We start from the raw sequence: 72,089 nt of genomic DNA, 5'->3' as shown, positions 1-72,089 counted from the left end.
TAGCAATTTAACTTTAATTGCCTACATAAATTCTACATTTTTCCTACTCCCTGCCTGATTTTCTGTTACCAGTGTCACAATTTACATCATCTTTTTTGGTGTATCCATTAACTATTACAGTAACTATACCTATCTTTAATATTTGTCTTTTAACTTTTATACCTGAGTTAAAAGTAATTTCTGTACCACCACTGTAGCATTCAGTTCAGTTTAGTCACTCAGTCGTGTCCGACTCTTTGCGACCCCATGAATTGCAGCACGCCCGGCCTCCCTGTCCATCACCAATTCCTGGAGTTCACACAGTCTCACGTCCATCGAGTCAGCAATACCATCCAGCCATCTCATCCTCTGTTGTTCTCTTCTCCTCCTGCCCCCAATCCCTCCCAGCATCAGAGTCTTTTCCAATGAGTCAACTCTTCACATGAGGTGGCCAAAGTATCAGAGTTTCAGCTTTAGCATCATTCCTTCCAAAGAACGTCCAGGACTGATCTCCTTTAGAATGGACCGGTTGGATGTCCTTGCAGTCCAAGGGACTCTCAAGAGTCTTCTCCAACACCACAGTTCAAAAGCATCAATTCTTTAGTGCTCAGCTTTCTTCACAGTCCAACTCTTAATAGATTTTCCTGAATTTGACCATATACTTATTTTTATCAGAGTTTTATACTTTCATATGTTTTCATGTTACTAATTAGTGTCCTTTTATTTCAACTTGAAAAATTCCCTTTAGCATTTCTTATAAGGCAGGTCTAGTGGTGATAAACACCTTCAACTTCTAGAAAGTCTACCTCTCCTTCATTTATGGACAGCTACTATGGTCTCCAGTGGCCCGCTCTCTAGAAGACTGCCACTTTTGCTCTGCAGAAAACTCCAGAAGCCTTCACCACCTCATCAGCTCTAGTGTTGCCATGGATCCCCTGCAGCTCTCACCATGCAGGACCCCAGTGTTTGCCATTGCAATCACTAGCAGCCTGCTCTGTAAAAGACCCCTGTAGCTCATTGCAGCCACTGATGACCCCCACAGCTTTCACCACTGAGGGTGCCACAGTCTTCTCCTTTGTGAACTAAGGCTGCCTGAACCACTCTCACCCCACCCACTGAAAGCCACCTCAGCCAGCGCCATTGCAGTGCCCCAGACCTGAGATCCAGCAGCTGTTTTTCAGGTGTCCACAACCAGCCCTGACCCCTGCTGCCACACAAATGCTCACTTCTAGCTTCTACAACCATGTACATGCCTGCAAAAAGCCAGACCCAGGACCCACTGCTGGCCACCACCACTGCACACACATACCCCCAACCCCAGCCCTCTGCCTCCTCCCTTGGCCATGCCTATCCAGGCACACTTGCCACTGGACACAAAAGTACTGGTAAGGACAGCCATCACAGCCACCATGAACACACCACAGCTTTTGCTACAAGAGCCACATGGGGCCTTCTTCAAATGGAACCCAAAACACAAACAGCAACATGAAAGCATGTGAAAGCATAAATCTCACCAGTAAAGGTAAATATATAGTGAAATACAGAATAATATAGTGGTGGTACACAAATTAGCCATAACCTCATTAGAAAAGTTACAAGACAAAAGTTTTAAGAATAATTATAACAAGAAAAATTTGGCAACAATCTCAACATAGAAAAAGGAAATTTTGACTTCAAGAACACAAAGTGTGAGGGGAATAAAACTGGAGAAGCTTTATATACATTTGAATTTGAGTTGTTATTAAACTAAAATAGATGTTCATAAATACAAGATGTATATGAGCTTCATGGTAACCAAAAAAAAAAAAAAAAAAACCCTAGTAGATAAACAAAATAGAAAGGAACAAAACTAAATTACTATTTAAAAAAAAATAGCAAATAAAAAAAAGAAGGAAGAAAAGAAGAAAGGAAAAACATGAACTGCAAAACTGGAAATAATTAACATAGAATAGTAAGTTCTTAACTATGAATAAGTATTATAAATATCAAGGAATTAAACTCAGTAATCAAAAATTTGGTTAAAATGACATAGAGTCATTTTACTTGAATGGATTCAATGCAAAAATAACAACAAGATCTAGTAATATGAAGTCTATAAGAGACTCAATTTAAGTATCAAGACACACATAGGCTCAAAGCAAATATGTAAAAAAAGATATTCCATGCAAGTGTAACCAAAGGAGAGCAGGGAAACCTCTACTTAAAACAAAGAAAAGTAGATTTGAAGTCAAAAACTGTCACTAGGAAAAAAAGGCATTATATAATAATTAAAAGGTCGGTTCAACAGGAAGATATAACAATCATCAATATATTTGCACCCAAGCTCTGAGCACCTAAAAATAAACACATACACATAACCTGTTAGAACTAATAAATTCAGTAACGTATTAAACATATACAAATCAATGACATCACACTAACACCCAACTGTCCAAAAGAGAAATTAAGAAAACAATATCACATTGGCAGCAAACAGAATAAAATACTTAGGAGCTAACTTAACCAAAGATGTCAAGGACTTGCACTGAAAATTATAAACACTGATGAAGGAAATTTTAAAATACACAAATAAATGGAAAGACATTCCATGTTCATGGATTAGAAGAACTAATGTTGCTTAAAGGCCCATTCGAATCAATCTCTATCAAAATTTCCCAAATATTTTACATAATTAGAAAAAAAATCCTAAAATTCATATGGAATCACAGAAGACCCCAAATTGCCAATCAATTTTGAGCAAGAAGAATAAAGTCGAAGGGATCACACTGTCTGGTTCAAACTATCTTACAAAGCTGTGGTCATCCAAACAGTATGATACTAGCATAAAAACAGACATGCCGACCAGTGAAACAGAATGGAAAACCCAAAAATAAACTCATGCATTTACCATCAACTAATCTTTGACAAACTCCAGGAGTTGGTGATGGACAGGGAGGCCTGGTGTGCTGTGATTCATGGGGTTGCAAAGAGTCGGACACGACTGAGTGCCTGAACTGAACTGAACTGAACTGAATCTTTGACAAAGGTGCCAAGACCACGTAGTTGGAAAAAGATAGTCTCTTCAACAAATGGTGATGGGAAAACTGAAAATCTACATGCAACAGAATTAAACAGGATCCGTATCTCACACCATATACAAAATTCACTCAAAATGGATTAAGGACTTAAAACTCAAAACTATGAAAATCCTAGAAGAAAACATAAGAAAAAACCTCCTTGACATTGGCCTTGGCAATAATTTTTTTGGATATGACAACACCAATAGCACAGGCAACAAAAGCAAAAATAGGAAAGTGAGACTGGATTCAACTAAAAGCTTCTGCACAGCAAAGGAAAAAGCCAACAAAATGAGAAGGCAACCTACAAAATAGGAGAAAGTATTTGCAAGTGAAATATCTAATGAAGGGTTAATCTCAAAAATACATAAGAAATCCATATAATTCAATTCCAAAAATATCAGTTCAGTTCAGTTGCTCAGTCGTGTCCGACTCTTTGCGACCCCATGAATCACAGCATGCCAGGCCTTCCTGTTTATCACCATCTCCTGGAGTTCACTCAGACTCACGTCCATCGAGTCAGTGATGCCATCCAGCCATCTCATCCTCGGTCGTCCTCTTCTCCTCCTGCCCCCAATCCCTCCCAGCATCAGAGTCTTTTCCAATGAGTCAACTCTTCACATGAGGTGGCCAAAGTACTGGAGTTTCAGCTTTAGCATCATTCCTTCCAAAGAAATCCCAGGGCTGATCTCCTTCAGAATGGACTGGTTGGATCTCCTTGCAGTCCAAGGGACTCTCAAGAGTCTTCTCCAACACCACAGTTCAAAAGCATCAATTCTTCGGTGCTCAGCCTTCTTCACAGTCCAACTCTCACATCCATACATGACCACAGGAAAAACCATAGCCTTGACTAGATGGACCTTAGTCGGCAACGTAATGTCTCTGCTTTTCAATATACTATCTAGGTTGGTCATAACTTTTCTTCCAAGGAGTAAGCGTCTTTTAATTTCATGGCTGCAATCACCATCTGCAGTGATTTTGGAGCCCCAAAAAATAAAGTCTGACACTGTTTCCACTGTTCCCCCATCTATTTCCCATGAAGTGATGGGACCACATGCCATGATCTTCGTTTTCTGAATGTTGAGCTTTAAGCCAACTTTTTTGCTCTCCTCTTTCACTTTCATCAAGAGGCTTTTTAGCTCCTCTTCACTTTCTGCCATAAGGTGTCATCTGCATATCTGAGGTGATTGATATTTCTCCCGGCAATCTTGATTCCAGCTTGTGTTTCTTCCAGTCCAGCGTTTCTCATGATGTACTCTGCATAGAAGTTAAATTAGCAGGGTGACAATATACAGCCTTGACGTATTCCTTTTCCTATTTGGAACCAGTCTGTTGTTCCATGTCCAGTTCTAACTGTTGCTTCCTGACCTGCATACATAAACAACCTAGTTTTCTCAAATGGGCAGAGGACCTTAACAGGCACTTCTCAAAAGAATAAATTCAAATGCTAACAGATGTCTGAAAAAATACTCAGCATCTCTGATCATTAGAAAAATGTTAATAAAACCACAATAAGATGTCCTCTCACACATGTTAGGATGATTATTATCAAAAGGAGAAAAGATAACAAGTGCTGATGAGAATGTTAAGAAATGAGAATCCTTGTGTGTTACCGATGTGAATGTGTATTAGCACAGCCATTATGGAAACTAGTATGGTGCTTCCTCAAAAAGTTAAAAATAGAAACTTCACATGATTCAGCAGTCCCACTTCTGGCTATATAACCAAAGGACTATCTCAAAGCAGTATCTGCATGCCTACATTCATTTCCATCATGATTCACAATAGCAAAGATATGGAAAAAATTTAAATGCCCTTCAAAATATTCTTCAACAGATGAATAAAGAAAATGTTATATATAGAGAGAGAATATTATTAAACCTTTAAAAAAGAAGGAAACTCTGTCAATCTGCAACAATATGAATGAATCTAGAGGACATTATGTTAAACAAAATAAGCCAGACCAAGAAAGCCAAATACTCCACAATCTCATTTACATGTGAACTCTAAAGTAGTCAAAGTCACTGAAGCAGAGAGTAGAAGGGTGATTGTCAGGGGCTGCGGGGAGGGAGAAATGGGTGTTGTTCAAAGGGTACAAAGTTTCAGTTACAGAAAACGAATAGGTCTAGAAGTTCAATGTACAGCATGGTGATAATAGTTAACAACACTGTATTATTTACTTGAAATTTGCTAAGACAGATCTTAAGTCTTCTCAAAGTACATATGCAAATGCACAAAAATTGTAACTATGTGAAGGTGATAGATATGTTAGTTAGCTTGACTGTGATGATCTCTTCACAATTTACACATATATCAAAACATCAGGTTGTATAGTTTAAATATATCCAGTATTTATATGTCAAAGATATCTCAGTAAAGGCATTTTGAAAAGAATTGTTACAAGTTAATAATAAAAAGACAACCCAAGTTTTTAAAGGACAAAGGATTTTAACAGACATTTCTACAAAGATATATAAATGAGCAATAAGCCCATGAAAAGATGCACAACATCATAAACCATCAGAAGATATAATTCAAAACTGCAATGAGGGGTTTCCCTGGCGGCTCAGTGGTAATGAATCCGCCTGCCAATGCAGGAGACACAGGTTCAATCCCTGGTCCAAGGAGATCCCACAGGCCACGGAGCAACCAAGCCTCAGCACCACAACAGTTGAGCCCGTGCTCTAGAGCCCGGGAGCTACCACTACCGAAGCCCATGAGCCCGTGAGCCCATGAGCCCGTGCTCTGCTACAAGAGAGGCCACTGCAGAAAGAAGCCTGTGCACCTGTGCAACCAGAGAGAGGCCCTGGCTCTCCGAAACTGGAGGAAAGCGCAGGCTCAGCAACAAAGCCCAGCACAGCCCAAAAATAAACAAAGTCAAGCTTTAGAAGAGGAACTGCAATGAGATACAACTTCACTCGAACAAGTATGGCTAAAATCAAAAACAGATAATGAAAAGTGTTCAGCAAGGATGTGGAGAAATCAGAATCCTCATACACTGTGAGTGGGAATGTAAAATGGTGCAGCCACTTTGGAAAACAGTCTGGCAATGCTTCAAAACATTACCCATAGTGTTACCATATGACCCAGCAACCCTACTCCTGCATATATACCCAAGAAAATAAAGTGTACACACAAAAATCTGCATGTGAGTCTTCGTAGCAGCATCTTTCATCACAGCCAAAAAAAAAAAAAAAAAAACCCAAACATCTATCAACCAATGAGCATATAAACAAAAAGTGGTAAATCTATACCATGAATATTACCCAGAAATAAAAAAGAATGGAGTACTATTTAATTCTGCAACATGAATGACCATTGGATGCTAAGGTAAAGAAGCCAGTCCCCAAAGACCACATGATGTATGATTCCATTTATATGAAAAAATCCAGAACAGGAAAATCTACAGAGACAGAAAAAAGATTACTGGTTGCCTAGGATTGGGGAGAGGGGTGTGGGGAAGGGAATGAGACATGATTTTTAATAGAAATGCTTCTTTTTGGCATGATGAAGATATTCTAAAATTGATTGTGAATATACTAAAAATTATTGATTAAATTAGTGACTTGTATGGTATGTGAATTATATCCTAATATATCTGTTACATTTTTTTAAAGATGAGGTTAAATGCAATGAGCTTTATCCCAAAAGAGAAACAGACCATTAGTGGAAAAACTAGTAAAATCTGGATAAACTATAGTTTCATTAATAGTAAGAATATTGGTTTCTTAGTTTTAACAAATGTATCACCATAATATAAATTGGTAACAATAGGAGAAACTGTGAAAGGGGTAGATAAGAACTCTGTACTATCTTCACGAATTTTCTATAAATCTAAAATTATTCCAAAATTTAAAATTACTTTTAAAATGGTAAGCAAAACCCATACACTGTGATAACTTCATTATAATAGCCTTCAAATAACACAAATAAACATGGGAAACTATAATATATCATTTGGGGACACAAATATGTAACAAGATATGAAAATATTCATGGGCATGATAAACAGTTCAGGATAGGGATTATCTCTGGGCTGGAAGAAAGCAGAACAGAAACTGGAAGACATCAGAATATCTTCTTTCTTAATTAAAATAATCTAAAGCAAATATGATAAAACATTAAGATAAGTTAAACTAATGATGTGGTCTGTATCTAGCATCTGTCCTATTGTTCTTTGTTTTGATACGTTTGCAATATTTTCTTGTAGATAGTATGAATGGAGCAACAGCTGAAGACACTTGATGTATTAAGTAGTAACGTTTGTAGAGTAGAAAGGTATGATGAAGGATCCTATATGATTAGTGTTTGGGTAAGTAATGAAGCACCTCACCGCTAAAAATAGCTACTTATTCACCAGCAGAGCACACAAATGTGTCCTAAAAGACTGCTTGGTTTTGTGGTTAGGATACTCATCGCCCTGAATCATATATACTATGACCTTGGGCAAGCCATCTAACATTCTCATCTCTCAGGTTTCTGCTTGGTCACATGGAAATAATAATAGTGTCCCTCACACTATGTTGGAAGGGTTAAATAACGTGATCCTGTAGGCATTCAGCAATAGCAGGAGATATTTTTGGTATTTTTGGCCTCACATTGTGATATATTTGGCCACATATTGAGGGAGGGGTTCTACTGGCATCTAATGAGCAGAGATCAGAGATGCTACTGAACATCCTAAAATGCACAGGACAGCCTCCTAGAACACAGAATTATCCTACCCCAGATGCCAATAGTGACGAGCAGAGAAACCCTAACCCTAGCTGCTTCTCGCAGCTACCGCGGGGCCTGGTGCATAGCCTCCACACTCTGCGTTACCTGGCATGTGATCACCACAATTGCTGTTGTAACGCCAGAAGAGACTTTGACACATAGGTACCTGCATGTATCTTCTTTCGCCTTTATTTCAATAGGTGTTCAGTTGGCCCAGACATGATCTGAACTGCACCTGGGAGGACAAACTTTGCTGAGCGTGCTTTAGAATATAAGAGGTGTTATCTTTTTTTCCTTTGCTAACAGCTCTGAGCTGCTCTTTCCTTCCCCTCCACTATCATTTTTTATTTCCACTTTGTAGCTGCATTAATTAACCCTGGAAAGGATTTGGGGCGCCCACTGGTAGAAAGGACGTTTGCCTTCAAAGATAAAGCTGTATCATTATCTAGCCTCCACTGCACACACAGGAACGCAGCCTTTGGAAAGAGCTGCTCTGGGCAACTAATGGCAAATTATCCATTGTTAACCTTGGGCTGCCTTTTCAAAGAAAACATCTTGAGAGGCAAGAAAAGCAGAGACAAAACAAACAGGAGTCAGATAAGCTTTGGACCCACTGCTGCTGCTGCTGCTGCTGCTAAGTCGCTTCAGCTGTGTCCAACTCTGTGCAACCCCATAGATGGCAGCCCACCAGGCTCCCCCGTCCCTGAGATTCTCAAGGCAAGAACACTGCTTTGGGTTGCCATTTCTTTCTCCAATGCATGAAAGTGAAGTCGCTCAGTCGTGTCCAACTCGTAGCAACCCCATGGACTGCAGCCTACCAGGCTCCTCAGTCCATGAGATTTTCCAGGCAAGAGTACACTAGCAGGACCCAAATTTCAGCAGCTGAGTTAGTACACAATAGGTCAATCGACAACCACACTGAACTAGGGTGGAATTGTGTGTGTGGGTCCCTAATCAATTTGCCCCATTTTTCTATAAAGAATGCCTTTCCCATAAAACAATAGCAAATGTTACAGGCAAGGTTGCCACCTTCTCAAAAAAAGAGCATTTTGGACAATAAATAAAAATGAAGATCTTTATAATCTTTAGAGAATATTTCCATCTCTCATTCTCAGCTTTCTTTGCTCACAAACCACAGCAAAGAGTAGCCTGCAAGGCTGGTACCTCTGAATTTTGATTAGATAATTTTCCACGGAGATGGAGAGAAGTAGTCACATATCCTGGGTTTTAAAAACAAGGGATCATGGGATCACCTGAGTGCCACCAACACTTTTAATTCTGTAACAAATGGCTTTTCTACAGTGAACATGCCACATCTTTCTTCCTTTTTAATTTCTAGGGCTGGATGTTAGCACAGGGTCCCTAAAGAGGCCAACTCTACTGGTAATCATTTGGAGAAAAGGATTTCCTGAAAGTATTCATATTTTTCCCCCAGAGGGCAGATCTGACAAACAGGACCCCAGAAATTCGAGTCCTGATTGGAAAATGTAAAGAGAGAGAAGGGGAAGTATTTGAAAGAAGGTGAGGTCGGTGCCAAGATGGGACATCATCTCTTCAATCTCAAGGTCTACACATGTGCTTTCCCATCAGAGCCGAAGGAACCTTGGTGACAGAGGATGGGTTTCAATCAAGACGGTAAACAGAGCTAATCAACCCATTGCTGATTCAGGAACGAGAGTAGAATAGGATTCCACACAGTACAATCCTTCGGTACCTGCAGCCCCTTTTTCCTCTGTCCCAGTCTGATTCCTCCTTCCTGGCTCACAGCAAGCCTCCTATAACAACCCTTCAGCCACGATGACTGAGCTCTGCCTCACTCTGGCTTCCAGTACATTATTCTCATTGATTATGCTAGAATTTAAAAATTATATTTGATTCAGCAGTTGCCTCTATACTAACCGGTATTGTTCTCTGATTCTTTTTCGTCAGTAAAGTTTGTCTTCCCCCATATTTCCAGGTGCAAGATTATCTCTTAACTTTTTACTTTTCATTCTTTAGAGCACACTGCAAACTAGAACACTCAATGTTTGATAAGCTGGACAGAAGTAACTCAGCCGTCACAGAGCCTAGATTTGTCCTTCATCGTTCACTTATACTTCACACATGTGTGGGCATCCACGTGCACAGACAGGCTTTGTGGGGACAGAGGAGGAGAGTTGGATGATTTTCCAACTGGTACCATAAACCCAGAAACTGTCAGATTTCTATCCCAATCAGCTCTGCCATGAAGCCCCCTCCTCTGGAAATCAGGGGATCCTATCAGAGGGAGACAAAGGACCCAGGAGAGGGGGCAAAGGAGCAGCAAGAGAGGACAAAGATTAAAGCAAGCTGCCGCCCCTTCTTCTTCTCTTTCTTGAAGGAGAGAAAAAGGAAGGAAGGAAGGGAAGGCAGGAGGAAGACAGGGAGGGATGGAGGAAAGAAAATAACAGATGTTAGCAAGGATGTAGAGAAACTGGAACCCCTGTATACGGCCGATATGCATGTAAAGCAGTGCAGCCACTTTGGAAAACAGTAAGGCTCTTCCTCAAAAAATTAACCACAGAATTACCATATGATCCAGCAATTCCACTTTCTGGGTATATTCCCAAAAAAGTTTAAAAGCAGGGGCTTGAAGAGATATTTGTCCACCCATATTCATAGCAGTATTATTCACACCAGTCAAAGGAGAAAGCAACCCAAGTGTCCATCAATAGATGAATAAAAAGGTGTGGTCTATACATACAGTGGAAAAGTGTTTGGCCTTAAAAAGGAAAGAAATTCTGACACACGCTTATGCTGAGTGAAATAAGCCAACCACAAAAAGACAAATACAATATGATTCCAGTCATATAAGGTACTCAGAATAATCGTATTCATAAAGATCAAGTAGCAGGGTGGTTGTCAGAAACGAGGGGGAGAGAATGAGGAGTTAGTGCTTAACGGGTACGGAGTTTCTGTTCTACAAGATGAAAAGAATTCTGTAGATGGATGGTGGTGATAAGAGCACAACAATGTGAATTACTTGATGCTATTGATTGCACACTTAAAACGGTTAAGATGGTAAATTCTGTGTTATACACATTTGTGTCAGTCACTCAGTCATGTCTGACTCTTTGTGACCCCACAGACTGCAGCCCACCAGGTTCCTCTGTCTGTGGAATTTTCCAGGCAAGTATGCTGGAGTAGGTTGCCATTTCCTCCTCCAGGAGGTCTTCCCAACCCAGAGATCAAACCAGTGTCTCTTGCGTCTCCTGCGTTGGCAGGCAGATTCGTTACCACTGAGCCACCTGAGAAGACCTATGCTTATTTAACCACAACCAAAAAAAAAAAGTAGACCACATGAAAGGGCTAAATAAATGTTAGTTGCCTGGAGGTGGGAGGAGGAGAAATACTAGGGGTGAGTTTTCCCTTCCCCCAGAACGATGCACGATGCGGCTGAACTTGACAGTCTTCCTTCTGTTTCCTGTCTCTCTTTTCAGTTCAATGTTTGAGTTAGCTTCATCCACAGGAAATAAATACTCCTCATGTGTGTGCTTCCCTTGTGGCTCAGCTGGTAAAGAATCCGCCTGCAGTGCAGGAGACCTGGGTTTGATCCCTGGGTTGGGAAGATCCCCTGGAGAAGTGAAAAGTTACCCACTCTGACATTCTGGCCTGGAGAATTCCATGGACTGTATAGTCCACGGGGTCACAAAGAGTCAGGCACGACTGAGTGACTTTCACTCACACACTCACGTGTGTGCACGCATGCTTGTGTGTGTGTGTGTGTGTGTATTGGGGGAGAGGAGAAAGGAGACATCGCTGACCCTCGCTAGGCCTGTGTCCTTCAAAAGCATTACACTGCATGGAGATTATACTGGATGGAACCATCCCCCGCCTTCTCAAACCCAAACACTGTCTTTATCAGGGAGCACCCAGGTGTGGCTACACATCCGCTGGTTTTTAATTAACCTCTTATCCCACCCAAGTTAAGAGGCAAATTTATTTAGACTCAAAGTAGGCAGTGATACACGCCTGTTTAATTAGACATTTTATCTGTTACCTCCATTAAGTTTATCCTCATCGGAAAGCGCTGTTAATTTCATTCTTACTTCCCCATCACAACCCAGCAAGGACCTCAATTGCTATAGACTCTTGAGCCCAGGGGAGAAGAGGAAAAATCTATAAATCCATAATGGCCAATCCTGAGTGAGGTCGATTAGCAAAGAAGGGCTAGGACTCAACTAAATTAGGCAACAGATTAATAAAGTATGAGATGGTTGAATGGCATCACCAACTCCACGGATACGAGTTTGAGCAAGCTCCAGGAGTTGCTGATGGACAGGGAACCCTGGTGGTGCTGCAGTCCATGGGGTCTCAAAGAGTCGGACACAACTGAGTGACTGAACTGCACTCATGCTAACCAGCAGCTGACAGGGAGACCTTCATGGGTTGTGTTACTGTTTGCTGGATGGTTCTCTGATTTTTCTCATCAGAAGCCCATCCTTTGCTACTTTATTTCTGCATGGTTTCTAGCACTGGAGACGATGCCCAGAGAACCTCCTTAAACATTGGTCTCCCACAGCTGAAAGGGCCCCAGGAGATGGTCTTGGAGATGTGGAAAGTCAGGCTCAGAGACAGTGAGCAACTTCCAGGAGGCCAGACACGCTCGGTGACAGGGCAGGGCCCAGGATTCCTGGCCACACCTCCTTTCCAACCGACCCACCCCTCAGCTGCATGAGCATCCAATATCACACACCCCTCAAATCAGTGTCAGGCAAATGTGTCCCACCAATCTCCACAAGGGGCTCAAGGTGGGCGCAATCATTCATCAACCATTTTCTTTTCTTTTGTGGCCACTCCGTGTGGCATGTGGGATTTTACTTCCCCCACCAGGAATCGGACCTGTGTCCTCTGCATTGGGAGAGCAACGTCTTACCCACTGGACCGTCAGGGCGGTCCTTCATCAACCATTTTCCGTGTGTGTGTTCACACCTCTCGGTCCCACTTGTATAAACGTTTCCAGGTGTTTCCAGCAGGGACACACAGGCCACCTCTGAGGAAAAGCAGATGCGTCTCTTGGGTTTCCAGAGTCACCTTGGGACCCAGACCTCACAGAGGGGAGACCCTTCTTCTAAGAACACAGAAATAAGGATTTGTTTTCCCACCTTGCCTGGGGTGGGGAAAGAAGGTTGCGTGCATATTACGCCTTGTATGGAGGTTGAATACTAACCCGGGAGGCAGGGAGCACATCCAGAACACTCGGGCCCCATCGTCAGCCCTGGAAGCTGAGGGACCCGGGCAGGGGCCAGGGCACCTCTGTGGGCCGCTGGGCAGGCACCTGAGGGAAGCTGGGGTGTCCCCACGCTCTCCACAAGCCATCACTTGGGCACCACGTGATTGCTTTCTAGGCTTCAACAGAGTCGGTTTCCTTCCATAGCGAACAGCTTGAGAAATCCAGTATCCCGGGAATAGAAAAGACAGAGAGAGAGGAAGGGAGGGAAAAAGAAATAGAGAGAGGGAATGGGCGAGGATCAAGGTGGCAGTTAAGATTCTCAAATGCACGCGCTTAGCAGGAACTCACTGGCCTGAACCCAATGCCGGTCATCAAAGGGAATGAGGGTTGCGCTAAGCTCACAGAGTTAATCAGAAATGTAGAACTTTGAGGTCTGTATAATAGCCTTCTCTGGCCACACTTTTCATGCTGCAATTCAATTACCCCTTAGGCAATTAACTGTGCAGCTTAAATGCAATGTGTGGAATTCAGGAGAGATTAAACCTAATCCAGTCTGCTAGCAAAGCTCCAGCATTCAGAAGTTTAATGAGGTGATAATGGGGAAGAAACTGCCCTAACCCTTGCCACCCCAGGCTGCACCCGAGTCCACTGTGCACTACTGCTCACAATTGCACACCTTCAAAAGCCAGCAGCATCACAGAGCATCCAGGTCCCCCGGATGCTTTTAAAAAGCCTAGGCTCTTCATCTTCTCTTACTAGAAGCATTTTGTCCAACTTGTCCTTGTCCCTTCCTCCTCTGACATCCAGGTTTCCCAGACCCTCCCCAGAAATGACAGGAAAATGTCATACTCCACACCTCTTTAATGTTTGGTTTTCTGGTTGTTTGGTTGAGCCACTTACAAGATTACTTTTTCCTCTTTCAAACTGTTCAGCTTTTTCTTACTTGTGATTCTTTTCAAAATTAACAAACATGTGTCCTTAATGAAACAATTAATATTCTGTAAAGTACACCATTTGTGAATTGTCTAAGCAAAACAGGCTCCGTGAAGCAGAATAAAGTGTTGATATCAATGATGCAGACTTGGATGATCTTGCAAAAGTCATTTAGCTGTTTGTCTTTCAACCCTGCAGTCACTCACACAACAAATACTGACTACACTCCCACCATGACAGAGAAGCCTGCACTGGGTATCAGCTGGGAGACACAGAGACACACAGAACAGGGCCCCAGTCCCCATGGAGCTCAAAGTCTTCATGTGAAACTCAGCATCTGCCAAGTGCTCAATGTCAAACACAAAGAAAATGCTGCAGGAATTCAGAAAGAAATCCCTTTGGGAGGAGGTGATCGCAAAAGACTTAGTGGGTGCAGCACGCTGGAGTTGGACTTTGAAGGTAAGTGAGATTCAACAGGCAGCAAAGGAGAAGGAAAATTATGAGCAGAACCTGAGCAGACACTTAAAAGAAATGTGTGTGTTCAGCAAGTAGGGGTCCAGGGTCCAGGTCTGCAAGCTGGCAGCAAGAGAGAATAAAACCAAAGAGCCAGGGACTTCCCTGATGGTTCAGTGGCTACAAGTCCTGCCTGCCAATAAAGGGGACAGGGGTTTGACCCCTGGTCCAGGAAGATCCCAAATGCTTCGGGGCAACTAAGCCTGTGCTCTGCCACAAGAGGAGGCACCATAATGAGAAGCTCGTGCATCAAACTGCAGAGTAGCTCTTGCTGCTGCTGCTGCTAAGTCGCTCCAGTCATGTCCGACTCTGTGCGGCCCCATAGATGGCAGCCCATCAAGCTCCGCCGTCCCTGCGATTCTCCAGGCAAGAACACTGGAGTGGGTTGCCATTTCCTTCTCCAATGCATGAAAGTGAAAAGTGAAAGTGAAGTTGCTCGGTCATGTCCGACTCTTAGCGACCTCATGGACTGCAGCCCACCAGGCTCCTCTGTCCATGGGATTTTCCAGGCAAGAGACTGGAGTGGGGTGCCATTGTCTTCTCCGAGAGTAGCCCCTGCCGGCCACAATTAGAGAAAACCCGCACGCAGCAGCAAGAACCCAGCGCAGCCAAAAAATAAGTAAAGAAATTTTAAAACAAAACAAAGAACCAGAGCCTTTTAAGACCAGGCTGAGGAGTTGAGAGCCCATCCTCCACCGAGCCTCGTATTTGGGGTAGAATAAAGCAACGGAGAGAAGCGAGGAGACCAGTTTACCAGCTGATGGAGGAGGTCATGAGCAGAGTGGAAACAGAAAAAAATAGACAAGAAATATAACAAGAAATTTCCTTCCAGTTCCAGAGTTCATCTTGGGGATAAGGATAATATAAAGCTGCCTGAGGTTTCCAGGGAGGCGTTGAGGATAATGATGGCAATAACATTAAGCGTTCCAGCTTGTAATCTGAAAAAGTGTATATATATGTACGTGTGTGTGTGTCTGTGTACATACGTATATGTATGTGTGTGTATATATATATACACATAATTGAATCACTTTGCTGTACATCTGAAAGCAACATGCATTGTGAATCAACTATACTTCAATAAAATAAAATAATATAATAAATAAATAGCTTAAGCTGGTTGGAAAGGAACATGTTTTCCATTTTAGGATGTGTGAGATTTAGGTATTGGCTCGTACAGAGTCGCACACGACTGAAGCGACTTAGCAGCAGCAGACTCCCAACGAGGGAGGCCAACAAGAATTTAAATGAAGGACTGTAGTTTGGGAGACCTGGGTCTCCAAATCCTCAAGGGTAAATCGAATTTAGACAAGATCAGTAAGTTCTCACCCCTGGCTGTGTATTAGAACCTCCTGGTGCCTTCTGAAAGCACAAATGTCCAGGCTGCACCCAAGACCAATTAAGGCAAAATTAGGGGGGGCGTGGCGTGGCGTGGCGGGGTGAGGGGGCGGGGCGGGGGGGGAGGGGGCGTGGCGGGGTGAGGGGAGAGGGCGGGGCGGGGTGACGGGAGGGGCGGGGCGGGGAGGGGGCGGGTCTTGGTGGACAGCCACCAGTAGTACTAACAGGCACACAGGGAAACTTCCGGCCTTTGGACGATTCCGCTTTTTCATCTTCTGAACAAAACTGTGGGGGAAGGAAGTACAATGACTTATTCGCATTGACAGATATATAAAAACATTTACCTTTGATCAAGAATCCGGAACACTCAATTAAATATTCCTAAGTGAAGGTTGGTTTCTATGTTCCATAGCCCTGACTGGCAACATGTTTGTCCCCCTACGAAGAGAAAGGGTCGAGGAGGGAAGAAACCTGAGAAAGTCAGAGGGTTGGGTTTGGGGCGTGGGGTAGGGGGTGCGGTGTTGGCCACAAGACTGGAATCTTGGAGTGGCTACAAGTCAGGGCAGGTTGGAATTTCTGCTGCCTGCACACATTTCTCCACCATGGCCTGACTAATGATCCCACACACATTCTTTATTCCTTGCGGCTTAGAAATCTTTTCCCATCTATTTTCTCATTTGATCCTACAGCCACCCTGTGTGCTACACAAAACTGGCATTGATGATGATCTTTTTACAGATGTGGGAGCAGAAGCCTAGCGATGGTAAGTGGCCCTTGCCCAAGTTTCCCACCCCCACCCCCAAGCAAAGCCAGGATCAGGAAGGACACAGCCCCCAGGCCAGGATTCTTCCCACCTGTCTGCTGCCTCCAGAGAGCAGGGAATCTAGGGAACTCGGTGGAGGTGTGGAGGAGGGTTCAGAGGCAAAGGGCTCTTCATGAAACATCCTCTTGGTCAATCTATAAACCTGATCCTCCACCAAGTGTAGCACTGGAACTCAAAGTACAAAACAAGACTGGCTGGTTTTTTCTTTTTTTCCCTGCATCTCTTCTGTTCCTTCTTCTATCCGGGGATCGAGGTGCCTAGGCGCAGTGAATTTGGAAGCTGCAGTCAGAGCAGGAAGACAGAAAAGCAAGCAGTATGTATTCTCCAGAGGCTGGCTGATCGTCGCTATTAATCACCATTTAGCTATGAAGAAAGGGCTGATGAAAACTTGTCTGGAGGTAGTACTGATGTGTCTAGCCCTATGATCCCCTTGGGCACCTGGCAGGTACTCAACTATTTCCCAAACAATTGGACATTCTACTCTGGGGACTTCACATTCTCTTGCCATGAAAACACAGCTTCACTTCAATGAAAAACAACAAAGCAAAAGCAAAAACAAACAAACAAAAAAAACCAACTTTTACATTCCATTTATACCAATTAGCAAGCCACATATAAACCAATGGGATTCCCTGGTGGCTCAGAAGGTAAAGAATTCTGCCTGAAATGCCGGAGACCCGGGTTCAATTCCTGGGTCAGGAAGATCCCCTGGAGAATGGAATGGCTACCCACTCCAGTGTTCTTGCCTGGAGAATTCCATGGACAGAGGAGCCTGGCAGGCTATAGTGCGTGGGGTCACAAAAAGTCAGACATGGCTGAACAACCAACACACACATATAAACCAATATAAACTTCCATACTCAGAGAGAATCACATGGTTACATCCATTCTCTGAAGAATCAATGTGTTTCAAGGAACAGAGGTCCACTCATGCAGGAAAGAGTATGTCAGAAATTGCAACTCTGGAGAGAGATCTCATTCCACTCTCGAGAACTATGCGTTCTTTCCCAGCTCTTTCTCTTTCTTGTCCACTTCTCTTTGAGGGATTCCTTGGCCTTATATCCACAAGTCTATGTCCATTAGGCCTTTCAGAACTCTTTGTGTCTCCTGTTTCAAATTCTCAAAAGAGAGACTCTGACTGGGTGCTGGTCAGGCAGTGGATTAGCTGGACCTTGGTCAGGTATCCACCTCAGGTGCAATCAGGGAAGGGGAGCTGGTGTCAACATGGCTCCCTGATTCTACCACTCCTTCAACTGAGGCTATAGGTAGGGAGGAAGCAATTTGAAAGGAGGCTACAGGTAGGACAATCATCCAAAAATATATTGGATCACTGTCCTATAAAATTGTGCTGAGAAGTCATTTTAGTAAAATTACCTGAAATAATATCAACAACCTCAGATATGTAGACGATACTACTTTAATGGCAGAAAGCAAAGAGGAACTAAAGAGCCTCTTGATGAGAGTGAAAAAGCTGGCTTAAAACTCAACATTCAAAAAACTAAGATCATGGCATCCGGTCTCCTCACTTCATGGCAAATAGATGGGAAAACAATAGAAACAATGACAAATTTTATTTTCCTGGGCTCCAAAATCACTGTGGATGGTGACTGCAACCATGAAATTTAAAGATGCTTGCTCCTTGGAAGAAAAGCTATAACAAACCTAGACAGTGTATTAGAAAGCAGAGATATCACTTTGCTAACTAAGGTCCCTATAGTCAAAGCTATGGTTTTTCCAGTAGTCATGTACAGATGTGAGAGTTGGACCACAAACAAGGCTGAGAGCCAAAGAATTGATGCTTTCGAGCTCTCATGCTGGAAAAGACTTGAGAGTCCCTTGGACTACAGTGAGATCAAACCATCAATCCTAAAGGAGATCAACCCTGAATATTCATTGGAAGTACTGATGCTAAAGCTCCAATACTTTGGCCACCTAATGCAAAGAGTCAACTCATTGAAAAAGACCCTGATTCTGGGAAAGATTGAGGGCAGGAGGGGAAGGAGATGACAGAGGATGAGATGGTTGGATGGCATCACTGACTCAATGGACAGAAATTTGAGCAAATTCTGGGAGATAGTGAAGGACAGGGAAGCCTGGTGTGCTGCAGTCCATGGGGTGGCAAAGAGTCAGACACCATGGAGCAACTGAATGACAATAACAAAACCTAACTGAAGAAGCAAAACACTTATATGTGAAAAACTATAAGACTTTGTGAAAAAAACTGAAGACAACACAAACAAATGGGAAAATATGGCTGTTCATAGACTGTTAAAATGACCATACTTCCCAAGGGATTCTACAGATACAATAAAATTCCTTTCAAAATATCAGTGGCATTTTTCACAAATATTTAGAACAAATAGTTCTGAAAGTTCTATAGAAACGTAAAAGATCTTGATTAGTCAAAGCAATCTTAAGAAAGAAGTATAAAGTTGGAGGTATCAAGCTCCCTGATTTCAAGCTATACTACAAAGTACAGTAATCAAAACAGTATGATGCCTATTTATATTTCAGTTCAGTTCAGTTCAGTTATTCAGTCAGGTCCGATTCTTTGCGACCCCATGGACTACAACACACCAGGCCTCCCACTCCATCACCAACTCCTGGAGTTTACTCAGATTCATCTCCATTGAGTCAGTGATGCCATCCAACCATCTTATCCTCTGTCGTCCCTTTCTCCTCCTGCCATCAATCTTTCTCAGCATCAAGGTCTTTTCCAGTGAGTCAGTTCTTTGCATTAGGTGGCTGAAGTATTGGAATTTCAGCTTCAGCATCAGTCATTTCAATGAATATTCAGGACTGATTTCCTTTAGGATGAACTGGTTGGATCTCCTTGCAGTCCAAGGGACTCTCAAGAGTCTTCTCCAACACCACAGTTCAAAAGCATCAATTCTTCTGCACTCAGCTTTCTTTCTAGTCCAACTCTCACATCCATACATGACTACTGGAAAAACCATAGCTTTGACTAGATGGACCTTTGTCGGCAAAGTAATGTCTCTGCTTTTTAATATGCTGTCTAGGTTGGTCATAGTTGTTTTCCAAGGAGCAAGCATCTTTTAATTTCATGGCTGCAGTCACCATCTACAGTGATTTTGGAGCCCAAAAAATAAAGTCTGTCACTGTTTCCACTGTTTCCCCATCTGTGTGCCATGAAGTGATGGGACCAGATGCCATGATCTTAGTTTTCTGAATGTTGGGTTTTAAGCCAACTTTTTCACTCTCCTCTTTCACTTTCATCAAGAGGCTCTTTAGTTCTTGCCTTTAACACCCTCTTTTCTTCATGCATAAAATATGGATAACAATGCCTATATTATCAATGCCTATATATACATCTTGTATCTTACAAATGGTGACATCTATTTTTTAAAAAGGTGGTGTGACTTTGAATAAAACATTATTATGCCTCAGTTTTCTCACTTGTAAAATGGATAAAATAACTAAATCATTAGGCTATTTGACAATTCAAGAGAGGGAATCACATTTAAGACAGCTTCTAACTAAATGTGGGGTTGAATGTAAAGCTTTTAGTAGTGTTCATTCTTTAAAGAGTCAAGTTGGGGAAAATATCTGAGTTAAGATTCTGAGAAGATCTTGGGAATGCAATTGCAGCTTATTAGCTCTCCAAAAATTCAAATAAAATATACTTGATTTGGGATTCAGTGAGAATCTCAGAATGCAGATAAAATGGAATTTTTATTTCTTGGGCTGTGTCAGTAGCTTTACTGCCCAGTTCATGAGCTGGGTAGTAAGAAAAAATAATAATAATTCAGGAAGAGAAAAATGTCTGTTGAGAAGTTAGGCTGCACCCTGGCAGCTGCCAAGGGCACATGACCCCAAAGCAGCCCAAACCCACAGGTGAAGAAGTGTCAACACACAGTACTCAGGAGGGTAGCTGTCATCAGAGGCCTGGGTTAGTGTGCACACCACATGGCTTTATGGAGAGCTTTAATGAGCTAATCCCTGCAAAAGCACTTAGCACAGTGCCTGGATCAGGGAAAGCACTCAGTATACACTAACTATTGATACTGGTTTAGTTCAGTAAACACACTGAGCAGCCTGGCAGGGAGCTGGATAAAAAGCTGAATGAATCCAGTTCTGGCCCTTGAGAAAACATGCTCATTAAGTGTTAAAGAATCCACCTGGGCACAAACCTCTCAGAGAGCTGTCAGGCTGTCATAAGAATGCTTATCTCCTACAGATGTATTTATATAAATGTAGGTTTCATTCCTCGGAGAAGGCAATGGCACCCCACTCCAGTACTCTTGCCTTGAGAATCCCATGGTTGGAGGAGCCTGGTAGGCTGCACTCCATGGAGTCGCTGAGAGTCGGACACGACTGAGCAACTTCACTTTCACTTTTCACTTTCATGCATTGGAGAAGGAAATGGCAACCCACTCCAGTGTTCTTGCCTGGAGAATCCCAGGGATGGGGGAGCCTGGTGCGCTGCCATCTCTGGGGCCGCACAGAGTCGGACACGACTGAAGTGACTTAGCAGCAGCAGGTTTCATTCCTAGAGGGTCCTTCACACCAGAGAAATACCACATATGCTTTATGCAGCTACTGGTATCTGCTTTTCTAGATATCTACTAAGTATTAAATGCAGATGTGGTGGTTTAGTCACTAAGTCGTGTCCTACTCTCTGTGACCCCATAGACTGTAGTCCGCCAGGCTGCTCTCTCCATGGGATTTCCCAGGCAAGAATACTGGATTGGGTTGCCCTTTCCTTCTCCAGGGGATCTTCTCAACTCGGGGATTGAACCTGCGCGTCCTGCATCTCCTGCATTTCCTGCATTGGCAGGCGGATTCTTTACCATTTAATCTAAATACTTAATCTTTAAAATACTCTTTGGGGAGAATTTTACATCACAAACTGAAATAGCTGAAGAATTTCACAGTAAGAATACAATGAAGGTTAAACAGAAGATGACAAAAACTCCCTAAAGCAAGAGGAAGCATTCTTTTCATTGCTCCCCAGGTTTTCAAACTGCATTCAAAATCATGAATCACGTGTCTCAAGAACTTTTCCTTGCCTAGCTGATGTTCACAAACACCACTGAAAGTGTGTAAGCTGTAGATATAAGCTGGGTAAGGGGTATTTTCTCTGGAAAACTTTTTCAGTGATCTTCTTTCACAGGTGTTTAATGATGTCTCTAACCTCTGGATGATTCTAGTTCTTTTCTTTATTTTTTAGTGTTAAATCACTTGTTTCAGTTAAGTAACCTGCTAGTGCACACAGCTGAGTACTTAACACCTTTGAGTCTCCATTTCCTTGCCTGAAAAAATGGGGATAGTTAATAGAAACTATCTCAAAGGGCAATTTTAGGATTTTTAATTTTAGGTTTAGTAGAGTTAGTACAAAGCATTTAGAACACTACTTTGATAATAAATGCTTAATGATTATCTTATAATATAATATATAACTATTATATATAACTAGTATATATATAGTATATAGCTAATATAATCTATAACTATTATATAATAATAAAAGTATTAACTTTTATCATTATTATTGCAAATTCTTCATATTTCCTTTTCATATCAAATACTTCAAATAGCCCTTGAACTGTGTTTCTTAAGTAAACAAACCAGCTTTTCTTTGCTTCTGTGGGAAATGTCTTTCTTTGATGTCTTACCAATTTCCTAGTAAGCATTTTAAAGAGAAATTGTATCTTGATGCCAAAGTGTTTGCTAGTAAAAAAGCATATAAAATTTTCTCCCTCATGAAACAGCTCATTGAATTTTATTTTGGAGGTTACTTTTTAAAATTTGTTTATTTAATATTTAAATTTTTATTAATTTATTAATTTTTAATTGAAAAGATAATTTCTTTACAAATTTGTGTTGGTTTCTGCCATCCATCAACATGAATCAGCCATAAGTATACATATGTCCCCTCCCTCTTGAACCTCCCTGCCACCTAAATTTATTTTTTATTGGAGTTTTTCATCACTGTAGCTTGCACAGAAAATCAGAGAAAATCTTATTATGATAAGAAATGTCAAAAAATCAAAAGGCAGGACACAGAACGATGGAGCAGCTAAGGAAGAGCAACGATCAGGAGGCCTGAAAGTGTCCTGTAGAAGAGGGCGGCCAGCCTCCAACACTTCAGAACTGTCCAGAACCATCCAGGCCAGACCCTCACTACTCCAAGTGCAGTCTGCGAACCAACAACCTCATAACATCTGACAAGCAGAATCTCAGGCCCCATGAGTCCTACTGAATCAGAATCTGCATTTCAGAAACATCCCTAGAGGGTGGGTGGACACAACAAAGTTCAAGAAGCACCAAGCTAGGCAACTGTTTAAAAGTACCAATGTCCAGACATCTGTCCCCACATCAAGAAAGTCAGATTCCCCAGGAGTGAGGCCTGGGTTTCCGTACTTTTTTAAAAAGCTCCTGGCAGTTGATTCTAATGTGCAGCTGGGGTTGGAAAGCCTGCAGAAGAGGAAAGCAGGACCGGGTGCGGCAGTCGGAACCGCATCAACCTGGTGGAGAAGGAAAGGTCACCATTTGGAGCCCGAGGATGAGCCCGAGTGCGTGCGCAGAGGGACAGGGAACCCTGAGGCCAGAGTTTCCAGTGGTTGAGACAAGAGACGGTCAAGGGAGAGGAGGCTAGACCATCAGAGGACAGATCGTGAAAGGCCTTTGAGAGTGTTAGTCACTCAGTCCTGTCCGGCTCTTCGTGACCCCATGGACCCTAGTCCCCCAGGCTCCTCTGTCCATGGAATTCTCCGGCAAGAATCCTGGAGTGGGTAGCCATTCCCTTCTGCAGGGGATCTTCCTGACCCAGGGATCGAACCCAGATCTCCTGCACTGCAGGCAGAATCTTTACCATCTGCGCCACCAGGGAACCCCTAAAGGTGTTTAGTGAGGTCCTTAGAGCTAAACCTGCTCAGGCAGACTGTGAAGGGTTTACCGAGCCCTCACTTTTGTGTATCAATCACTGTAGAGACTGGATTTGACAAGGATAAGACACAGGACAAGAAGGCCAGCTACAAAGACAGTGGATAATTCTTGACAAGACGAAGGTCCTGGATCAGCCTAATGCTATTGAAGTTAGAGACAAGGAGACAAGTTCCAGAATTAGCAGAGGACTTAATGTGAGTAGAAAGGGACTATACTAAGAAAACTGAAGAACAGGAATAATCAGTTACAGGGGAAAAGTCTAGCATTCCGGAGAAGTAGCCTCAGGGAGTGGGGGATATAAAGGAGTGCGGGTAGAAAGGGACTTTTTAAAAAACTTTTTGGCCAACCCAATACATTGGAATATAGTTGATTAACAATGTTGTGTTAGTTTCAGGTGTACAGCAAATTGATTCAGTTATACATATACAAGTACCTATTCCTTTCAAATTCTTTCCCCATTTAGGTTGTTACAGGTCAGTCTCAAACTCCCTAGCTGTCCCTTCCTCCCCTGGTAATCATTAGTTCCAATCTCTAAGCCCATGAGGCTGTATTCTGTTTTGTAAATAAGTTCATTTATGTCATTTCTTTTTATATTCCACATATAAGTGATACCATATGATATTTCTCTTTCTCTGACATTTCACTCAGTATGACCATCTCTAGGTCCATCCATGTTGCTGCAGATGGCATTATTTATTCTTTTTAGTGGCTGAGTAGCAGTCCTTTCTATATACGTACCACAACTTTATCCATTCTTCTGTCAATGGACATTTAGACTGCTTCCATGTCTTGGCTATTGTAAACAGTGCTGTAATGAACATTGGGGTGCATGTATCCTCTTGAATTATGCTTTTTCTCCAGATACATGCCCAGGAGTGGGATTGCAGGATCATATGGTAGCTGCTTTCAGTTTTCTAAGGAACTTCCATACTGCTCTCCACAGTGGCTGTACCAGTTTACATTCTCACCGACAGAGTAGGATGGCAGGGAGGTGGGGGAAGTCAAAGTGTTAGTCACTCAGTCGTGTCCAACTCTTTGTGACACCATGAACTGTCGCCCACCAGGCTCTTCTGTCCATGGGATTTCCTAGGCAAGAATACTGGAGTGGGTTGCCATTCCCTTCTCCAGGAGATCTTCTGGACCCAGGGATTGAACCCGGGTCTCATGCATTGTAGGTGGATTCTTTACCACGTGAGCCACCAGGGAATTGTGAGTAAGTGAGGATGGGGTAGGGCTGAGATGCTGCATTTTGCTAATGATGTGCACTTTAAATCTCAAAAAACTACTTGAAAGAAGCCAACCTGTGACCTGTAGATCAGGCAGCAGCTGGAAATTTCTCCCAAAACGGTGCCTCTGTGGTCTGGCTACATTTCTCTTAACAGATTAAAGATCAGACTCAGGAGCAGATGAAGTGGCGGTGTCCCATCTTTGGGCCCTGAAAGGTCTGGAGGTGGGAGAGAAGCAGCAGAACGTGGGTGTGCAGTTTCCTTCTGAGGCAACTCTGATTCAAGGAGGAGGGTGTGGGGAGGGCCGATTTCTAAAGCCCCTCCCTTTGGTTCCTGCCTTCAACAACTGATTTTCTTGTCTCTTTGCGCTCTGAATTCCCCTCTATCTGCTGAAATCGGGATGAGTGAAGTCTTTATCCCTGCCATTTCTGGAATCTCTAGTCTTATAATGCATTTAAAATGCATTCATGTAACAGACTTCAGTCCATCTTGCTGCAACTAGAGACAGGAGTCTGATAAGAGAGCTCCCCTAACTGCCCAAAAGTAGGGAAGGGAATTTTTGAAGAGCGCGAAGCATTCAGTTCAGCTCAGTTGCTCAGTCATGTCGGACTCTTTGCGACACCATGGACTGCAGCACACCAGGCCTCCCTGTCCATCACCAACTCTCAGAGTTTACTCAAATTCATGTCCATTGAGTCGGTGATCCCATCCAAACCATTCCATCCTTTGTCATCCCCTTCTCCACCTGCCTTCAATCTTTCCCAGCATCAGGGTCTTTTCAAATGAGTCAGTTCTCCGCATCAGGTGGCCAAAGTATTGGACTTCCAGCTTCAGCATCAGTCCTTCTGATGAATATTCAGGACTGATCTCCTTTAGGATGGACTGGTTGGATATCCTTGCAGTCCAAGGGACTCTCAAGAGTCTTCTCCAACACCACAGTTCAAAAGCATCAATTCTTCGGTGCTCAGCTTTCTTTATAGTCCAGCTCTCACATCCATACATGACCACTGGAAAAATCATAGCCTTGACTAGATGGACCTTTGTCAGCAAAGTAATGTCTCTGCTTTTGAATATGCTATCTAGGTTGGTCATAGCTTTTCTTCCAAGGAGCAAGAGTCCTTTAGTTTCATAGCTGTAGTCACCATCTGCAGTGACTTTGGAGCCCAAAAAAATTAAGTCTGTCACTGTTTCCATTGTTTCCCCATCTATTTGCCATGAAGCATTGGGGCCAGATGCCATGACCTTAGTTTTCTGAATGTTGAGCTTTAAGCCAACTTTTTCACTCTCTTCTTTCACGTTCATCAGGAGGCTCTTTAGTTCTTCTTCGCAAAGCATTAAGGGAGCCCAATCAGCTTAAGTCTCCCCTGGCAGTTCTCCAAGTGAATTTCTTGTTGCACCATACCCAGGTGGGCTTCTGGCCAATCTCTTCTCTATCAGGGTTTACAATAGACTAGTACGTTTTCCTGCTTGCACTTGTGGAGAGCTACATTAATCTTTTACCTTTGAAACTTCTTGGCTGAGCTTTCAAGTCCCTCACCCATGTAACTTCACCTCCCACTGCACTCCCAGCTCAAGCTGACTGCTATCATGAACAGGTTTTTTGTTTATTTATTCTTGCTTGGGATTCTCTCTCTTGTCTAATCACTTTTCAAGGTGAAGCTTCAAGAAGCTCCCTCATCATCCTCTCTAGAGTCCTCATTGCCTCCTGCCTGGAGCCAGCACTACCAGCTGAGAACTTCTGTCTGTAAGATTTTTTTAACTCCAACAAGACTACAGATTTCTTGAAGGCAGGGACCAAGTCATCTTTCTTTTGTATTCTGCACAGAAGCTGGTAGAGAGACAGGCCTGCATCAGTGGCCAGTACGCATTCTCTCATTTACTCCATTATCCCTCATTGACATAGCACCTGTTTTTAGGTGGTGAATTTGGCGCAGTGGATTTTTAAGCAGCATGCAGGGTTTATGGTTTGCAAGGGCCACTAGAGTCAATGGCAAAAATTTAAGAATTCTACTCTAAAAGCAAACTTATTTGTAAATTTTATGTCTTACCATATCCCTCTCCTGTATCCTCATGCCCTGAATAATAGTGGAATTAGGAGTCGCAGCAATAGCTATAGCAGTAGTAACAGTAGTAGCACTGATGGTGGTAATGGTAGTAGTGGTGATAATAGTGGTAATAGTAGTAATAGTAAAGGCAGTAATAATAGTAGTGGTAATAGTAATAGTAGTAGGTCCTACAGGGCTTCCCTGGTGGCTCAGATGGTAAAGAATCTGCCTGCAGTGTGGGAAACCCAGGTTCAATCCCTGGGTTAGGAAAATCCTCTACAGAAGGGAATGGCTACTGTTTCCAGTATTCTTGCCTGGAGAATCCCATGGACAGAGGATGGTGGTGGGCTACAGTCCATGAGGTCTCAAAGAGTTGGACACGACTGAGCTACTATCACATATGTACACAGTAGATCCTACATGAGCTGTCACTCCTCATTACCTTTCTGACCTCCCTTATCTATCATTCTCCCCCTTGACCTCTACACTCCAGACAACTGATCTCCCTACAGTTAGTCCCTTGAACACACCAGGCATGCTTCTACTTCAGAATCTTTGAACTTGCTCCTCCCTAAACAGGCACATGGCTTACTCACTCACCTCCTTCAGGTCTTTTCTCAGAAGGAAGCTTCTTGATGATGCCTTCTGGGTCATTCTATTAAAAATTACAAATACTTCTATGCTGTTGTTGGCATTGGAAATTGGTGCAGCCACTATGGAGAACAGTATGAAGGTTCCTTAAAAACTAAAAATAAAGCTGCTATGTGATCTGCAGTTCCATCCCTGAAAATCATAATTCAAGAAGATACATGCATTCCAATGTTCATTGCAGCACTATTTACAATAGTCAAGTTCAGTTCAGTCACTCAGTGGTGTCCCAATCTTTGTGACTGACCCCATGGACTGCAGCACGCCAGGCCTCCCTGTCCATCACCAACTCCCGGTGTTTACTCAAACTCATGTCCATTGACTCGGTGATGCCATCCAACCATCTCAACCTCTGTCACCCACTTCTCCTCCCACCTTCAATCTTTCCCAGCTTTTCTTCAATCTTTCCTGACTTTTCCAGTGAGTCAGTTCTTCACATCAGTGGCCTGATTGCAAAAGTATTGGCATTTCAGCTTTAGCATCAGTCCTTTCAATGAATATTCAGGACCGATTTCCTTTAGGATGGACTGGTTGGATCTCCTTGCTGTCCAAGTCTCCTCCAACACCACAGTTCAAAAGCATCAGTTCTTTGGTGCTCAGATTTCTTTAGAGTCCAACTCTCACATCCATACATGACTACTGGAAAAACCATAGCTTTGACTAGATGGACCTTTGTTGGCAAAGTAATGTCTCTGCTCTTTAATATGCTGTTTAGGTTGGTCATAACTTTTCTTCCAAGGAGTAGGCATCTTTTAATGAAATGAAAATAATGAATGGCAAAATTATAGTAGCATTTATTTATAATAATAACTAATATTTATTGCTAAGACCAGAGAAGGCAATGGCACCCCACTCCAGTACTCTTGCCTGGAAAATCCCATGGACGGAGGAGCATGGTAGGCTGCAATCCATGGGGTCGCTGAGAGTTGAACGCGACTCAGTGATTTCACTTTCACTTTTCACTTTCATGCATTGGAGAAGGAAATGGCAACCCACTCCAGTGTTCTTGCCTAGAGAATCCCAGGGACGGCGGAGCCTGGTGGGCTGCCGTCTATGGGGTCGCACAGAGTCGGACACGACTGAAGCGACTTAGCATTGCTAAGACTTTTAGATTCATTATTGCATTTACTCCTCATAACCTTATGAAATAAGCACTATTATAATCACACTTGACAAATGAAAAAACTAAGGATTAGCATTTCATTAATTTGTTCAAGATATTACAACTAGCAAATCAACTGGAATTTAAAGCTAGGGAGTCTGACTTCAAAAGCTATTCTTTTAATCATAATAGTTTTGCTTTTCAAACCAAGATATTTATCATTTTTATTTATGAATTTTTGAACTATATAGTAACAAAAAATCTAGCTTCTCTAATTTTTAGGAAACCTATTGGCTTCACATTATGAATGAAGATGAAATTTCTTCCTACCTCCCTTCTCTCCTCTCTGTTACCCAATTTTCTTTTCTGTTACTTTTTTACTCTCATAGCTTTATATGTATTGATAGCCTGTTACCTGATTTAGCAGATTTAGATAGTATCTTTGGATCATCCTCCGTGAGAAATGAGTAGGTTCATATACTTACATTACCCAACTTCTCATTCTCTGCTGCTTCTGCTGCTGCTGCTGCTAAGTCACTTTAGTTGTGTCCAACTCTGAGCGACCCCGTAGATGGCAGCCCACCAGGCTCCTCTGTCCCTGGGTTCCTCCAGGCAAGAACACTGGAGTGGGTTGCCATTTCTTTCTCCAATGCATGCATGCATGCTAAGTCGCTTCAGTCATGTCCGACTCTGTGCCACCCCATGGACAGCAGCCCACCAGGCTCCTCTGTCCACAGAATTCTCCAGGCAAGAATACTGGAGTGGGTTGCCATTTCCTTCTCCATCTCGTTCCTTCTACCGTCTGAGGTTTTTAATTATTTTTGTACATTATCTTTCTTTGTAATGTTCACATTATATTCTGAGCCATAATTGCCACTGCTGTTAGTTTTATTGTTGCATTTAGATAGATTCAATCCCTACTGCCAGTCCTTTTTGTTTTAGCTCTTCCACTTACCTTTTAGACAACTAAATTTTATCCTTTAGTAGTTGTTCAAGGTCTTACAGGAAATATGAAGTATATTCAGCACTTTTACTTGCATCTGTGCGGATTGGGCACTGCACAATCCCAGGGAACATTGTTCATATTACAGTCTATGGAATGCCATATACATGTATGCCACATGTGGCAGCTATGACTGCATTTTTTTAATAACTACTTTTTTACTATTACTTTCTTATTGAAGTATAGTTGATTTACAATGTCATGTTAGTTTCTGGTGTATAGCAAAGTGATTTAATGATTTAGCCGTGTGTGTGAGTATATATATATATATACACACATATACACATTTTCTTTTTTCATTATGATTTATTACAGAATATTAAATATAGTTTCCTATGCCAACATATATACACATATTCTTTTTTCATTATGGTTTATTATAGAATATGAAATACAGCTTCCTGTGCAATAAAGTAAGACTTTTTGTTGATCTATTTTATATATAGTGGTTTGTATCTGCTAATTTCAAGCTCCTAAATGACTACATTCTTCAGCTTCTGTCATATTTGAAAATATCTGTCAGTTGCTGATTTACTTTTGTGCAGTTTATCTGGGTATAACACTTTTTTTCTTTCCCTGAGGACTTTCTAATCGTTACTGAAATATTTTCCGTATTAACTAATACCTTGGAGAAGGGGGACACATGAAGCTAGCCTGTGTGCCAAATTTGATCTTTATGGATTCTTAAAGGTTAGAGGATTAAGGTTTTGCTCTTCTGGTGGGTTAGAAATAACATCTTATTAGTGGTAGTGTTGATGGATATGTCCTTTATTATTCCTTTTATTATTTTATTATACATGTAAATATTTTAATTTCATGGCTATTGTCACCCTGCTTATTTAACTATTTATAAGTGGTAGTGTTGATGGATGTGTCCTTTATTATTCCTTTTATTATTTTATTATACATGTAAATATTTTAATTTCATGGCTATTGTCACCCTGCTTATTTAACTTATATGCAGAGTACATCATGAGAAACGCTGGACTGGAAGAAACACAAGCTGGAATCAAGATTGCTGGCAGAAATATCAATCACCTCAGATATGCAGATGACACCACCCTTATGGCAGAAAGTGAAGAGGAACTAAAAAGCCTCTTGATGAAAGTGAAAGAGGAGAGCGAAAAAGTTGGCTTAAAGCTCAACATTCAGAAAACGAAGATCATGGCATCCGGTCCCATCACTTCATGAGAAATAGATGGGGAAACAGTGGAAACAGTGTCAGACTTTATTTTTGGGGGCTCCAAAATCACTGCAGATGGTGATTGCGGCCATGAAATTAAAAGATGCTTACTCCTTGGAAGAAAAGTCATGACCAACCTAGATAGTATATTCAAAAGCAGAGACATTACTTTGCCAACTAAGGTCCATCTAGTCAAGGCTATGGTTTTTCCTGTGGTCATGTATGGATGTGAGAGTTGGACTGTGAAGAAGGCTGAGCACCGAAGAATTGATGCTTTTGAACTGTGGTGTTGGAGAAGACTCTTGAGAGTCCCTTGGACTGCAAGGAAATCCAACCAGTCCATTCTGAAGGAGATCAACCCTGGGATTTCTTTGGAAGGAATGATGCTAAAGCTGAAGCTCCAGTACTTTGGCCACCTCATGAGAAGAGTTGACTCATTGAAAAAGACTCTGATGCTGGGAGGGATTGAGGGCAGGAGGAGAAGGGGACGACAGAGAATGAGATGGCTGGATGGCATCACTGACTCAATGGACATGAGTTTGGGTAAACTCCGGGAGTTGGTGATGGACAGGGAGGCCTGGCAAGCTGCTATTCATGGGGTTGCAAAGAGTCAGACACGACTGAGTGACTGAACTGAACTGAAATATTAAAATTATAAAATACTTATTATATGTAATTATATAATACTTGTTATATGTAATTATATATTTATATATTATGTTATTCATATTATATTTTATATATTTGCTTACTATTAAAAACAAAGTAGACCATCTTTTCACATGTTAAAGCTCTTTTAATTTACTTTTCTGTGATCTGGCTGTTCATGACCTTTGTCTGTTTTTCTATTGGCTTTTAGGTCTTTCTCTTGATGCTTTCTAGAAGTTCTTTATATATTAGAGGGATTCAGTTCAGTTCATTTCACTCAGTCGTGTCTGACTCTTTGCGACCCCATGAATCACAGCACGCCAGGCCTCCCTGTCCATCACCAACTCCCGGAGTTCACCCAGACTCACGTCCATCGAGTCAGTGATACCATCCAGCCACTCATCCTCTGTTGGCCCCTTCTCCTCCTGCCCCCAATCCCTCCCAGCATCACAGTCTTTTCCAACGAGTCAACTCTTCTCATGAGGTGGCCAAAGTACTGGAGTTTCAGCTTCAGCATCAGTCCTTCCAATGAACACCCAGGACTGATCTCCTTTAGGATGGACCGGTTGGATTTCCTTGCAGTCCGAGGGACTCTCAAGAGTCTTCTCCAACACCACACTTCAAAAGCATCAATTCTTTGGCGCTCAGCCTTCTTCACAGTCCAACTCTCACATCCACACATGACCACTGGAAAAACCATAGCCTGACTAGACGGACCTTTGTTGGCAAAGTGATGTCTCTGCTTTTGAATATACTATCTAGGTTGGTCATAACTTTCCTTCCAAGGAGTAAGCGTCTTTTAATTTCATGGCCGCAGTCACCATCTGCAGTGATTTTGGAGCCCAAAAAAATAAAGTCTGACACTGTTTCCACTGTTTCCCCATCTATTTCCCTTGAAGTGATGGGACCGGATGCCATGATCTTCATTTTCTGAATGTTGAGCTTTAAGCCAACTTTTTCACTCTCCTCTTTCACTTTCATCAAGCGGCCTTTTAGTCCCTCTTCACTTTCTGCCATAAGGGTGGTGTCATCTGAATATCTGAGGTGATTGATACTTCTGCCAGCAATCTTGATTCCAGCTTGTGCTTCTTCCAGCCCAGCATTCTCATGATGTATTCTGCATATATGTTAAATAAGATTAGGCCCTTGCAGATCAAGGCTTGCCTCCTCCAGGAAAATTTGCTTGAATTATATACTAAGGGAGACTAACAGTGCCAGCAAAGAAACAGACACAAAAGGGGTTTGTTGAGGGACATATAGTTTATTATGAAATGAACTATAGCAAAGGAAGGAAAGGGTTAACCATCCCTATGCTTGGGAATTCTCATTTGGGGACTGTGACGTCTTTAGCTTGTGAGGGCCAGATTCACTAAGTGTCCTGAGCCTCTGAGCCGCTCTGAGCCTACCAGTTCCATAGTCCCCTTAGGAGAGAGCAGCCAGAGTAATAACTTGCCTCTAACACGACTGAAGCAACTTAGCAGCAGCAGCAGCAGCTGCAAAGCCAAGTCACACCCTCCACCCCTGGCACCTGACTCCAAAAACAGCCCTCTGAAATCTGGCAAGTTTTACCAAACAGGGATGGCCGATAGTGGCTGGCGACTAACTGAACCAATCAGATTCTTTCGTAACAAGTCTGGTCATGGCACACACAAAGAGGTGGCCAACACGGAGCAGAAGTAGAGAAGCGTGTGGAGAGAAGGACAGAAGAAGCAGATAGAAGCAGAGAAAGAGAGACAGTATAGTTGAAGCGTGAATGTGGCCTTGATGTTAGGGGCAGGAACGGCCTTATGACCAGACCACAAAGGCAATCACTGAGCCCCGAGGTCAGGAGAGCCGCCCGGCACCCTGAACTGTGTTCCCAGTCTGTGGAGTCAGGCGAAGTGACTGGTATTTGTCAAAACACACCACACGGTAAATTGAAGATTTATGCATTTCATTGTATATAAAGTTGACCTCAAAGGGGACAAAAGAATGATAAACAAATACTGAACTTTAAAAATATTCAGCTGACGTGTTTGGTCTGATGGGTTCTGACACCTGCCATTTAATTCAAAATGCATCCAAACAAAGGTGGTGTGATAGATGGAAAAAGAGGAGCAAATAGATGGGTAGACATGAGTTAAAGTAACTGCACTAAAATGTTAATGGTGGCATCTGAGTGGAAGGTGTGTGGATGTTCACTATAAAATCCTTTACACTTTTCTGTATTTTGAAAATGTGTGTCATAAAATCTTATAGGCAAAAGCTTTGGGGGATGGCTAACTCATGGAAAAGAAGGGAAATAGTCAATTACATTGAAATGAATCAACAGAGGAGAAAAAAGAAGACAGAAAAGAAATTAAATGAAAGCCCCCTCTCCAAAAAAAAAAAAAAAAAATGCTAGGTTCAAAGTGAATGGGCCCTGGTCCTAAAAGAACAAAGATTGGGAGCCGTGAGGAGACAACAATCGAAGGAAATATGTAGGTCTTAATAAAATTACCTCTACATAGAAAAGGCACAATTTAGAAATCCATAAAAGTAGTAAAATGAAAAACATTAAAGTTGCAGTTGGCATGGCCCTGAGAGAGAAGAAATTGGATGTGATTTTAGTACAAGAAATAAAGAGTAATACCTAGAGAGAATTTTATCATACATAAAGGGAGTGGGTTTTAGGCATCTTCCCACAAGTCAGTAATAGGAAAAGGGAATCATGTAGAGGTGGAATTTTGTTTAATATACAAAATGAGCATGTTTGAAAGAAAGAGAACCTCAGCTGCCAGATGTGCATTTATAACACTGCATATGAATGGGAGCCTGAGAATAATAATAAAATGTGTAACTGCTTCCCAAAAGTAATCTTTCCTCCATGCAAGAATATTTCAATTTTGTCTTTAAAAAAGATGGACACGTGAGAAATCATCAGAAATCAATCTACAATAAACAGGGTCTCTGGGCAGAATTTGGGAAGGCTGATTGAAGAATTCATGACAACTGAGCTATCCATCAAGTCAGAAATTCAACACATTTCTGCTATTTACAAATGATAAATAGTCAATAAATATGTGGGTAGGAAAGACACCTATAAAGCTACACACATAATCCTGTAATAATGAATTTGGAAATCTTCTAAGCCTTTGTGTCGAGATCTGTAAAATGGAAACAGTTCTCACAGTGTCTGACTCAATATAAGTCCTCAGTAGGTGTTTCTACTTACTTGTGAGAATACAAGTAAATAAACGTGTTTACTTTTTTTCCTGTGGTCATGTATGGATGTAAGAGTTGGACTGTGAAGAAAGCTGAGCGCCGAAGAATTGATGCCTTTGAACTGCGGTGTTGGAGAAGACTCTTGAGAGTCCCTTGGACTGCAAGGAGATCCAACCAGTCCATTCTGAAGGAGATCAACCCTGGGGTTTCTTTGGAAGGAATGATGCTAAAACTGAAGCTCCAGCACTTTGGCCACCTCATGAGAAGAGCTGACTCATTGGAAAAGACTCTGATGCTGGGAGGGATTGAGGGCGGGAGGAGAAGGGGACGACCGAGGATGAGATGGCTGGATGGCATCACAGACTCAATGGACGTGAGTCTGAGTGAATTCCGGGAGATGGTGATGGACAGGGAGGCCTGGTGTGCTGCAATTCATGGGGTCGCAGAGTCGGACACAACTGAGTGACTGAACTGAACTGAACTTACATACAGGCTTCCCTGATAGCTCAGTTGATAAAGAGTGCACCTGGATTACAGGAGACCTCCGTTCAATCCCTGGATTGGGAAGATCCCCTGGAGAAAGGCTAGGCTACCCATCCACTATCCTTGGGCTTCCCTTGTGGCTCAGCTGGTAAAGAATTCACCTGCAATGCAGGAGACCTGGGTTCGATCCCTGGGTTGGAAGATCCCCTGGAGAAGGGAAGGGCTACCCGCTCCAGCATTCTGGCTTGGAGAATTCCACGGACTGTATAGTCATGGGGTCGCAAAGAGTCAGACACAACTTCCACTTTCAGTACATACAGGAGCCTGGGACACCAGAAAGGGAAATGGATCCATAGAATTTTCTGGATTGTGAGAGAACAAAGGATCTCTAATCTCTATGAAGTATAAGGTGTAGGATAAAGTTTTTCCAACATTCCATAGTAATCACTGAAATTAAAATAAAATACATTTGGGCAGAATTTGGAATGAGCTAGATTTTATTAGACCCAGAGGGCATTTTTTCAATGATTAACGGGATGATGGAGAAGAGCTCCAAATGTCCTCTAAGATTTGAAAGAGTTGTGATACATGTTAAAATGGGCACAAATGGTGGAAAAAATAAAGTCACATGTTTGCTTGCTAATTACAAAGTGACATGCGTGCATGCTTAGTGGCTTCAGTCATGTCCGATTCTTTGCGACCCTATGGACTACCAGGCTCCTCTGTCCAGGGGATTCTCCAGGCAAGAATACTGGAGTGGGCTACTGTGCCTTCCTTCAGAGGATCTTCCCACTCCAGGGACTAAACCCACGTCTTTCATGTCTAATGCTTTGGCAGGCAGGTTCTTTACCACTAGTGCCATCTGGGAAGCCCCATAAAGTGACATAGGCTTTTTGTTAAAAGTTCAGATAATTCCAAAATGTATAAGGCAGAAAGTTAAGGTCTCCACCTTCAATTAGATATATCAGAATTTTAAAATAAAAGTAAATATTCCTCCTCTAACTCCCAGTGAAGCTTTTAATCCATTAATTGGTCTATGAATTGGTCACACCAATTCTAAGCCATGAAATAGATTCACCAGTTCAATCAAACTTCTGGGCTGGGACCCAAGCATCAGTATTTAAATCTCCCCCAGGTGATTCCAATATACAGCCAAGGTGGAGAACCAGGGTTTAAGAACTGTAGTTCTCCAAGGGCGGGCATCAGATCAGCAGCATCAGCAACACCCAAGAGCTTATTAGAAATGCAAATTCTTGGTCCCCACCCCCACCCCAGCCGCACTGCACTGGGTGTTGTGAGACCAGTGAGAGGTAACGGTAAAGAATGTATTGAACAGTCACTAAGATTTACATGACATTTCCAGTATAAGGGTGTTACTTGTATGATAAGCAAGCATCATTTGTGATATAATTTAAATGCAACTTTGGTTTTGTCTTTCATTTCCCCTTTAATATGGAGGAGTACATTTCCCCTGTTCCTAGATGAGAATACGGTCAGCTCCTTTGACCCTTCTGCTGGTTTGGAGGCAAAATCTCCCAATTCAGAAATTAAAAGACACGTTCAGGGTGAGACTTCTCTGTTGCCCTCCCAGACCTCTGGGAGGTGGCATGATGTCCCCCATGGACTGGCACGTGGGGAGAGACGAGAGGAAGGGGTAAGGAGGGACAAGGAAGTTACCCCGTGACCGACAGCTTCTGCTCTCCTGGATGGTAGGTGGACATTAAGAGCCACTTCTTCCCACACAGGTGCTTCCTTAGACCCACTGGAGGTCATTCTGCTGGCCCGTCTGGCCACACTCCCACAACACGGACCCTGAATTCAGCTCCTCTGGGCACTGCTCCCCATGACCCATGGCCCTGTGCAGTGCCCACACAGACTCCATCAGGTCATCCCTCATTCTCTCCTTACCTTCTCTAGATGCTAAATGGCATGAGGTCAACCAATCTCTGACTTCCAAGAAGTCCTCACACCCCCTTCATCCCACAAGTCCCCAGGGGTGCAAGCAACCAACCCCTGCTGCTCCCGATCCTCTGCATCTTTCTCGGGTTGGATCAGGTCCTCCCACCCCAAGTCAGCTCTTGCCCAACTGCAGCAATACACATCAAGCTCTCTGAACGAGCCCCTGGGAGTCACCTGTCACCGGGGGACCTCAGAGAGCAAGGAGATTCACATTATGACAACAGTCCTCACTCAAGAAAATCCCCCTGAAACTAACATAACTTTGTAAATTAACTAGACTTCAGTTGCTAAAGAATAATAATAAAAAAATAAAATTCCCTCACATAGTCTCGGTCCTCTCCACCTCTTGATTCTTTTTATTATCTTAAAGCTGGTGAGAAGTTCAAGAGATCTTGAATCAGTTTAGGGACATTTTCTTTGTAAACTGTCTGTGTGATGATTTGGTGTCAGAATATGACATGTATCATGGCTTGAGGACTGAATAGACGCTTCCATTTTCACATCCTGTTGCGTGAGGAGGTTCTCGTGTGATCCAGAATAACCCAGTAAGGTGTGTGTCGTGATAGTCATTATTGTCCAAGGTCACCCATCTAGAAAGAAGCAAGGAAGAGACATGGACTCATTTTCCAGCTCTGAAATGTCCTCTTTCAACTACCACATTAGATGGACTGAATTTGCTGAAATAGAAACTAGAGATAATGAGACACAGAATATGTATAAACATCATTTATTAAGGCTGAGGTCCCGCTTGAACTGGGAGCCCCATGAGTACAGAACTGGAATGAGAGTGCTCCCTAAACATATTCAAGAACCAGAAAATGTAAATAAAACGGCATCTTAGTTAAGCTTCCTTTGATTGGAAACTATAAAGGCCAACGCTTGAAATAAATGGATACGTTCACTACTTTGGTTGTGGTGATGGTTTTATGGGTTTATACAGATGTCAAAATTTAGTAAATTAATGCTTTTAAATCTGTGCAGTTTATTGTATGTTAATTTCACCTCAATAAATTGCTTTTTTAAACTCAAACAGCAAAAACAAAGTGGGTTAGTGTGGGATATCAAAGATCCAATGGCAGGAATAAGGACACTTTGGGGTAATACAAATGTGAAAATGTCAGTAAAAGAATTAGGAACACAAAACGCATGTTATAAAACAGGATCATGGGACTTCCCCAATTGTCCAGTGGTTAAGATTTTGCCTTCCAATGCAGGGGGTGCAGGTTCAATCCCTGGTCAGGGGACTAAGATCCCACATTCCTCATGACAGGGAACAAAATCATAAAACAAGCATGATGTTGTAACAAATTCAATAAAGACTTTAAAAATGGTCCATATTAAAAAACAAACTTTAAAAAATAAATAAAACAGGTTCATGAGGCAAGTAAAGGAGAAAGAGAAACATCTGGGGTTTAGTGCTCCTGAGATATTGATATTCAGTGTCTGGAAGGTTTATTGCCTTTATTAGGTGGTTGGGAGTGTGTGCGTGCTCAGTTGTATCTGACTCTTTGCAACCCTATGGACTATGGCCCGCCAGGCTCCCCTGTCCCTGGAATTCTCCCTGCAAGAATCCTGGAGTGGGTTTCCATGCCCACCTCCAGGGGATCTTCTCAGCACAGGATTGAGCCCATGTCACTGGCGTCTCCTGCCTTGCGGGCAGATTCTTTACCACTAGCACCACCTGGGAAACCCCTTAGGTGGTAGGGAAAGAGCTGTCCATATTTAAATGTATAATATGAAGCATACTTTAAAACTCTTTCAAAGGTCCAATGAGATCAGGTATACATTAGCACTTTGAAAAGTATAACAGGTTAGACAAATGTAAGTGATTATTGACAATATAAAATGTTATAGTTATTCCTGGTTAATTCAGCATTTCCCCATCAGACACCATCCAACTTCATGGATAATTGAAAATCCTGCACATCTTTCTCATTGACAGGTTGAGAAGTTTTCAAAACAGTCTTGAGTCCTAGATATGGATGTGTGACTGTATTGCCATAAGCCTCTTTAAGCCTGGCCTCTGCAGGGGCTGACCCACTGCGTCCATCAGCAGCAAGATTCCCAGCTGATGGGAGGAGGAGTGAGCAGTGTGGGGTGGTGGTGAGGGGGGACGTCTTGTGCCGCAGCTGTGTTGAGTTGACTTGGCTCATCCAGCCATCTGTAACAGGGAAAACAAGCTTCCCACACATGAGCGTGAAGTCAACAGATGGAGGGTTGGGGATGGCTTCTGTCCTTCATGGAGAGGCAGGGCCTGTGTCTTCCCTCTTAGAGCAAGCTTTCAGAAGGTTTGTAGGCTGTTGGAACACACTTTCCAGAAATCTCTTTAACCTTTCACAAGCTGCAAACATATGTCCCCTACCTGGCTAGTTCCAAGCAGGTGATGCTCAGTGGAGAGCCATGATTCTTGTGTGGCATCCAGGAGTCTCACTTGGCATCTTGCTCAACAGAGGAAGGGGGCAACATTGGCCTGTGTCTCTAAATGCCCAGGACATTGTCTGATACAGATCAGGGACTCAGGAAGCATTTCAAGAAGGAAGGGAGAGAGGGTGAGAGGAAAGGAAGGAAGAGATGGGACAAAGGAAGGGTGGAATGAAAGAAGGAAGGAAAGCAGAGAGGGAGGCAGTGAGACAGAAGGTAGAACGGAATGACTCTCCTGAGAGGAAGGCAGGGACGCTACAAAATGGCGGAAAGCAAACACGCGCCAGCCCTCTAGGGAATGTGGGAGTTTTGCAAGCTGTCTTCACCATGGAGATTGAGCACCTTGTGGGAATATGGACAAAGGGAAGTTTCTGTGGTTCAGGTACTCTGCCCCTTCCCCCAGACCACAGCTGACCTGAAGAGATGGGTTCCCGTGGCAGACGCTGTTGGCTACCCACCCAGTATCCAGCCTTGCTTCTTCTTGAACTAAGAGAGCATCGATTTATTCAGTAATGTGCCAGCTTATCCCTTTCAGAGCCCCTTGTTGGTAAGGAAGTAGCCGTGTGACCTGTACTGCTGTGCTCAGTCGCTCAGTTGTGTCCAGTACTTTGCAACCCTATGGACTGTAGCCCGCCAGGCTCCTCTGTTTGTGGGCTTCTCCAGGCAAGCATATGGGAGTGGGTTGCCATGGCCTCCTCCAGAGGATCTTCCCAACCCAGGAATCGAACCCCTTCTCCTGAATTGGCAGACGGCTTCTTTACCACTAGCACCACGTGGTAAACCCCGGCCACGTGACCCAGATCCGGCCAATAAGATGTAAGTAGAAGCCTACAGCATAGAGCTTCTCAGAAAACGTGTTGCCTCATTTAAAAAAGAAAAACAAAGTCTTTCCCCTTTTATTATTCTTTGTCCTCCCTTTCTTCCTGCCTGGAATGAAATGTGATTTCTTTCAGTGAAGGAGTCATCTTGCTCTCCTGAGGCCAAAAGCCACACACTACAGACGATAAAGCAGGAAGCATGAGGAAGACAGAGTCTCTGACAGCATTATGTGTATTCTGCATCAGTTCTAGACTGCCTTTCTCCAGACTTCTTTTCACATGAGAAAAACAAAATTTCTGTTTGGTTCATCACAATCAGGTTTGTGGTATAAGCTGTTAGATATAATTATAACTAGTGAATCAGGAACACAACATGGACACAAGTTCTTCTGGAAACCAGCCCACTGGGAGAAGAAACACAGTGATGTTTCCTCAAGGCTGCACACCAATGAGTTACAGTTCTTGTTATAAATTACGGACTCCCAGACTCTAAGTAAGGGGACTGAAAAAAGAACCAGATCAGGTGCTGGAAGACCGCGCTAAGGTTGATTCAGCAAGGTTGCCATGGAGTCACTCGTCCCCCTGCCTGAAGACAGAACTGGCTCTATCTATTGATGAGGATGGAGCTGTGGAGACAGAGATGTAGTAAGAAGACAGCTATTTAAAACGACAGTGAGAAGGCTGGAACAAGCCTTGGGGCCACTGGTTAGACCACTGGCAGAATGGCAACAATGTTCTTGTTATTTCTGGGCAACAGGGCAAAATGACAAGAGATGGTGTCATGAGATGAAGTGTCACTGGCAAGAACCAGGACCTCTAATTTCAGCAACAGCTTCCAAGCTAGAGAAGAAACCAACTGAGCTAGAAGAGTGGGATTTGTTGGACTTTTGGACCACTTTATGGTCAATGGCCTGATCAGATATTTGGAGAACCAGACATCTGGGAAATATGTCAGATGTTCAAGGCTGCCTACAAGCACCATCCCCCAACCCTCTTCCTCGATGAACAGCCCATCACACTGCAGATGCGAACACGTCATTCACCTGCTTTCCCAGCTTCCCCCGCAGCTGGGGCACGAGCCTATGACCCAGCCATGAAACCTGAGCAGAAGTCCACTGAAAGGCTTCTCGACGAGACTTTCCTTCTAAGTAAGGCATCCTTCTTCACTTGACATAGGTTGGGGTTGAGACTGTGGCTCAAATTAATCTCGAATTAGGTTATATGTGGATTAGCAGGTGAATATAGCTTTGCTCTCAGGACTTTGTGCACCTGTCAATCACTAACAAAAGCCTTAAGTCATGATTTTATAGGAAGACGGGCTTCTCTGGTGTCTGTAAAGCAAGAAACCTTATCCAGACCCTCCCAGGTGCACCCAGCGGGTTCTGGACGTCAGGCTAGGACAAAGGACAGCAGCAAAGGGACTCCACCGCGGGACAAGTGGGATTCATTTCCCTTCCGGAAGTTGAACGGCAGCTAGTGCAACTGCCCAGATGTCTGGAGTGAGCGCTCCTGCTGACAGTATGCTCCCCAGGGCCTGTCGTGGGGGAATGGAGTCAGGCGCTGCAGCCTTCTCCCCTGGGACACCTCACCTGGAGTTCGTGTTCAGTTCCAAGTGCCTGGGAGCTACGCGCTACTGATAAGCCTGGCTCCCTAGACGGCTGCCCTCGGGGGCCACAGGGATGCAATGGAGAGAGAGGGGAGGGGTCTCCTCCGACCTGTGGACCTGGGTCTCTCCTGTCGCTCACCAGCCAGCATCCTTCACGGCTCCTCTCTAGCGTTCTCACCTCAGAGCTGTCACCAGGGTCAGCTTTCCATGCACCGAGGGAAGTAAGTCAGGGGATCACCAGTGCATGTCCATGTCAGAGGCAGATTTGACAAAACCCCAAGTAGTACAGCCAGCTCACTTTGTCCCTGACTTGTAATCACGCTTTTATAAGCCTGAGAGGGAATTCACTAGAAAGGGTCCATCGGGGAAAATGGCTCACTACATCGTGAGGGTCATAAAGGCAGGAGACTGGATGTCATGTCCAGCATGCAGGCAGCCTCCCAGAAAGCCAGTTTGAATTACTTTATCATATGCATATCCCTGAATCCATTCTAGCGAACCAAAAGGGAATAACTTGTAAGCTAAGTTTAACTATTGAGAGTACCAAATTACTAGTAATATCCCTCACGTCTCTATCAAGAACAGCCTTAGAGAAAGACACTCTTTAAATAGGTCACCCTCAACCTTTCCTCCAGACTGATCACATGGGGTGGGGGGGTTCTCTGCAGCTGCCTTCATGGACTTCATGTCAACTCAAGTCCTGCAGACTCACTGGACATCTCCCCTCTGCTCAGCACTGAGGAACCTGCTGCGAGAACTTCATAAGAAGGGTGTGCCCCCACGAAACTGAAGCCTCTTTTGGGACAAGATTTTGAGCAAAAAAGGGTTAAAGAATGTTTACAGGCAGCCCTGAGGTCCAGATGGAAGACCTAAATGTGAGTGTCTGATGAGTCCCCTTGCCCCCCAGCCATTTGGGGCACCCATGTCCTCAGAGACCCAGAGGTGACCATCACCACGATGAAGCCACTCACTTTGTCACTGGTGCTGCTCCCTCGACACAGCATGACCTTTCTCCCCCTTCATTCGTAGGACCACCCCCTCAAGGGCCACCTCCTCCACGACATTCCCAGAAGCCCCAGTCAGAATGAATGGCTCCTTCCACCGGACTCTCCACGAGGGCCTCTTGCACCTTGAACCAGGAGCTCCTTACTATGGTTTAGTGAGCAGAAGAAGTCAGAGGCAGATCTTTATTTATGACTATTATACTTGCAAGGAGATCCAACCAGTCCATCCTAAAAGAAATCAGTCCTGAATATTCCTTGGAAGGACTGATGTTGAAGCTGAAACTCCAATACTTTGGCCAACTGATGCCAAGAGGTGACTCATTTGAAAAGACCCTGATGCTGGGAATGATTGAAGGTGGGAGGAGAAAGGGACGACAGAGGATGAGATGGTTGGATGGCATCACCAACTCAGTGGGTGAGTTTCAGTAAACTCTGGGAGTTGGTGATGGACAGGGAGGACTGGTGTGCTGCAGACCATGAGGTCACAAAGAGCCAGACACGACTGAGTGACTTCACTTTCACTGTCACTCCTTGGAAGGAAAGTTATGACCAACCTAGACAGCATATGCAAAAGCAGAGACATTACTTTGCCAACAAAGGTCCATCTAGCCTAGGCTATGGTTTTTCCAGCGGTCATGTATGGATGTGAGAGTTGGGCTGTGAAGAAGGCTGAGCGCTGAAGAATTGATGCTTTAGAACTGTGGTGTTGGAGAAGACTCTTGAGAGTCCCTTGGACTGCAAGGAAATCCAACCAGTCCATCCTAAAGGAAATCAGTCCTGAATATTCATTGGAAGGACTGATGCTGAAGCTGAAACTCCAGTACTTTGGCCACCTCATGCGAAGAGTTGACTCATTGGAAAAGACCCTGATGCTGGGAGGGATTGGGGGCAGGAGAAGGGGATGGCAGAGGATGAGATGGCTGGATGGCATCACCAACTCGATGGACATAAGTTTGGGTGAGCTCCAGGAGTTGGTGATGGACAGGGAGGCCTGGCGTGCTGCGATTCATGGGGTTGCAAAGAGTCAGACACGACTGAGCGACTGAACTGACTAAAAAATGAATCACTGTGAGCATGTTTGCCAGACTCTGTGCACTATTATGAATATTTCCTGAAGATAAATTTCCAGAGGTAGAATGGCTAGGTTAAAGAGAATTGCATTTTTAAGGCTTTTAAAAGAGCGAAACCAAAAGGCCCAAGGTTATAGCAATTTAATCTTGTGTTTCAACAAGCTCAAAAGGAGTGGCCTCCACCACAAATTACGGAGGGCTTCACAGAGGAAGTGGAATTTCAGCCCAGTGGAGATGGGGAAAGTCAGGCCAGAAAGGAACAACAGTCCAACTAAAGACACGATGAGGGAAGCACTTCTAGGAATCACTGAGCTCCATTTAGTGGAGGGTGGGCAGCCTGAGTAGGAGGAAGAAAAGATAAAGGCCGGCAGGAGGGCTGAGGTCAAACTGGAGATATGAAGGCCTGGCCAAAGGGCAGGGAGTTTCGTCAACCACATCTGAGCAAGGAAAATACAGTCAGATATGATCAGCTACAAATTTCCCAAAACAGTGTTTATTCAGAGATTATGCAACTAACCAAGAAAGATAAGAAAGATGTAAATTGCCTATTGTGCTTGAAATAATAACTCTAATTCTTACCATCAATGTGGGCAGACTTCCGTTTGTCTATGGATTGTGCAACATAATAATGGATATGCATGTGGTCCTACATGTGTCATTTTAATGTGGGACCGTTGTTTGCTTACAACCCAGAAAGCTTTATGTGTGCTCCATCTTTGCAATTTTTTGGTATAACTGTGTGAGCCGCTCTCCTCTAAGATTTCCAGGCATGTGGCGCCCTAAATGGGAAACCTTAAAAAAGAAGGGCTAGCTTTGCGGTTTAGAGCTAAGATGGCGCCTGGCGGAAGAGATGAGGGCATGGCCTAAGTTGTTTGTCAAAACTTTTGATTGGCTCTCTTGATTTCCGTGGACATGCGTGGACAGCGCATGATCACCATAGACTCCTGTTATAATGATGGCACATGACAATTTGACCTTTAATGTGATTGGTGCAACTATGGAAAGTCCCTCACAAACCCCACCTGCTTGCCTTTATAAGTCAGGCAGCAAAAAAGTGGAACTGCTTAGACAGAAGCCCTGTTGCATCTGATTGTCTCTCGCTCGCGGAGGGGCTGGGTTGGCGGACAGCAGGCTCACCTCTCCTCGGGACCCCTCGGCTTTGCTGAGAGAAGTTCCACTGCCTCTTTCTTTCTGCGAAGCGCCCCCCAAACAGGCAGAAGGAAGAGTAGGTGTTTTTCCTGCACCAGGATCCTCAAATGCATCTGGGGAGTTTCTGCCCTTACTTCTATCCCCTGGTTTCAGCCCCACAGGTGGGTTGAGTCAATGCTCCTCTCTCTCCATCTCCTGAGCGCCTCCTAGCCCAGGAGGCATTCTCACTGCCTCCTTATGGGGTGGGAAACCACCTTATGTCACAGCCCACCTCCTCCCCTGTTCTACTGTTCACCTCCATAAATGCCAAACTCTAGTCCTCCAGCATTAGCTCCCAGAGAACACACAAACCTCACTTCTCTCAAAGAATCTGACTCCTCACACTACAACCTTGCAGATGGAAATCACAGCTGTTGTCTTTGATGTGCACTTTGAGAGCCTGTCTTGGAAGCCAGGAAATGAAAGTGGTCTCTACTCTTCAGCTAGATACCACAAAGCTCCCTGTGTCAGAGGAATTGAACTTTGCCCCAAAAGAGGTCTGGTCTTTGCCCTTGGCTCCGAATGTCCTGCTTTATAGGAATGCCCCTGCTTACCTGGAGGCACTGGACCATACCAGACTTGTGATTTATGGAGGGGGTTTTGAGGCAAGCACTGTCAGCTCGGTTTCTGAAGACGGAGATGGAGCCTGAGCTCAGCCACATGAGCCATCATCAGCCATGGAACCCAAACGAAAACTCTGGACACCAAGGCTCAGGTGAACATTCTTGGTTGGCAATCCCCCACATACATTATCACACAGCCTTGGCAGATGAGTAACCCTGTCCATGACGGCAGGGGAGGATGGTCAAAGATTCCACACCTGGGACTTTCCTGGATTCTCCCCTCCACCTCTTCCCATGGCAGGTCTTAACCTGCACCTTTCCCCTGTAACAGACTATAGCTGAGAGCATAATGACTTTCAGTGGGATCTGCGAGTACTCGAGAGGTATTAAATCTGAGGATGGTCTTGGGAACTGTTTCTCTAAATCTCCACCCCCAATTCAGTAGATGCCTCAGCCTCCCTGGAAAGAGAGGGTTGCAGAGCAACCGAAGTTACCAGCAAGGAGAACTATCCCAGATAATGTATCAACATATTGTCCCATCAGTTCAGTTCAGTGAGTTCAGTCACTCAGTCGTGTCCAGCTCTTTGTGACCCCTTGAATCACAGCACACCAGGCCTCCCTGTCCATCACCAACTCCCAGAGTTCACCCAACCTCATGCCCATTGAGTCCGTGATGCCATCCAGCCATCTCATCCTCTGTCGTCCCCTTCTCCTCCTGCCCCCAATCCCTCCCAGCATCAGAGTCTTTTCCAATGAGTCAACTCTTCGCATGAGGTGGCCAAAGTATTGGAGTTTCAGCTTTAGCATCAGTCTTTCCAAAGAACACCCAGGACTGACCACACATGTCTAAAAAGGAAATGAACACAGTGTGGCCATACGTGGTAAGCGCTAATAGTGAGGTGCACACCCTGAATGGTACTAAATTCAGAAGAGGGAACATGGTGGGTGGAAGAGATTAGAGAAGGCTTCATGGATTTCATGGAACTTGAGCTGAGAGTTTGAGAATGTAGAGAAATCAAGCAGTCAGAGTGAAGAAGAACATTCCAGGTAGGACAGAATGATTTATATCAGCTTGCCAAATTGGCATAGCATTGAGAATCTGGGGAAGAAAGGCTGAAACAGAAAATTAGGGAATTATTAGCTGTGAAAGATTCCTGATGTTATTTATCTCCCTGAATGCCCTCATTAGCTGATCACTGTAAGTCTTTTCAAAATCCCAACAATCGGTTTGCTAATTTGGAACACAGAGGCAAGGGTCCTATTCTTGATTCTTCTTTGACCTTTTCCACACAGTCCACACTAAATACACATATGAAAGAGGGGGAAAGGGGGGTGTTGGTGAAGACCTCAGTGGCATCATCACAGACAAGAGAGCACTGGCAATTAACAAGGCTGCCTCACTGTCCACCTCGAGGAGGTGCCATTCACAGGAAATGAAGATGAACAGTGTCCCCTGAAGTTGTGTGATGCTCTTGCCCTCATGAGTAAGGAAAAGCTTTAAGGCTGCAGGTCTGATAAGAGATCACTGGCTCTGATAAGAGAAATTACAAAACATGAACACTCATACTGAGGACCATAAAATAACTAAGGCTAAGGGACCACACACACACACACACAGCCCGAGTGACAATTAGAGCTGTTAACCAGTGTAACTTTATGGAGGCACAGACATCAATAAAAGCAAAGACGTATTGTTTAGAGGAGGTGATCAGAAGGCCAAAAAAGCTGCTCTCTTCAGTTCAGCCTGGTGCTGAGAGCAACTGTCAACCAGGGGGCTCAGCAGCATGAGAATTCAGAAGCAATAAACCTGAGTTTCTCAACATTCCCACCTACCCATCTTGGTCAGTTCAGTTGATACAACAGAACACCCTAGACTGAGTGGTTTATAAACCATAGAAATTTATTTCTCAAAGTTCTGAAGACTGGAAAGTCTAAGATCAAAGTGTCAGCAGACTTCATATCTGGTGAGAAACCTCTCCTTGGCTCACTGATGGATTCCTTCTCACTGTGTGCTCATACAGCAGGAGGGGTGAGAGAGCTTTCTAGAGTCTTCTTAATAAGGACCCGAATCCCACTCGTGAGAAACAACATAATCACTTCTCAAAGACCCTACCTTTTAATACCATCAGATTGAAGGTTAAGATTCCAACATGTGAATTTTTTTACTTTATTTGTAATTGGAGGATAATTGCTTTACAATGCTGTGTTGGTTTCTGCCATACAACAATGTGAATGGGCCATTAATATACATATCCATAGGCCGCCCCCCTACCCTGAGCCTCCCTCTTACCCTCCACCCCAGGCCACCCCTCTAGGCTGTCACGGAGCACTGAGTTGAGCTCCTGGTGTTATACAACTTCCCGCTCGCTCGCTACCTCGCTTACATATGGCAGTGTACCAACATATGACTTTTAAGGGGCCAAGAGCTTTCAGTGCATTGCACCACCCCACACAGGTAACTGGACCTTTTGCCATCCTCAAAAACCACCCCATGTGGATATCTGAACCTTTTGTTTCCTCAAAAACACTGCAGAAAATTGAATTTTCCCTTTCAACATGGCTCATTATATCGTTAGGAAGCTCACGAACACCTCTCTGAGAATTTGGTAAAAATCCTGAGCTCTTACCCCAGAAATACACACAGAGAGAGTTTTGTGCAGAACTCTAGATTCTGCAGCCCATCTCTGAAACCCTGCTGCCTCACAGAAGCAAATGTGATCTGCTACTCAGTTTAGACAGCCCTTTCCTTATTAATACTCAGCATTACCTCTGTCAGGAGATTTGAATTTTAACTAGGTCATAAGGTCAATGTGGTAATTTACTTTTTAAAGACTTTTAAGACTATGAACTATGTAATGTGTAAAAGGTGATTCATTTTCATATGAAAAACCCTGAACAAGACTCAACAGTTCAGAGGTGGCTGCTGAAGCCCCTTCAGACATTGTGACTTAAATCTACTCCACAGGTTTGTTAAATAGCATAAATGATGTTAGGAATAATTTATTTGGGGTGAAATAAGTGGTATTCGAGAAATAAAAATTATCCAGTCTCCTTGGAGAAGGAAATGGCAACCCACTCCAGGATTCTTGCCTGGAGAATCCCCAAAAACAGAGGAACCTGTTGCGAGCCACAGTCCATGGGGTCGCAAAGAGTCGGACACAACTGAGCGACTTCATGTTCACATTGAAGACATTAATGCTAATTGAAATAAGCCAAACCCAAAAGGACAAATACTGTATGATTCTGTGTGTTAGGTACGGAGAGTAGTCAAACTGGTAGAAAGAGACAGTCGAATCATGATTGCCAGGGCCGGGGGGTTGGGGAGAAGGTTGAATGTTTAATGGGTGCAGAGTTTCCATTTCAGATGATGAAAAAGTTCTGGAGATGATGGTGGTAATGGTTGCACAACAATGTCAGTGTATTTGATGCCATGGAATTGTGGCACTGAAAAATGACTAAAATAGGAAAAAAATTATGTTATATATATTCTACTAAATTTTTTTGGAAATTATCCACACCTTTCCATACTGTATAAGTGAAGTTTAAGGATCAGGCAAGCCCAGGACTTCATAACTTTGGGGGAAAGCTTTAGAGAAATCCTATCCCTGTACTTTAAGGCAGGGGTCCCCACCCTCCGGGATCCGATGCCTGATGACCTGAGGTGGAGCTGATGCAATAATAACAGCAGAGAAGTGCACAATAAATGTAATGTGCTCAAAGCCGGTGCACCAGGACAACCCGGAGGGATGGGATGGGGACAGAGGTGGAGGGGGGTTCAGGACGGAGGGGACACATGTACCCCCGTGGCTGATTCATGTCAATGTATGGCAAAAACCACCACAATACTGAAAGTAATTAGCCACCAATTAAAATAAATAAATAAAATAATAAATTACTGCAATGTGCTTGAATCAGTCCTAAACCATTATCTCCCTCAGTGGTCTAAGGAAAAATTGTCTTCCACGAAAATGGTCCCTGGTCCCAGAAAGGTTGGGGACCACTGCAAGGGACTCCAACAAGCACCTTGTGTGACCATGTTAATCCAATGTGGATGCAGTGATCTATGTATTTTTTAATTTTTAATTTTATATTAGAGTATAGCTAACTAACTATAACTACTGTGATAGCTTTGGGTGAATAGCAAAGGGACTCAGCCGTACATATGCATGTATCCATTCTCCCCCAAACTCCCCTCACATCCAGGCTGCCACATAACACTGAGCAGAGTTTCATGTGCTATACGACAGGTCCTTGTTGGTTATCCATTTTAAATATAGCAGTGTGTATCTGTCCATCCCAAACTCCTTAACTATCCTTGCCCTTCAACCTTCATCCCTGGTAACTATAAGTTCCTTCTCTAAGTCTGTGAGTCTGTTTCTGTTTTGTAAATAAGGTCATTTGTATCATTTCTTTTCAGATTTCTTTATATCACAAATAAGGGATATCATACGACATTTGTCTTTCTCTGCCTGACTTACTTCACTCAGTACAGCACTCTCTAGGTCTATCCATGTGGTGATGCAATGCCTTATGACAGCAAGGATAGGCAAGCGTGGGCTGTGAGCTTGACTTGACTCCAAAACCATCAGAAACCATGGCACTCACCTTGAAGTAACACGCTCATGAAGTCAACAAGAAGAGCCACCCCTGAACTTCCAAGAGCAGGTTGCTTATCTTCTTTTACCCTTGTGTATCTGGCAGAATTTTGTCAAAGACTCACTTTCATTGCAGCATCCTCCCCCTAGCCAGCTTGTGGAGGACTCTATTCCCCTCTAATCACCAGAGGCTGCTAGTCTCTTACCCAGAGAACCTGACAATCGCCAAACAGACCAGATTTGCCTAAGCCACTCCCCCAGGTTCAGAAGAAACTCGGGGTTGACCTCTGGCCAAGAAGGCAGCAAAACAGACAGGAGCTCAGGCCTCCACCCTGGCCCCAACAAAGCAGACAGCTGCCCAAGGGCTTCTACCAGGAGGGAAGAAAAACCACAGAATGAATAGATTCCCATCTCGTCTCCACCAGGAGTCAATAAGAGAAATTATAGCCACATCAAGATATTTTAAGAACAGCTATAATATTTTACCAGCTGTCAGGGAAATATGAAAAGAAAAAGGAAAATAATATCTATTTAGTTAAGGAGTTGACACGGTTATCCATAAGGAAAGACAATGCATGCTGCAATATGAAGATATATATATACTTTAGACATAAAATGTTAGACTGCACTATAACTAAACTAAAGCTCATAAAAAATTAGAAAACTGTCCATTTCTCAAAATTCAGAAGTATTGTGCTTTAAAAGAACAAGGAGTGAAATTGTGGTCATCAGTACAAAAAGGAGTGAAATTGTGGTCATCAGTACAAGGTTGACTAAATGTCTCCAGACAGCAATTAGTTTTGCTCTTTCAATTACCAGGGCTTCCCGGGTGGCTCAGATGGTAAAGCATCTCCCTGCAATGTGGGAGAACTGGGTTCAATCCCTGGGTTGGGAAGGTTCCCTGGAGAAGGAAATGGCAACCCACTCCAGTACTCTTGCTGGAAAATCCCATGGACAGAGGAGCCTGGTAGGCTACAGTCCACGAGGTCACAAAGCATCAGACACAACTGAGAGACTTCATTTTTCACTTTCAATTGCCAGCAAATATTTACTGAGCTTGAGCAATATACCAGACAATTCTGAGATAACATGCAAAGATGAGGATGGCATGGTCGCTTTTTGTTGTTTTTTTTGTCCTTAGGTGGCACTAGTGGTAAAGAACCTGCCTGCCAATGCAGGAGATGTAAGAGAGGCGAGATCGATCCCTGGGTTGGGAAGATTCCCTGGAGGAGGGCATGGCAACCCACTCCAATATTCTTGCCTGGAGAATCCCATGGACAGAGGAGCCTGGAGAGCTACAGTCCACAGGGTCACAAAGAGTTGGACATGAGTGATCAACTAACACACAATAAGGACCTATTATATACCATAGGGAACTCTACTTGATACACTGTAATGGCCTATATGGGAAAAGAATCTTAAAAGTGTGGATATCTGTATATGTATAACTGATTTACTTTGCTATACAGTAGAAACTAACACAACATTTGCAAATCAACTATATTCCAATTAAAAAAAAATTAATTTAAGGGGAAAAAAAAGAAAGGAGTACTTTCTCTTCCTGCCACTGACTTTCCTTGAAACCACTCTGAGGATTGACCTGTCTCAGGAAGCTTGAGATGACAGGTGTGGCAACCTGTGTCAAAGTGCAAGCTGTGTTACTAAGAAGCCTGCTACAGGGGCAGAAGTGAAGAAGGCTTCTTCTCTGCATGAAATTTCAGAATTTGTGTGAGTTATAGCCCTTTCTCTCTCTGCTGGGAAGTTCTCAGACCTGTGTTGAGGGCTGTAACAAGTAGAGTGCTGGAAATGTGTGTTTAGGGAGGTCTGTGCGGGGGTTAGACAACAGTAAGACAGTAAATTAAAGGCCATGTAGAATTTAAAGGAAACAGTCCTTTATTGCTAAATCAAACAACTCTGGCCAGCTTCACCCTAAATCCCTGTTGGTTTTCAGTGGGAAATGAAGTCACTTAGCAGTGATCGCCCTTGGTTATTGTTACTATGGATCACTTTTTTTTTTTTTTTTTCAACCTCTCAAGTAGGTGAGACTAGAGGAACTTCCAAACTGAATTTCAGAAAATGACGTCTTCATAGAACATTGGCCAAGGTCATGGACATTCCGTAGGAGGACACTTGATTGAGAAAACTATTAGAAGTGACACTGTTCAAACAATTGCGGTATTGTAAATGCTTGATGGTTGACAAGCTTAACATATCATCAAGTTTTGCTAAGAAATTCTCCAGACAAACCAGAAAGGTGTTGATTCTTATAGCCCTAGACATAGGGGTTGATTCTCAAAGTCCAGGAGATAAGATTAGGAGCTTTTCTTCTTCATAGAATCCTTGGACTCTTGATAATTTCCCCTTACTGTCAGAACTCTGAGTAGATGTTCAATTTTTGAGCTTCTCCTCACTGTTCCCTCTACGTCACCCACAGAATAGTAGAGCAACCAATTAGCTTTGTCATGGCCAGAGTCAGAAGGAATAAATATGGTTCTCATTGTCAGGGTAGCTCTCAGCTTCTTTGGATAGACCTAAGAAGAAGTTTTTTAATGTCTTGCAGTTGGGTTACTCTAATAGATGAAAGCTGATACCTATTATAACTCTTTCCTTATCCATCTCCTCCACCATATTGAGTTACTTGAGATGGGAAATGATCTTTGGTGTCTATATCTGACAATATTCGGTCCTAATAAGAGAATCACTAGGTAATTTTTGAATAAATGGATTAGTGTCCAAATGAAAATTTAATGAAAAATCAAATTCATTCCTTTTTACAGGGGCATCTGTTGTTCCTCTGTGGCCAGCATTTTCTCCTTATTTCAGTAATGGCAGCCTTCTTTCTTCCTTCCATGTAGTTCTGGTGGGGCTGCCACTCATAATTCCCTACCCTCCTTCCAAGCTCACCAATCACGGTATTCCTTTTCACATACAACAGGGATTGGTCCAAGCAACAGATACATGACTCAGACAAAACCAGTCAATTCCCTGGTACTTGGGTACTAGGAGAAAAGTGTTCTCTTATTACTGAGACTTACTAGACTTGCTACCCCACCGAGGAAGCCCATGGGGATATCGGTGTTCATCTTTTCTTTGACATGGAAGTAACCTGGGTATAACCCAAGAAAATATGGAAAACCCAGAGAGAGTCAAAGAAGAGAGGGGAAGGAAATGAGAATAAGAAAGAGAGAAAGAATGTGATGGAAAGTGACCTGTAATATTTATTTTAATCTGATCCACTGAGCAGGCTCCCTGCTCCATCTTTCCTGTATTTTGCCCCATTTTTCCCACTTACAGTAGTCTTTGTTGGAGACCCAGCTAATGTATTCCCAAGAAGCAATTGTATCTGCCTTTCACCAAAGCAACAGAAGCTTCTCTTTAAAAGAAATAGACCATACCCTCAAAGTTATCCTGGGCTCCAAAGTTATTATGAACTGGTTCTACTCTGAATCACAGAGTAGATCAATGAACACACAGTTCAGCCCTTAACTTTCACTCATTGCAATTTTGTAGAACTCACACTCCTTTCCAAGAGCAATACGTCAAAATCATCTTTCAGGCAATACTGAGCCATATTAAGAGAACACAGCCTGGCGATCAGTAATTTTGTATCTAAACACCTCTGTCTATGTCTATACAGCAATGTTTCAGCACTTGTTTATAATTTTGTTTACCTTTATGATTTTTCTATAACTTAGGACAAATCTTAGTATAAAAAACAATAGATTGCACAAAAACATAATCCAAACAAAAATGGGAATTGTTAGATGTGTTTAAAAGAGTATAAATAAAAGAAAATCTGTATATTCAGTTACAGAGGGGAAAGAATAAAATTAAAGAGCATTCACATTCATTTCACAAAGCCTGGGCTGAGCACTGTGGTTGCAGTATAGACACAGGTGAGTAAAAATAGACCAAGTCCCTGTCCTTGTGTTGCCTACAGTGTAGTGGTAGAGACTAGACTAGACTACACAGCGTGACTAGTGAAAGAGTCACAGGTGTTACACAGGACCATGGTGCCGGAAGAGCTAATAATCAGGGCACTTCACTTTCTCAGTAAGGTCTGGAGAGGCTTCCTAAAAGAGTGATGATTGAAATGCAATCCAAGAATAAATAGAAATTAACTTGGTGAAGAAGGGCACGTGGTGTAGCCGATGATGTCAGTGCTCTGCCCAAGGGCTTTCTCTGGCCATAGGGTGGTCTCAGTCCTTAACAGGGCAAGGCAGGAGGACCAGAAAGTTGACACTCCCAGGAGCACAAACATCTCAACTTCCTAAGCCCCCAGGTTGGACGACTCCAAGCATGATCTGAACCACCTTCTAGAAGGCTCTGGTGAAACTGAGCTTCACCGTCCTCACCAGGAACCTCCTCATCCTTGCATCTAGTCTTGGCTTCCTTTCATCCCCAGCTCATCTCCCTTCCCTGACTCCCTTACCAGCGCTTTCTGGACTGCTTCTCACACCAACTGGGCAAACTCATGTTCCAGTGTCAGGAGAAGACTTCTTGGAGAACTCACCTTAAGACAGGAAGTTGGAGTGAGGGAGGAGAGAATAGGAGAGAACCTTGTGCAAAAGCCCTGAGATGGGAAGGAACACGAACGGTTCCGGGAATTGAAAGATGGCCATTCTCACTGGAATAGGAAATACTGAGGAAAATGTGGTAGGAAGGACTTCTCTGGCTAAGACTCCATGTCCCCAGTGCTGGGGCCCAGGTTCAACCTGTAGTCAGGGAACTAGATCCTACATGCAACAACTAAGAATTCACACACCACAAGTAAAGACCCTGCATGTTCCAAAGACCATCAAAGGTCCCCAGCGTCACAACCAAGACCTGGCATAGCCAAATAAATAAATATTACCAAAAGAGGGAGAAGAAGCGGGAGAAGTGTCCAGAGAAGCGGCTGGGGGCAGAGGGAAGAGAGTAGAGAAGGATTCTGCAGGATCCAAGAGCAATCATAAAGGCCTGGGAAATGAGCTCTGCCTTTGTCCTCAGTGGAGTAAGAAGCCAGTGAAGGATTTTACAATGGAGGTTGATGTGCTCTTGTTTCTGCTTTGAGATGGTGGCTCTTGTCTCAATGTGAAGAAAAGACTGGAGGGGGCTAAGAAGGATCTGTTTGGAGTGGTCAAGAGTAGATGATTGTGGTCCAGGTTGAGGTGATAGGAATTTGCCCTGGAGTTACTGCCTTCAATGTGGGAGACCTGGGTTCGATCCTTGGGTTGGGAAGATTCCCTGGAGAAGGAAATGGCAACCCACTCCAGTACTCTTGCCTGGAGAATCCCATGGACAGAGAAGCCTAGTAGGCTACAGTCCGTGGGGTCGCAAAGAGTCAGACACAACTGAGCAACTTCACTTTCACTTACTGACAGAGGGGGCATTAAGTGGTGGGATTTGGAGGATATTTAGAAGGCAAAATCAATAGGGCTTGGAGATGGATTCAGTCTGAGAGATGAGAGATAGGGAGTTATCAAAGATTACACATAGACTCTGGCTTATGTGCTTGAATAGTTAATGTATTTCTATTATAGAAGACATGCCAGAGATCATTAAAGATTGCCTTAAAGACAAGGTTATATACAAGGAGTATGTTTAGTTCTCTGGAGTAAGTACACATAGGCAGATAGACTGATGATTTTACTTTTACACATTAAAATTCTGGGTAAGACAGGGACTGTGAGGGTAGGAAAACATAAAGAGTAAAATCTAACAGCAGCTGAAAACTAAACATCATCTTGCTTTGAAACTAAACTGTAGTGTACACCCCAGCTGACATAACTGGGCAGGTTAAGAGGGGAGGAGGGGTGGTCACACATGGACTCAAAGCGTGAGAAGGAAGCCACGTGGGAGCAAAGACCTAGGCTGATCAGATGTCTTCCCCCCTTGAGCCAGCCTGATCCCACCTAGTTTCAACTCTGTTCAAATAAATATGCCTCTTAAACCCAGACCACATTATGATGAAATAGTGAAGGAAATGGAAAGAGAATGAAAGCTTGGGAAGAACAGTGTATGAAAGGAGAAAAGAGAGGGTAGGCAAATTCTCCTACTTTATACTTGTGTTTCGGGCCCAAGCCAATGAGAGTATGAAGGGGAAAGATGAAGAGATGGAAAGCATCATGGCATTTTAGAGATGGTAGATATTAGCTAGCCCAGGACCTGTCAGCTTCAGCACTATTGACATTTGGGGCTGGATAGTTGTTCATGAGGAGGGAGGAGGCCTCTCCTGGGCCCTGGAGGCCAGCATCCCTGGCCCCTACTCAGTAGATGCCAGTAGCATCTGTCCTCAGACATTGCCAAATGTCCACTGAAGGGAAAAATGACCCTTGATGAGGACAACTGAGCTACTCTCACCTCTCCATTTTACAGATGAGGAAACTGAGCCCCACACTGGAAAGACGTTTGCCCAAGGATGTGCAGAGTCAAGACAAGAATCTAGATTGTCCCCAAAGGTCGGATCATTCTATTTAAGAGGCCACGTTTATAGACAAAGATTTCTGCTATGTATAAACCTAACTCTAGAAAAAGCTGTATATTGTCAGCCTGCTTATTTAACTTCTATGCAGAGTATATCATCCAAAATGCCAGGCTGGATGAATCACAAGCTGGAATCAAGATTGCCAGGATAAATATCAACTACCTCAGATATGCAGATGATACCACTCTAATGGCAGAAAGTAAAGAGGAACTAAAGAGCCTCTTGATGAGGGTGAAAGAGGAGAGTGAAACTGCTGGCTTGAAATTCAACATTCAGAAGACTAAGATCATGGCATCTGGTCCCATCACGTCACGGCAAATAGATGGGGATAAAAATGGAAACAGTGTCAGATTTTTTTTTTCCCCCCTTGGGCTCCCAAATCACTGGACAGTGTCTGCAGTCATGGGGGTCACAAAGAGTCAGACATGAGTTAGTGGCTGAACAACAGCTCTAATGAAAAATAGTTTAAAAAATAATAATCATGCAACATTGAGAACACATCAGGGGTAAAGAGAACCATCCTTATATGTGAGTGGGTACTAGGCCAATCTGCCCAAAAAGTTTTTACGTTGGTGCGGGCACCATGAACCACCCACAGGTGCAGGAAAGTGTGTTGAGACAAAATATCTGGTTTAATTTTATTTGTATAAGACTCAGGAAAAAGTCTAGTTTAGAATACAAGTCAAGGAATATTACTCAGCCTTTTAAAAGAAGGAAGTGTGTGACATTGTATAACACAATAAACCTTATAGCCAGTAGGCTAAGCAAAATAAGGCAATCACAGAAAAGCAAATTCTGAATGAATTCCCTGGATAAGAAGTATCTAAACTGATAGAAACGGAGAGTAGAATGTGGTTTCCAGAGGCTGGGGGAAAGAGAGGGCATAGGAATTGCTATACAATGAATAGAGTTACAATCATGTCAGATGAAACAGTTCTGGAAATTCAAGTGCAATAAGAGCTAACAATACTGTACTATCCACTTAAACAGTAGTTAATAGGATATAGTTTATGTTTTGTGTCTTTCCACAATTAAAAACACACACACAAATCGAGGACTGTTACTATTCTATCTCCCTGTTTCTTTCAGAGTAGGCTCCTATCAGGAAAAGTTTCTTGTGTTTGATGGATGACAACCTGGGAAATGCTGGTCCCAAATCCCAGCCCTCATTTAGAAAGCTCAAGTAACCACAAAGTTGCAGAACACAAAACGACTTTTAAATCCAGCGCTAATTATTACCAAAGACCCATATTTCCAAGTACCAGGGCAAAACTCACTTCTTAAATACAGCTGTATTTTTATAAACGGCACAGAAAGTTAATGCCTGGAGATCATACTGGTCAAATCCTTCTCTTTAGAGATAAGGGCCCTACGGCAATACCAAGAAGTTGCAATTTTGCCCAAGGTCACCCAGCCTGTTAGTGATAAAACCCTGCACACAAACCCAGACTCCCGTGCCCTCATCCAAGAACTTCTCTACTTTACCAAACTGCTCTCCTTCTACTCTGAGGACCCCAAATATACCCCCTCCATTAACATGAGATGCTCATTCCAGGGAGGAATAAATGTGAGACCTTGAAAAGGAAACCATGGAGGAATGTCAAAGAAGAGAGATGTGATGAAAAATAAATGAAAACTGAAAAAAAAAAGAAAGAAAGAAAATTCAGAAGGCTAGAAAAGAAAAATCCCAGAGAATGAGAAACGGGCCCCAAAAAGACCTTCACAAAGATATAAGCTGCTGGTTATTCTTGGTGCCCTGAGGAGTGTCTGAACTGCTGCCAGAATTGCTTCTAACCTAAATGGAGAATAAAAACTATTTTCCTTATCTATTGAGAGTAAAAGCAAATTTCATGTTAGGAAGCACTGGTTTGGATGAGGTGAGTTGAAGTTTTAAGAAATAGAGTGTTATTAGCGAACCCTAGCCAACCCGGGGCACTCGAGAAATGCTGATTTTTAAAAAGAATATCTAGATTTTAACACTCCATATTGGAGTCATTCTGCACGAGGAGTTCATTATTTTCATCTGCTTCTAAATAAATGTCTTCCTCTCTCCTGCCTTCTCCCACAGGTACACATTCACTCTATGCTTCCTTTAGCTTTGTGCTTTCACATGCACACATACACACTGATTCTTAACTCCCCCTTTTCCCTCATTCCCCTTCATTTACCCTTCAAACTGAAATAGACAGTAGAAAAACCCTGTGTCCACCCTCACATCTATTTACTTAAGCGGTGTATATATCAGTTAATGCTGCTTTTGGCTACAGGGAAGCGCAAACCCAAATAAAAGGAGCTTTGAACAGTAAGTACACTTATTTTCCCCATAACAAGGAGTCCCAAGGTAGCACCACACAAAGCTCAATAAACGTTTGTTGATTTGAGTTACCCCGCAGCACGTACTCTGCAGAGAATTAATAACTCACATGTACCGTGGTCCCAGGGGCTTGTCACCCAGCAGGGAAAACTATGTCCCCAACCCTAAAACAAGGTAGCCTAACACACAGCAAAGGATTGGTGTGGACGGTACACACTCCTGCAAGCGCTGAAAGGGAGGAGAGCCCTAAGACCCCAGAGAATGGACAAGGCTGCCTCACAGGGGACAGGAGCACAGGTGAGGTTTCTAAGGATGGGAAGGATTTTGGTAAGTGGTGTTGACATGAAGAAGCACTCAAGGTGGAGCAAATCATTGGAAGCAGCAGAGAAAGTGAGTTTTGGGAAGCGTGTGGGTAATTGTGATCGGAGTAAAGAGTTTGTTCCTCCAGACTTAAAGGTGACAGATGGTAACGTGCACTTCCGAACATGAAGACTAGGGTCAAAACAAGTGAGAATGCCTCAGTTCAGTTCAGTCGCTCAGTCGTGTCCAGCTCTTTGTGAACCAATGAACTGCAGCATGCCAGGCCTCCCAGTCCATCACCAACTCCCAGAGCCTGCTCAAACTCATGTCCATTGAGTCGGTGATGCCATCCAACCACCTCATCCTCTGTCATCCCCTTCTCCTCCTCTCTTCAATCTTTCCCAGCATCAGGATCTTTTTTAATGAGTCATTTCTTCACATCAGGCGGCCAAAGTATTGGAGTTTCAGCTTCAGCATTAGTCCTTCCAGTGAATATGCAGGACTGACTTCCTTTAGGATTGACTGGTTGTATCTCTTTGCAGTCCAAGGAACTCTCAAGAGTCTTCTCCAACACCACAGTGCAAACGTATCAATTCTTCGGTGCTCAGCATTCTTTATGGTCCAACTCTCACATCCATACATGACTACTGAAAAAAACCATAGCTTTGACTAGACAGACTTTTGTTGACAAAGTCCTGTGGAATTTCAAAGGCCATACCCTCAAATGAGGGCTTTCCTGATAGCTCAGTTGGTAAAGAATCCACCTGCAATGCAGGAGACCCCAGTTCGATTCCTGAGTTGGGAATATGGGCTGGAGAAGAGATAGGCTACCCACTCCGGTATTTTTGTGGTTCCCTTGTGGCTCAGCTGATAAAGAATCCTCCTGCAATGCAGGAGACCTGGGTTTGATCCCTGAATCGGGAAGATCCCCTAGAGAAGGGAACAGCTACCCACTCCAGTATTCTGGCCTGGAGAATTCCATGGACTGTATAGTCCATGGGGTCGCAAAGAGTTGGACACAAGTGAGCAACTTTCACTTTCACTTTCCCCTCAAGTGGTCCAAGGAGTGGACAGGCAGAATACCTCCAAGAGGAAGTTGAATTCCTTATGGTGGAGACCCTGGCTCCATCAAATCTGAATTGCTAGGTTAAAAGATCAGGTTGAAGTGTACGCTTTTGGGGACTCCTGAGGGAATCAACCTGAAAACATCTAACTGCTTTGTTCAAGAATAACCAGTGTGCACATACTTGGCAAAGAGTTGGGAACTAGATTATAGGCCTAGTTTTTCCATTAACTGGCTGCAGCTCCTGAGGTCACTCCCCGCTCCCATCCCCAGCCTCAGTTTCCTCTTCTCTAGAACAGGATCACAGGACTAAAGGCACTCTGCACCCCTCCCTCCTCCAACAATCCAAGAATGGCTCTGTGTATGGATGTTTATTGAGGCAAATGCGGTCCACACGCCTCACAAGCAGGGAAGCAGGGCGACTGGGGCTGCATCATTCCCCTGACTGTCACCAGCTGAGTGGTGCTGCAGTTTTTCTCCCAAACATCTGCTGCATCATTAGTAATGTCTATCCTTCCTACCACAATGGGGTTTATTATCATTAATGGTAATTATTGTTGTTGAAGAGCCAAAGAACTTTCATCTCATCCCGATATTTTGTTTCTGCCTCACATCAAATCTCTTCTTCCTAACACATTTCTATTTTCTTTTTTTTTAGAAAGTAGAAGAAAGGGCATGATTGCTGGTAAGGATATTTGGGTACTTAGTTCAATTCCACATGATATTAGATAAGTCCCTTCCCCCTCTAGCTTCAGAGTGAGTAGAATAGATCTAATGAAGTCTGTGCTTTTTAACCATGAGTGAACCTCAAAATGATTATGAGGCTTTTTCAAAAGGCAGATCCACGAACCCCAGTCCAGACCTGGAGGATTTGTATGTCCAGGGGTGGATCTAGCAATGTATATTTTGAAAACTTCACCCAGGAATTCTAATAGGCTTTCTAAATTATTGATTTGGTCAATAGATACTTGTTTATAGCCTACCAAATAAATAGTAGGACTATTTGTTAATAAATTAGAGCTAATGCTGAAATGTCTAAAGCATACAGAGATAGAAGATTTAATTTCTGTCTTTAAGGAGTCCAGCAAATGGTGAGGAAAGACAAACATGAAAACAGACACAGAGTAAAGAGGACCAGACTTCAAAGATGGAGCGCTGATGTCACAGGAGCATATGTGAGGGACTCCAAGTCAGACTGAGGTGATAGGAAGTCTCTCCTGAGGAGGTAGCCTTGAATTAAGCTTTAAAGGACAATCAGAAATTCGAGGAGGTGGGGACTTCCCTGGTGGTCCAGTAGTTAAAACTCCTCGCTACCAATACAGGGGGGCATGGGTTCAGGGGCACAGGTTCGATCCCTGGTCAGGGGAGCTGAGGTCCTACACACCACACAGCGTGGCCAAAAGAAATTTTAAATAAATAAATAAATAAGAGGTTCAGGTAGGTGGGGAGAGCAGTGCTATAGGAAAAATCCAGAGTTCATAATAGTAGTTCTTACAAGTGAGGTACAGAGACTGAGTGGGAGGCAAATGAGGGAATAAAAGCTACAGAAACGCCCCACTTCTAACACTCCTAGCATCTGTATATGCAGACACTGCCACCCCCATCTCCTCTTGACCTGCAATGTCAGCCCGGGGGAATCACAAACCAGACTGGCTGCAGGTCTGGGGTGAGAATTTGGGGAAGGAGGAGAAATTACTAAGGGAAGAACCAGATGAATGCAGATGGGATGGTACTGTGAGCTCTTGCTGAAAATACATGAAGTTCCCCTAGAGAACCAGTAACTCCAAAGGAAAGAGGACTGGGCTTCACAGCCAGATCTGGTATCTTCCCCACTAGCCTCCCGACTCACCCCTCAGGCTGCACTTGACCTTGGCATGAAGTCTCCTCCCAGCCCCTTCTCCCTCAAGGCTGACCCCGGAAGGGCAGCCTGACCTCAGATCTCTTGACAGGCACGCTGTGTGCAGGGATGGGGGCCAGTCCCACAGTTTACCTGCATCCCATGAGGGTAGTGTTTCTTGGAACCCTTTGGAAGCTGGATCTGTTTAGGCTGCGTTGAGTGATTCCCACCCCCCCTCACCTGGAGGAGCAAACTGATTTCCTCCTGGTTCATAGGTCTGCCCTCTGTGGTGACCTAGGTCTGTGGATGGTTACATTGGCTTCCATTGTTGAACACAGCTTCAAAATCCTACTGCTCTATGGCTAATGCTCTGTCTGACCAGCCCCATCCAGCACTCAGGCCCCTCAAAGTGAAGGCTCTCCTATCTTATTACAGGCAGCCTAGAGCAATGGTTAGATGTTTTGGAGTGTCAACTAAGATAAACTTCTTAGAGTCAGTTTACAGTCTCCTTGTCTCTCCAAAATTAAAAAAAGAATTTAGAGGAAACATATTTCCTGTGGGCCAACATTCATCTCTTTCAGAGCTTCAAACACTCATTAGACACCACTGCTTTCCAGGTAGCTAGTGTAAAGATGCTTAAGATCAGAGCAAATACAGAGAAATGAAAATAAGCCCACCACAACTAAACTTGCTGTGATCAGTGTCCACAGCCCTCGGGTTACAACCTGCAGAGGAAGGCAGTAGTACCCTTTGTGGTCTACACTCCGGCTCTCTTGGAAGAAAGACTTTATTCCAGGAAGAAAATCTATACAAGTTGCATAGGGTGAGAGTGAAAGTGTTAGCCTCTCAGTCATGTCCAACTCTTTTTGCAATCACATGGACTGTAGACCGCCAGGCCCCTCTGCCCATGGAATTTTCCAGGAAAGAATACTAGAGCGGATTGCCATTCCCTTCTCCAGGGGATCTTCCCGATTCAAGGATTAAACCTGGGAGGCAGATTCTTTACCACCTGAGCCAACCAGGGATGACTTGCATAAGGTAGACCAGTAGTTCTCACCTGGAAGGGATCTTGACCTGATCCTATGGGATATTTGGCAATGTCCGAAAATATTTTTTGATTGTCACAGCTAGAGAGGGGATTCTACTGGTATGGGTTGGGGGTGCTGTAAAACATTCTACAATACACAGGAACCACTGCCCCCCACAACAAAGAATTATCTGGTCCAAAATGTCAATAAGGCCAAGACTGAGAGCCTGGGCTAGACTGTGTAAGGAAAAGATGCGTTCTCTTCCCTTTGTGTCTGGAAGTTGGTACCCCTGCTAACCTGGTCTCATGAAGACTGACAACAGTCTCCCTCTCCTTTCACAAGTCCAGAGACCAGCAAGTCCAGGCCCATCATTTACAGATGAGAAAACATGAGGCTCTGAGAGCAAAGTGATTTCCCTGAAGAACTCAAGTGAGCAGAGTAGAGGCTGGCTATCGAGCCCTCAAGGTCACTGCTCCCACCTTGCGTCCATCCGCTAGACCCAGCTCCTCCACAGCATCTCATTTCCAGCCAGACTGTTGGTGCCACAAGTTACAAAATAAAGCTTCTATGGGAAAGGACTTTTTGTCTCCAAAAATCTTGGATCTTTCACTGGTGGGTGTGGGGTGTGTGTGTGTGTGTGTGTGTGTGTGTGTGTGTGTGTGTGTGTGTGTGTTTGTCTGAGAAGGGCACTGGGAAAGAAGGGTTTGAATCCAGCTTTTTGGAATGAGCCAGTGAAGTAGCAGCTGCCCAAGGCAGTGGCACTGAGAGCAGATGGACAATTAGGAGACTGTGTTGGATGGACCTAGAGGTTACCATACAAAGTCAGCCACATCCAGCAGAGGAAGACCAACACATGGTATCACTTACGTGAGAAATCTTAAAATACAAACCAACTTATTTACAAAACAAAAACAGACTCACAGACATAGAAAACAAACTTATGGTCACCAAAGGGAAAAGGCAAGGAGGAGGGGTAAATTAGGATTATGGGATTAACAGAAACACACTACTATATATAAAATAGATAAACAACAAGGACCTACCATATAGCAGAAGCAACTACATTCAATATCTTGTAATAACCTACAGTGGAAAAGAATCTGAAGTTGTACACCTGAAACCACCACAGTGTTATAAATCAACAATAGTTAAACAAAAATAAAATGAAATGAAAAAAAAAGTAAAGAAAGGAAACAGTGATACTAACAGACCAAAGACAGAAATACAAGCGAAAGTTAATTCAACTTTAACAGACTGTTTGGTCCATTGTCCAGGCAAGACCGTGGAAGAAGGCTTGGAGGAAGGGGCAGGTTATGTTAAGGGAGGGTGTGATGGAGCCATGGTTAAGGCCCAGGATATCTGTATGTGTAGCTGGCCTTTCAGAATGTTCATCACAGAGTGAGCCTCTTCTGCACTGCAAGGTTCAGAGACCCTTAAATAATGATCTAGGGGCAGCCCCTGACTTGATAGAACCTTTGGAGGTGAGGAGGCCTTTTAGGACCACATGGTATAAGCGACGTACCTATGCATGGATCTGATGCCCTGGGTTGCCTGACAGACGCCAGATTGATTGCAAGGAGAATAAAGAGGCTCCTGAGAGAATAATCCCCAGTGAGGGAGCGAGGCGTCTGGGAAGGAGGGGCACTCCAGCCCAGGCACGAGAGGGAGTGAGTGCAGAATGGAATGATGGGTTCTCTACGATGCGACACCCTTCCCCATCCTTCTCCACTCCCTCCTCAACCTTCGACCCCAGCACGTAGGTGCCTTGGGAAGAGGAAGTCTGAAGGGTAAACCTCAAGACCTGAGTCATTCTGGGCTACAGTCCCTGTGCTAGGGGCCCGTGCAGTGGTTTCTCCCCTCCCACTCATCCCCCTGAAAATAGATCAGGCCAGTTTGCAGAGGAAGACATTTTTTAATAGACTGAGAGAGAGAAAGGTGTACATGAACTGGAGAGACACGGTGGCAAGCCCCAGAAAGCAATCATGAGCAAACCCCAGAAGTCAAGGTCTGGTTAGCACCACCCCTGTGGCAATGGACAGCATGAACTTTAGAGCAAAGGAGAGACAGAGTTCTCACTCCTCCAGCGCCCTCCTCAATCTTCCTCCATCTCCACCTGTTGCCCTTGAGGAGTTTATGTACCTTCTCTGAGCTTCAGTTTCCTCCTCCTTAAAATGGAGTTTTTGTGAAGACTTAAAGGGGGCTTCCCTGGTAGCTCAGGGGGTACAGAATCCGCTTGTAATGCAGGAAATGTGGGTTCGATGCCTGGGTCAGGAAGATCTTCAGGCAAAGGCAAAGGGAATGGCGAACTCATTCCAGTATTCTTGCCTGGAGAATTTCATGGACAGAGGAGCCTAGAGGGCTACAGTCCTGGGGTCGCAAAGAGTCAGATAGGACTGAGTCTCACACACACACACACACACACACACACACACACACTTAGAGAATTCCTGCAAAACACTTAACACTCAGCACAATTGCTATAGACTAAATATATGTGTCCATCCCAACCCTGTCTACCACCCAAATTCACATGTTGAAACATAATCCCCAATGAGCTGGTATTAGGAGAAGACTTTGGAGGAGAATAGGTAATAAGGATGGAGCCCTCATAATTGGGATTAGTGCCTTCATAAAGGGTCCTGGTGGCTCAGACAGTAAAGAATCTGCCTGCAATGCAGGAGACCAGGGTTTGATCCCTGGATTGGGAGGATCCCCTGGAGACGGGAACAGCAACCCACTCCAGTATTCTTGCCTGGAGAATCCCGTGGACAGAGGAGCCTGGCAGACTACAGTTCATGGGCTCACAAAGAGACTTCAGAGAGCTCCTTTACCCTTTCTGCCGTGTGAGGACTCAAGGGAAAGACAGCCATCTATGAACCAGGAAATGGGCCCTTGGCAGATCCCAAATCAGTTGGGACCTGATCTTGGATTTTTCCAGCTGCTAGAATTGTGAGAAATAAACTTTGGTCATTTATAAGCTACCCGGTCTATGGTATTTTGTTACAGCAGGGACTGACCAAGACAACAGTGCTGGGTAGATATAGCATATTCTCAAAGAAGGGATAGAGGTCATCACTACGGGGAGCTATTCAGAGCATCAGTTGCATTGAGAGTAGGTGACCGGAGTCAGGCTAGGAAAGAATGGACTCCAGATGGGCCTGGATGACAACAGGCAGCCAAGAAAGTCAGAGGTAAAGGTTGGGTCAGTGCAGCAGAGGCCAGGACTGGGCTGTGACTGTGGTGTCCACAGATCAGCCGTCTGAGGCAGGTGATGCTAGTGAGAGAGAAGGGACTGCCTCAGCAGAGGATGGTAGAAAGGCCAGGGGAGGCCAAGATACCCTCTGTGCAGGGAGAGCTCTTTCAGAGCCACAGGAAGAGGGAACGTGTGGCCCATCGGCTCAGTAAACATCATCAAGAGGAAGGAAAGCTAAGGTCCAGCCCAACAGGAGGAAGCTACTGACTCAGCTGACCTATGGACAAACTGGATCTTGCCAAGGATTCACAAGACTGGGGAGCATTAAGAATGTGAATTTTTTACAAAGGTTTTTTTGTAAATTATTTATTTGGCTGCACCGGGCCTTAGTTGTGGCAAGCAGGATCTTTGATTTTTGTTGTAGCATGAAGGATTTTTAGTTGTGGCATGCGAACTCTTTATTGTGGCCTGTGGGAACTAGGTCCCCCCTGAAAGAGCTCTCCCTGCACAGAGGGTATCTTGGCCTCCCCTGGCCTTTCTACCATCCTCTGCTGATGCAGTCCCTTCTCCCTCACTAGCATCACCTGCCTCAGACGGCCGATCTGTGGACACCACAGTCGCAGCCCAGTCCTGGCCTCTGCTGCACTAACCCAACCTCAGGAATCAAACCTGAGCCCCCTGCAGTGGGAACTCGGAGTCTTAGCCACTGAATCACCAGGAAAGTCCAAGAACGTCATAAATCTCTTAAAATGTCTCTTGAACATATGAAAAGATGTTCAGTCACACTGTAAAAAGAAAAGTTCAACAAACTATAATTTCTCTATAAGAAGGACAAAAAATAAGTTTAAACATGAGAACCATCCTGCACATTGTGGGAAGTTAATCTGAGTATATCTCTACAGAAGATTGTTTGCACTATCTATCAAAAATACAAATGCACACACCCTTGGATCCAGCAATTCTTTTTTTAGGAATGTATTCTCTAGTGGTACTTGTTGCTGCTGCTGCTAAGTCGCTTCAGTTGTGTCCGACCCTGTGCGACCCCATAGGCGGCAGCCCACCAGGTTCCCCCATCCCTGGGATTTTCCAGGCAAGAACACTGGATTGGGTTGCCATTTCCTTCTCTAATGCGTGAAAGTGAAAAGGGAAAGTGAAGTCACTCAGTCATGTTCAACTCTTAGCAACCCCATGGACTGCAGCCCACCAGGCTCCTCCATCCATGGGATTTCCCAGGCAAGAGTATTGGAGTGGGGTGCCATTGCCTTCTCCAGTGGTACTTGTTACATATGTGTAAAATGATCTACACAGAAAGTTGTTCACTGGTTACTCAGAAATAATTTTTTAAACAAGAAAACTACATTTTGAGTAAATAAGTGACAGCCGTTAAAATAGAGACACTTGGTACCCTTTGACCATCACCTTCCCCGTTTCCTCCTGCACCAAGCCCCTGGTGATGACCGCTCTGCTCTGCTTCTGTGAGTTCAACTACCTCGTACTCCACCTATAAGTGAGATCATACATATTTGTCTTTCCGTGTTTGGCTTATTTCACTTAGCATAACATCCTCCAGTTTCATCCATGCTGTCACAGATGGTGAGATGTCCTTCCTTCTTTAGGTTCTGTGTAATTCTTGACTAAAAAAGTCATTTTAATGGCTTTGCTCCTTTTTTATGAAGAAGGAAATGGCAACCCACTCCAATATCCTTGCCTGGAGAATTCCATGGGTAGAAGAGCCTGCAAGGCTACAGTCCATGGTGTTGCAAAGAGTCAGACACGACTGAGAGACTATCATTCACTCACTCACTCTTTTTTTAACCAAATACATTTGTCTTTTTATTTTCCTTAATACCCTTTCCTTCTTCCTTGCATTGCTGTCCACCCAGATCAAGTTTTTGATTTGCAGACACTGTAGAATTCTGTGGTTAATATGCTCTGTGGGAGAGGAAAATACTGGTGAGACACAGCAGATACCACAGGGAAGCAGTAACCAAGATTCAAAAGAATTCCTTGGTGGTCCAGTGGTTAAGAAGACTCCATGTTTTCACTGTCTAAGAGGGAGGTTCAATCCATGGTCAGGGAACTAAGGTCCTCCAAGCCGTGGGACATGGCCAAATAAGATTTTAAAAAATTCAATCTACAGAGCATGTCTAGAGAGGCGCCAGAGTAGGGGTAGGGGAGAACCCAACCCAACCCTGGCTCGGAATCGCAGAGTGAAGATACACAACAGCAAATCATCAGGGAGACATTCCATTTGATATCTAAAAGAGTTGAAAATGTTTGCAATTTCCTAGAAGGAGGATTATTAATCGGAGGATCTGACAACAAACTGATTTATAGACATTATGCAACATTATATTTTGTCTTCTGTGTGGATTCTTCAGAAAGTGAACTTGGCATTTTAGATCTAATTCAAGTATTTGCGGAAACATTAGACAAGTGTTTTGAAAACGTCTGTGAACTGGATTTAACTTTCCATGGAGACAAGGTTCACAATACTCTTGCAGAAATAGTGATGGGAGAATGGTATTGGAGACCGACATGAATGAGATTGTTACACAAATTGATGCATAAAATAAACTGGAGAAGTCTGAGGCTGGCTTAGCAGGAGCTCCAGCCTGTGCTGTATCAGCTGTAAAGAATATGAATCTTCCTGAGATCCCAAGAAATACTGACATTGGTGACATCAGTATAAAAGTGCCAAACCTGCCCTCTTTTAAATAAAAAACTAAAAAGGCCACTCACAGGTAAAATCCAGGGGAAAAAAATCATCCAAGTTTACCATGCAGTTGTTTACCAAAAATAGAGGAGGAGAGTCTTAACTTTTACTCTTGGATTTAAGTCAAGGTACTGTATAGACATAATGTAAAATCAGTATGGAAGTTCAATGTTGCTTTTCTTGCTCAGTGGTTTTGAAGAAATTAAGTAGTTCCAGTGTGATTTTTTTTTTCTTTATTTTCTGAACTGCATTCCTGTGGCCACCTGAGGCATGCCTCTATGTATTGGCTATTACAGTATTTCGAAAAGTGTTCAGGACATTTCTTTAAATTGTATACAACTTAAAATGCTGGTGTTCTGTATGGATCACAAGTGCAGCATTCCTTAATAATGTCTGTTACTTGTCACAATAATTGTTATTTAAAGAATGAAGTATGTATTGCATGAAAACATTATGACCTTTTTCTTCTAGTTTAAATAAACTCCAAGGTAACTGGACTTATAAAGCAAAAAAAAAATTACAATCTACAGAATGCCAGCACCTCAGGCATGCTGGCGCACACAGTGGGAAAGGAAAGGATCCAGGCCACGTTCCATTTGTGAATACAAATCTGCCGTCTAGACTGGAGGAGGACCAAAGTAACTAGAAACATGGAAGATCAGGCTAATTTTCAGTGATAAGTCCTCAGATGGGAGTCAACCTTCCAGGAAACACCTGGCTAATCAATGTAATGAACAGTCACTTAAGGATCTTGAATACCAATAGTCAGGCTAGCTGGAAATAGCACCTGTCTCCATTCTTCTCATCTAGAGCACTGGTGAGAAACGGGGGCTTTAAGGAAAAAATAAACAAAACACGGAAAGAGAAGAGACACCATGAATTGCCTTCAGTTCTCAGGCTACTGCTTTTCTCTTGCCACCCCTTTCCACCCAAAGAATTAGCCCTTTGCCATTTTGCTGGTCACTTCTAGCCTGATGACTCCTATAAGCTTCTTTTCTAAGCACATATCTAAAGATGAGAATGTCACCTGCCATATCTAGAAGTGAAAGAGGCTGCTGCCATCAGACCCTCAGCCACTGTAGCCTCAGCCCTCCCCCACCACTGTGAAGCCCCCAGGAGATTCAGGACAGATAAAACAGAATACTGGTCCAAATAGTTTAGATGCCTATCAGAGGAATAATCTCAATGAACCCAGATGCATGCATTTTCGCATACGTAAGAAAGTGCTAAAATCATTGACTTGAAATATCTGGCTTTTCTTCCATTAACAGTAATCTTTCAATATTCCAACTACCTGGTTTTTGTTGCAAAAATTCCCATATATTCTGATTTCTCCCTTACTCTTTGGAGCAGTCCCTCAAAGCTACTGGAGAGATGGCCACCTGGGCTTAAGTCTTCAGACAGTCTCCTAAATAAAATACAATTCCTGGAGTATCCTGGTAGTCCAGTGGTTGAGAATCATCTGCCTGCCAAAGCAAGGGGCATGAGTTCCATCCCTGGTCCAGCAAGATCCCATATACCACGGGGCAACTAAGTGCATACACCCCAACTACTAGCCCAGAGCCTGTGCGCTGCAACAAGAGAAGCCACAGCCGTGAGAAACCCAGACACGCCAACTGGAGAGTACCTCTGCTCGCTACAGCTAGAGAAAGCCCGAGCACAGCAATGAAGACCCAGTGCAGCCAAAGATAAATAAATAAATATCTTTCTAAGCCTAATTCTCAGCTTTAGGGTGTGCAGTTTTGTTGTTTTTTCAGTTGACACAACTCTTTGCATACGAGATATTTCTGCATGAATTGCACTGTTAACCTTAAAATTAATGTTTTCTTTAAAAGAAGCGCATTCTCTTCTCCCACAGTAATTTCCTTTCCAAGTTTTTTTTTTAATGTCCATCAGTTTTCATTATTTTCCTCTCCATTTTCTCCCAAGCACTTAGATTTACCATTAGAGTCTTAACAATCACAATAACCTCCTACACAATTCTCTGCCTCTGATCCCTCCTACCCTCTGGTGTCCTGTATGAGAGGAAAGACTGTCCCTCGATCCTGCTAGTTTCATTAGGGGGATCTACTAAGTAAACTGACAACAGGCAGACTAACAGGAGAAAAAGATACAAATATATTAATTCTTAATATTATGTGCATAAGGACATCACAGGGAGGGGGAGAGTGAATATTCAAAGAAGCAGTGAGATTCGAGCTTTATATCATCTGAATAGCAAAAGGGGAGGGAGAATGCAGGCAATTTAAAGGAAAGCAAATGATGTTTAAGAAAGATAAATGAGCCCTTCAGAGAACAGATGAGAGGTATGATTGTTGTCTTTATTCAGTTGCTAAGTCATGTCCAGTTCTCTGTGACCCCACGGACTGCAGCATGCCAGGCTTCTCTATCCTTCACTATCTCCCAGAGTTGACTCAAACTCATGTCCATTGAGTCAATGACGCCATCCAACTATCTCATCCTCTGCCACCCCCTTCTCCTCCTGCCCTCAATCTTTCCCAGCATCAAGGTCTTTTCCAATGAGTTGGCTCTTCACATCAGGTGGCCAAAGTAATGGAGCCTCAGCTTCAGCATCAGTCCTTCCCGTGAACATTCAAGGTTAATTTCCTTTCGCATTGACTGGTTGGCTCTCCTTGCAGTCCAAAGGACTCTCAAGAGTCTTCTCCAGCACTGCCACTCAAAAGCACCAATTCTTCGGTGCTCAGCCTTGTTAATGGTCCAGTGCTCACATTTATACATGACTACTAGAAAGACCATAACTTTGACTAGACAGACCTTTGTTGGAAAATAATGTCTCTGCTTTTTAGTATGCTATCTAAGTTTGTCATAGCTTTTTTTCCAAGGAGCAAGTGTCTCTTAATTTTACGGCTGCAGTCACCATCCGCAGTGATTTTGGAGCCGAAGAAAAGGAAATCTCTCCCTGTTTCCACTTCTCCCCCTTCTGTTTGCTCTGCGTGATGGGAAGTGTG

At 43.6% G+C, this 72,089-nt stretch overlaps 1 pseudogene; it reads left to right on the top strand.

Annotated features, from left to right (window-relative positions):
• Window positions 1-41,132: 41,132 nt before the first annotated feature.
• On the top strand, window positions 41,133-69,125 carry LOC128067374 (AP-3 complex subunit sigma-1-like; annotated as a pseudogene).
• The last annotated feature ends 2,964 nt before the right edge of the window (window positions 69,126-72,089 follow it).

Source organism: Budorcas taxicolor, chromosome 22 (genome assembly GCF_023091745.1).
Source record: "Budorcas taxicolor isolate Tak-1 chromosome 22, Takin1.1, whole genome shotgun sequence".
Taxonomy (NCBI): Eukaryota; Metazoa; Chordata; class Mammalia; order Artiodactyla; family Bovidae; genus Budorcas; species Budorcas taxicolor.
This window is presented reverse-complemented; position numbering and strand designations above follow the sequence as displayed.